The 71576-nt window shown below is 39.8% G+C and overlaps 3 protein-coding genes and 1 long non-coding RNA gene across 5 annotated transcripts; 1 reads left to right on the top strand and 3 right to left on the bottom strand.

Annotated features, from left to right (window-relative positions):
* Positions 1 to 16418: 16418 nt before the first annotated feature.
* On the bottom strand, positions 16419 to 28585 carry LOC123621693 (serpin B8). Of its 2 annotated transcripts, XM_045527605.1 has the most exons (7): positions 28468 to 28585; positions 24826 to 25003; positions 23877 to 24014; positions 21705 to 21822; positions 19800 to 19942; positions 18545 to 18697; positions 16419 to 16938 (listed from the first exon to the last, which is right to left on the bottom strand). In XM_045527605.1, the coding sequence occupies exons 2-7, from the start codon at positions 24991 to 24993 to the stop codon at positions 16534 to 16536; spliced, it is 1125 nt and encodes a 374-aa protein (XP_045383561.1). In that variant the 5' UTR covers positions 24994 to 25003; positions 28468 to 28585; the 3' UTR covers positions 16419 to 16533. The 2 variants fall into 2 exon arrangements, with proteins under 2 accessions (XP_045383561.1, XP_045383563.1); XM_045527607.1 differs by lacking the exons at positions 23877 to 24014; positions 24826 to 25003; positions 28468 to 28585 and adding an exon at positions 22058 to 22160.
* A 5882-nt stretch (positions 28586 to 34467) lies between these two features.
* Positions 34468 to 53124, bottom strand: SERPINB10 (serpin family B member 10). Its single transcript, XM_045527331.1, has 8 exons — positions 53044 to 53124; positions 49788 to 49964; positions 48021 to 48086; positions 47439 to 47576; positions 45461 to 45578; positions 40019 to 40161; positions 37148 to 37303; positions 34468 to 35585 (listed from the first exon to the last, which is right to left on the bottom strand). Exons 2-8 carry the CDS (start codon positions 49953 to 49955, stop codon positions 35181 to 35183), a joined length of 1194 nt encoding a protein of 397 aa, XP_045383287.1. The 5' UTR covers positions 49956 to 49964; positions 53044 to 53124; the 3' UTR covers positions 34468 to 35180.
* Positions 39267 to 54375, top strand: LOC123621524. Its single transcript, XR_006729173.1, has 3 exons — positions 39267 to 39363; positions 48047 to 48109; positions 53931 to 54375. It is a non-coding gene; the product is annotated as an uncharacterized LOC123621524 (long non-coding RNA).
* Positions 54376 to 56978: 2603 nt separating this feature from the next.
* On the bottom strand, positions 56979 to 69320 carry SERPINB2 (serpin family B member 2). The gene is made up of 8 exons (XM_045527330.1): positions 69253 to 69320; positions 65395 to 65571; positions 62398 to 62517; positions 60705 to 60833; positions 60087 to 60204; positions 58684 to 58826; positions 57871 to 58035; positions 56979 to 57540 (listed from the first exon to the last, which is right to left on the bottom strand). Exons 2-8 carry the CDS (start codon positions 65560 to 65562, stop codon positions 57130 to 57132), a joined length of 1254 nt encoding a protein of 417 aa, XP_045383286.1. The 5' UTR covers positions 65563 to 65571; positions 69253 to 69320; the 3' UTR covers positions 56979 to 57129.
* Positions 69321 to 71576: the final 2256 nt, after the last annotated feature.

Here is a 71576-nt window from a genome sequence, read left to right as displayed (position 1 = left end):
AGTGGCAATCTGATGAATTATTCACTAGGACGCTGCCCAGGGCCTGCTGGGAGCTGTCCTCTCCTCTCTCTGCAGTTCCGGGCAAAGGCAATGGCTATGCCAGACTTGTCTCCATGCACACTGGGCCAGGCCTTGAGGGGAGGCAGACCGTGGCACATTTGGGACAACTACCTTCACGTTGTCGAAAACAGACAGTAACCTAGGTCAACATTCTTGGGCAGAAAAATTAGACACAGATGGCATGGATAGATAAAGACAGGGCTACCTTGTCTTTATATAAGGTAATATCATACCTTATATGATATTAAATCACATTCTTGTAAGGTTATTTTTAGGTTTAAGACTAATAGCAGCTTTCTCCTCTCAATTCAAAAAAGAAGAATGTTTCTTTACCCCCCCCCAAAAAAATCTAAATGTACTGATGTTAACTTATCCCCTAATCTTAGATGAAACTTTTATTTTCATTGCATTTCTGCTTTTGGTCTTTCAGCTGTAAAATAGAGATGATTTTCTGAAACATCTACTTACCAAGGTAAGTGTAAAAATTAAATTACTTGAGCTATCCCATAGTACAGTTGTTCACAGATTTTGAAGTGTTAATATGCATTATCATCCTTATCATTCTAGTTAGATTATAGTTATACAACCCTCCCAAATGGATGATTTAAGAAACATTTATTGTATTTCCCCAAACTCTATTACTGCAATGGGTCCAGGAATACAATGATAAATAAAAACAGTTCTCTACCCTCAGAATCTATATTCTAGGAGAGAGGGTGATATTATAATACAACATAACAATGATTCTGACTAAAAAATATGCATGCACATGGCGATACACTTATTCCAGTCTTGGGTTAAGGAAGGCTTCCTGGAGGAAGTGACATCTAAGATGAGAACTAAAGTAAGTATAAAATTAGAAGAGTAAGAGGTGGTTTTGATGGGGGAGGACAGCCTCGTAAACATATATTCAAAGACCTGGAGGAGACAGACATTCATAGCAGATTTTTGGAACTAAGCATAGTTCAGTTTAGGTAAAATGAAGAGTGTAATCCTATGTATCTGGTTTAGAGAAACCAAATTTTGAGTGGCCTTTTACAACATACAACAGAGCGTGGACTTTTCCTCTGGTAGACAACAGTAGCTATGAAGGGTGTTAAGCAGGCCGTGGCATGATCAGATTAGCATTATTAAGGACTGGATTGAGATTTAGAATAGGATTATTGCTGTAATCCAGATGAGATATAGTAGAAAAATGATCAAAGGGAGGAGGAGTGTGCAAACTTTCACTGCCCGGGCAGTTTTACTGGAACACAGACACATTCATTTACATATTACCTATGTCTGCTTTGGTGAGACAGTGGCAAGGCTGAGAAGTCACAACAGAGACTGGCCCCCAAAGCCTAAAATATTTACTGTCTAGCACTGACCAAAAACCCCTGATCTAAAAAAAAATAGATGAATTGGAGAGAAAGAGAAAGCATTTCAGAAATATGGAGTAGCCAAAATTGGCAGAGTTTGTGACTGATGGAATGTGGAGTAGGAAGAAAGATAAGTCTAAGATGTCTACTATAGGTTGAATGAGTAAGAGATAAATTAATAAGCTAGATCTGATACTGTCTTTAAAAATGCTCAACTACTATGAAGTAATCATGCTATTTCTGATCATCATAGCTTAGTGTAAAACACAAGTGACAACATACAGTATTATTAAACCTACAAAATTGTCAGTCCATTTGCTTCAACACATAAATGAAACAGACCAGTATTTTATTTGGAATCAAAATTGGAATGAAGATTATTTTCCAAATGAAATGAAACTTGCCCCTTCAAATCTTATTTTTTTTTTTCTTTGAACGACTCTCATAGTTTGTCTGGGGCATGAACTATACATCTTGGGCAAACTCTTTCAAACTTCTGTTTTCTCATTTTCAAAAATCACTACTTTTATTATCACTAATATCTAAAAATTCAAACACTAGTAATTCTAGATCAATATGATTTTCAATTAATTTGCAATAAAGGAGAAATGCAAAAAGATGGTTGAGGTGGCTATAAATCTGACTAAGACATAAAATATCAAAAGAGAGAACCATTTTGTTAGGAAGATATTACTGGACTTAAAAGGAAAATTTCAGGCTAGATTTTTGGGCAGCATATATCCAACCTAGTCCAAAACCGTACTGGATACACGATATGTTTAGTTAGTTAGGTCAAGAATGTGAACACCTCCTGAATGGCATTCTCTCTCTACTTTCTTGTATTTCTGATGCCATGATGATCCATCTCTCTTGAGAAGCTCAGTAAAATGACTGATTTGTTTCTGTTTCTTTAATGTACAGAACCAGTCAGAATAGTGGGCCTCTCAACTGCCTGGTGAGTTTATCGGAAAGACTGAGATGGATCAACTGAAACATATGCCTTGGTCAGCTGCTTTGATGTTTGACGTCTAGAGGTACGGCTTCCTGAAAGTTTCCTTTGTCCTACCTTTTTCTTCTCATGTTCTGGTAGAAGGAGGGAGAAAGGGGGATCTTTTGTGGTATAATACATTTGGTTAATTCTAAAGGCAATAATATTGGCTTTTCAGAAGAGGAAACTAGGATAGCAAAAGTTACGTATGCAGTGTGTAGTATGAGTGTTGCACTGTCTATTACTTCAGCACGTAGGCATTTGTATTTAAAACCCAGAGCACAATATTGTGAGTCAGGATCGATTTTGCCTTCAATCGCTTGGGTAGGGCCAGAGCCAAGGCACACTGGCAGCCAAGGTACCTGTTAAGGAAGATGATAAATTGAGTCTTTAAGTCCTTGGCAGAGGAGCTGACTTAGAGATAAGAGATAGGAAAATGAGTTTGCAATAGAATCTCTAATGATTAGTTGGGATGGAAATCAGAAGGTCTTCTGCAGTTCTGATTACATTTTTTTATTATCTTGGCAACTGATTTGGTACATCAGCATATTTTGCAACTCCCACCCCCCTTGGTCCCTTCTGTAACATATTTTGCTTGAGTGAGCAGTAAATAACAAGGAGAACTAGGGACAATTAACTATTATTGTAGCCCTATGACTAATGAAAATTCGTACATTGCACTTTGGGGAAAAATGTACTTATTAACATGCCTATGGGGGGTAGGTTAATGTTGCTATTTTAACTTTGCTTGGAAGAAACTGAAGTAGAATAACCTACCAAGGTTATCCAGCAGCCTCTGGAAGTAAGAATTATACAAGCAGAGTTCTTCCCAGCCATGGCCCCAAGCCACCTTGTGAAGAAAGTCAAGGGTACCTGCAGTATCCTCCGGCCACACCCCAGACTCTAAACACAGAATCCATCTCAGCATAATGAAGCTCCTTTGCTGGCTAACTATAAATGTATGTGTTTACTAGGAAAGCTTAATACTCCCAGAGCTTCTCGCATGTATTCACTCATCCATTTTTCATTCATTTTTGAGGAATCTTGAACCCAGTAAAATCTTTAGGACTCAAAGAAAATAGTTGTGGTGGTGAGATGACAATTGGTGATATTGATGTGGGAATTCATTACCATCAAGTGACACTGTCACCTATCTTTATTAATTCAACCAAAATTTATTAAACACTTACTGAGTATTTTAGTATTGCTGTAGCACAAATCTGAACAGATTAGTGAGATGTTAGACATGGGGTAGATACTGAAGGCTTTCCTTACATAACATGAAAAAGAATATTTTATCCTACAGCTAATAGTGAGCTACTGGAAAATTCTGAGCAGGCTTGCGGCTGGTTCTGGCAATAATCTGAAGGACAGAGTAGAGGAGAAGTTGGAGTAAGAGTTAAGAAATGATAGACCTTGTCCGAGAGAGATGATGGGGACTTGAACCAGATCATTGGCCATGGGTATAGAGAGATGAAGACAGACTGTGAGAGGTATCAGTACCACAGGACAGAGAGCCAGGAAGACAGGAGTGATGGGATGTAGGAGGCAAGAGAAAGAGGAAGTCTAAAATGACTGCTGGGTTTCTGTCGTGCAGAACTGGCTGGATGACAGTGGCATTCGGTGAGGCCAGACTCAAGTGGGGGCTGGGTGGGGAGCAGCACGTGCAAGGAAGGAAAATGCCTTTATTTTGAAATATGTTAAGTTTGAGACATCTGAAAGACAATTTCTAATAGGCAGTTTTCTGTACAGGTCTACACCTGAGGGAGAAATCTGTACTAACGTCAAGATTTTGAAAGTCTGGTATAGCTGGCACTCAAGTATCTGGGCTGCCCTTGAGTCTTCACCCAGCTGGTGTTTGGTTCTGAATAGAGGTTAGAATCCTCAGAACTAAAAACTAGAGACAGTCATTCATTTTCTCCTTGATTTTATTTGTTTTTAATGTTTTTTTTTAAAACTGTGAAGTATTCTGATGATCTTAGCAAGTGCTAGGAAAATATGCAGTTATATAACACGGTGTGCTTAACAAACTTCAGAATGCCTTTATAAAACCATAAAAATAGAAAGTGTAACTCAGAGATGTTTTCCCTGTCTTTCCTTTGTTTCTAATGGTTTCCCTGAGTACTTTGAACATTTGCTCTCTGCCTCATAGGAGTCATTCAGATTAAGTAAGCTGCAAAACATTAAATAAAAGAAAAGAATTAAAATGGCAAGAATGATGATGATTGTACTTTATACATGTAAATCACTTAACACAATGTCTTCACACCATAAATATTCGGTAAATATTTTTTCTTACCCATTTTAATCGATCTAAGTGCTTACAACATCTTCTATAGAATAAAACTAGATCCATAATAATAATCAAATTACTAGTTGCAGGAAATCAATTCTAAACACTCCAATCCAGTTTGCATTGATTTGCCCTTGACAACATTTTTAAGGGTTTCCTTCTGGTTCTTTTGTTTCCATTCAATGCACCAAGAGACTTGGATGCAATAGCTAAGGCTTTTTATTTTTAATTAGTGAAGACTTACTTGTTCAGCAATGTGTCTTCTGAAATAAACCCAAAGCAGATCACTGTTAAGTTTTGAAAAAAAAAATAAAATTAAAAAGTAAGAATGTTTGTTGAATTCTGATAGATCCATTCCAGGTTAGCCCAAAAGTATTTCTTTAAAGTGAAAAAGTTGTCATTTGTCTAGAACATATGAAAAGGAAATCGTTGCGCAATTACATGCAGATTCATAGCGACACCAAGTGGCATCATATTGGAAATGTTTTTAGTCTGTTTTTGAACTTTTCTGGAAGAAATTACAACCTGGGGAAATTGTAATTGTCACCAGAATGGTCTGTAATGTGGCTCTTAATAGGGTGGAGTTTTTAATTATAACTAGTGTATTTTAATTATAACTAGTGTAATTATAACTAGTGCTTCTGTAATAAGAGTTTTGTCTTCAGTCCAGACCAGAGTCAAATAAGAAATTCCATGTGGACAACCATAATTGCTATATAAATGAACATAAATAATTTGCCTATCTTTTTGGAAAGACAGTAGGAGGCTGGTGTTGTGCAGTGTGACTTCAGCTTACTACAGAGACAACAGGGGCCCTAATGATCAGAAGTATTGATGGCAAAATTCACCCACATGAGGTCAATCTTTCTTTGTTCCTTAGTAAGATTGGGGCCCATTATTTAAAATCTCTCAATAATAAACTTTTTCCCATTTATAAATTGAGGAGAGGATCTAAATTCACTGGGCCTTTGTGAAGATTCAATTAGTTCATGTACAGGATGTATTAATACAGCATCTAGTATAATAAACAGAAATAGTACGTTTTGTTACATCATCATCATCAAATCAATCAGGTTGATCTATGGATCTATACGCAAAGTCCATCTCTCTTCACTGACAGAATAAAACAAAAGTTATAGATGATTCTTTCCCTCATAAGAAAAATATTGTATTGGAATCAGGCTTTATCTCCTCAAAAATGTACCTGAGTATTTTTAAAGCATTTTTCAATTCACGCAAGGATTCATAGAGAAAGAAATGGTCCTTGACCAAATCCTGATGCTATTTAAAGGATTCCTGGAGTTCTACTTGTAACCAAGTCAAGAGCAAAGCATGGAAATTAAATGCCCCAGCCTTTGCTTTCATGAGAACAAGGCAGCGGGGGGTGGGGGGGGTGGGGAGATATTGAATTAAAGTAAAAGTTATACACTATCAAGATCAATATCAATTATAAGACCAGAGGCTTCTCTGATCTGATAATGATACTAATGATCAGGTAGTGCACAGAGTAATACCTCCAACGATAGCAGAATCCCAGTTTGTATCATCCTGGGCTGTAGTGGAGAAGACTGTTTGCTTTTTACTCATTAGTTGGGTTGGGCCAGGAGATGTCGCAGATTGAGGGAAGAGAGAAGGAGGGCAGGCTGGTTACAGAAGGATCCAGACCTGAACAGTGGATCCATTATCACTTTCAGATGGCTGGACTCCTCTTCTTTTGTCTTTTCCTGAGGACTGCCCAGGAGGTTCTCCGTGGAGCAGGGGCTCCAGTGAGCAGGTGTGAGAAGGCAAGAAGTAGAAAGGGTGCACACACAATTTGACCAGTATCCATGGGCACAAAGATATGAAGGAACATGGAATATGAATCAATCTCCCAAGTTTGCTACAGCTGGAATATTATATACAAGCGGGAAGAAATGGGGAGGGATGAGAATAAAAAATGAGCGATGGAACAGATCATAAAAGGCCATGTCTCTCCAACAAGTTTTCATTTTATCATGAAGGCATTGAAAAGTGGAGTGTAGTATGACTATATTTACTTTTTAAAAATGAAGACCCTGATAACAATTTAAAGAATAGATTCAAGAGACGGAATTCCAGTTTTCAGACTGGAGCAGAAGAACTAGCTGGGGTTGAGAGGCGAGTAGCCGCACATGGAGTTGTGGAACAGGCAAGATTTTAATTGACTATATGTGGGGACACCAGAGAGGTGGCAATCAAGGATCCTTCCTAGATTTCTCTTTTTGTACTTTGGCAGATGAAAATCTACAAATATAAAAGGAAGTGTAAAACCAGCTCTCTGTTACTACTTCTAATGGTGGAAATCTTATCGCTTATTGCAAGGTTCAAAATAGACCATGGAATAGGAGGAATTTTAAACTTCAACAAAAGTCTAATGCCTCCCATTCTTCTTCCACACCCATAATTCAGGACTTACAACAAGATCTGTGCTACTGGACGCAATACAAAATATGTAATTGACAGCTATGTGTAAGGATATGTGCTGAGGGCCAGGCAAGCCATACAAACTCTTTGAGTCTTAGATTTCATAAAATAGGTGCAGTGGTTAGAATATTCCTAAAATACTTCCTTATTCAAATACTGAATCTCTGTGACTTTCCAATAACCTCCCATTTAATCACCTGTCACCCTTAACAATACCAAAATGTGACTATCCCTTTCTCTCATCACCATTGATATTTCTTTCTACCCAAAGGTAGAAAAAAACAGGCCTTACTTCAACTGTTCCTGAATAGCAGAAGTATCAGAGTTCCTGTGTTTTATAGAACAAACCTGATTTCAAATCTGTTGTCTACAAAAACATACTTGCATTGTGCCCTAATTCAGGATATGAGAAAAATGGTCTCCATGGGGACAGTGAGAAAGCTTTCTTTATGCACCTGCTGAAAGCTTTGTGACCTATTGGCTAAGCGAGGCCTCTCCCAGATGAAGGACTTCTCGGCATGCTTCAGTCACCCTCTGTGCTCCTCAGAATGGGATGACCAGGTCAGCTCTCCTCTCAGCCCCCAGGCCCTGGCCTTCCAGCCCTCTCCCAGGGAGGGGCTTGTCGGGTTGCTGACCCTTTCCCAGAACAAAGGCACAAAGGGTCTGTCTAATATAAATAAGCTTTCTACCATACAGTAGCACTGAAGCAAACTGAGTCCCCAAGCCCTGTGGCAGTTTTTTCCTCCAAGTCTTGGCTCTGTAATTGAATGTCACTCTTTTTATTAGGAGGAGAAGGAGATTGCCTAGAGACCTGGCTTAACACTTAAGTAGGCTTGCCTCAACCCTTTCCCTGGCACGAGAAGCAGCCCTGGAGAACTATTAGCAAAGGCCCTCATTCTAATGAGAGAAACTTCAAAGGCCCCAGATGAGGAAAGAGATGTTGCTGAAAAATGTTGAAATGACAAATAGCAATATTTCCGCTGACAAAAGATGAAGATGAAACAAATGTTAGAGCAGAAAACATGATTTTATTTTGCCATGCTCTCACTGGAAACTGTCATCAAAGTCCTTAACGGAAATGAAAAAGGTATCGACATAACAAGCACACCAGAGCCAACTTAGATTTCTAACAGCGAAAGTCATCTTTGAAATAAGAAAACTTACAAAGTAATGAAAAATCTCAATGCAGAAAGCAAAGCATATGGCCCAAAATAGTCTTGTGCTGCGCACTTGTTAGAGAACGTCAGAGCTGGAAGCCACTCAGGGATCATCCAGGCAAACTCTTTCATGTTTCAAAGGAGGAGAATCTGAGCCCAAAGGACTCTAAGTAACCTGCTCAAGGTCATACAACTAGTTAGCGACTTCGGAATTGTTAGCAGCTTCCCTCTCTGCCTCCGTGGAGCCAATCTCTGAAATCTTCTCTCTACACATCCACCATTGCCCGGTTACTAAGGCAGCCCTGATCAGCCCTGGGGCTCAAGCTCACCAGATGCTGGGACGTGGTGTTTGTCTTGCTGTCTTTGATCCATTCTGCACTGTGTGCATTGGGCCATAGACTTGTGGCATCCACCTCACAGCCACTCCCACAGCTGTGCAGACCGATGCCCTCTGCAGTTAGGTCTGTCTGACATATGGCAATGGGGACAGGGACCAAAAACTCTAAATTCCAGAAAAATAAAGGGCAGAAGGAATGGAGGGCTGGAGAATGCATGGTGCATCCTAGAAATCAGAATCCACAGAACTAAACATTATAGATAGGGGGAAAGACAGAAAGGCCTGAAAGGGAATATAAATGATTTTTTAAAATTCTGCTTAGTATGAGAGGTTCTGAGGATGAGTCAATAGGTGAGATAGTCAGACCACGAGCCTTTTAAAAACTGGCCAAGTGACTCGGAACTGTGTAACTCAGTCTACTTTCTAGATATACAGATCTGACATTTTTCAAGAATAAGTAAAAAATTTTTTTTAAATGGCACTGAGCCTATAGAGATAAACAACTTCAGACCAAAGGGAAAAAAAGAAGTGTCAAAAATACTCAGAAAAAGATAATCTGAGTGCGATCTCCTGCAGAATGTAAAGATAACATATGGAAACTGTTTGGCATATACAACAGAAAACAAGATGTATTATTATGAAATAGTGCCATCAAGGTGAGAAGAGTCTGGTAGGAAAAGACTGAGAGAATCAGCACAAGGGAGGATTGCTGACAGGCTCTCAACCCACTCTCTCCTCTTCCAAGGTCCTCAGCTTTCCCAGGCATTCCCAGGGCCGGTTATCCATCTGGAACTCTCCCTAGAGCTCCAGACCCAGCTATGGAGCTGTCTTCTTGAAATTTAAACATGTATATATTGCAGGCATCTCAATTTTAAGAACTTCAAAGTGGAACCCTAGGCCTCTATTTCGCTGAAAACCTCCTACCTCTGCCTCTGCCTCTCCCTCCTCCCCCAAGCAGGAAAAGCATGTTTTTCCATTCCTTTTTGTCGCCTCCAATCCTCCTATGATTTTATGCACCCTCACCACCCCCACACATATCCTGGTACATTCTATGCAACACCAGGGCCTATGTTTTCTCTTTAAAATATGTCTCTAACACCTCCCCTTTTCTACATCCACTCCTCCGATGCTCTAGTGTGAACAGCCCTCATCTCTTGCCAAGACTATTAAAATCATTTTCTTATTGGGCTTCTTGTTTCTGTTTTTGCCTCTTCTTATTTTATTCTCCATACAGTAGTCTAAATTATCTTTAAAAACTGTAAATTTTCCTTCTGAATTTAAAACCTCTTATAAGGTGATAATAGCATTAATAATTCAATGTGAATATTTTTCATGGCTTACCACAACTTTCATGACAAATCTTCCTGCCTCATCAACCTCATTTGCCACCCCCTCCCTTCTGGTTTACCACTCTGATCCTAAATCAGCGCTGTTTCTGTCCTTCTTCAATAAGCACCTTTCACCGTCAGGAACTTGCACACAGTGTTCCTTCTTTTTGGAACACCCTTCTCCATTCACATCACCCTGCTCAAAATTTAGATCATAAATGGTACTTCCTCAAAGAGATCTTTCCTCGTTGCCAATCTAAATAAGTCGTCCAGGTTACCCTTTCATAGCATTCTTTAGTTCCTTTCCTAACACTTAGGACAGCTTACAATAGATGTTTTGCATCCTTTTTGTTCATTATTATAATCTTCACTCCCACAATAAGGAATGGCACACGTAGACAATTCAAATATAGTAATCTTTTGACACATAATAGTAGATAAAGAACATGTGTTTGCCTCTCTTACCTCTAAATGTCCTATTGTAATGACTGTAAAAGAAGAGAAAAAAGGAAATCTACCAGTGAAAATAAGAAGGATGGGAGGAAGTTTAATGGCAGGTAGCAGGTTTGGGTTGATTTCTGGAAGTCATAATGTATATGGCAGAATATTGACGACTAAATCAAAGTGGAGGAATGTGCAGCTGAGCATATGCTGAAACATGCCGGAGCACAGGTGGGAATCAGAATTCCTAGACAGGAGCAGGAGTCAGCAGGTACTGATGGAGGGAGGGCAGAAAGGAGTGGTTCCAGTTGGCTCCATGGCTGCCATTTTCCCGTTGGCAGAGAGATTGGCAATCCAGAACTGCTACCAAGGGGGAAAAAATAAAATTGTGAAGTTTATTTGTAAATAAATTTTAAAATCTGCCCTGAGAGAAAAGGATGCTACAGCCCAATCGTAGAAATCATCTTGTTCTGAAATTTGAGAGTCAAGTCAGGAGGAGGGGATGCCAGGCTTCTCTGCCTGCACAGAATGCAGGTTGACACATTTGCTGATAGAGGCCTGGTGAGGAAATAGCCCTACTTAGACAACAGTAGAGGTGACATAAACCAGCTCCCCACAGCAATAATCAAAATTATCATTACTAGACATGAATGGACAGTCGAAATTTACAAGGAGCTTTGAAGAACATCATCAGTTTCTAACACAAGGACCAACACTGGCATGCAGAAAGGTTCACTCTGGAGGAAGAATTTCAGACAAGAACATTATAAATTCCAATTCATATTCTTAGCTAATTCACAAAATTATTACACATGCACACAGGGGTATACACACAGATAGGAGAAAGGAATAACCAAAAGGCGAAACAGTATGTTTGTGAAATTTAAAACACTGTTACCAAAAAAACAAAAAATCAATAGGAGGGCTAGAAGAAAAAGTTCAAGAACTCTCTCAGGATTTAGGAATGAAAAACAGCAAAGTTGAGCTATGGGTGATCAATTCAGGGGGCCCAACACTCAATGTGCATACTTTCTATACAGTAAAATAGGAAGGGAAAAAATAATCAAATAAATGGTGCCACATTTCATCAATTCTAAAATGACGTCAGCTCTAAAATGCATTATTATTTCACACATTACTAAAGAAATAAAAGCTCTGCCAATTGAATTATGATACCATATTTTCTTTCACTTGAATTTTTATTTTATAAATATGTAAAGAGCTCTTTAAAGGTCTTTTAGACACATATTTTACTATACATTATTTTTGTTCATATGTAAAATTAAATATGTGCAAGATAACTTTAAGACAAATTCTGAGTACCACTCTTTTAAATAGTTATGGGTCTTGAAATCATAGATGTCTGTGTTTTTAATCCCAATATTGCTTATTTAACCATCAAGAATTTTGGGTCATGTAAATTATCAAACACTTCCAAATATTACCAAATATAACACTGTTGCCTCTGGGATCTTCCTGCAAGCTACTGACATTCTGCAAGTGTTGATGTTGGCATTATTTCACACGGTATATGATAGGTCATACTATGGCACAGTTTCTTTGACTGTAGGGATGGTGTCTGCCTTTCTTGGGCTCTGTAAAGCATGGTAATTACTTTGCAAGAAAATAAGAAATTTAAATCATTCCTCCAAACATTAAGTATTTGCTTCTCTAATGTCTAATTCCACACCACTGTTCCACTTCAATAATTTCCAACATTCACAATAATCTTTTCAACCTCAAATAATAATCTAATCTTTAAAAATTAATGGCAACTCTACTCAACAAATACAGCATCAACGATAACTTGAAGTGACAACAACATAAGCACCTATGATGAAATACATGCATGTATGGACAATGACAATTACATCAAGACATATCTTAACTTCAGAGTTGCAAAGATGTGCAAAAATGAGTCTTCGTGTGAAGTACAATGTAACATATAGCTTTTGAATTAATTTTTATTAATGTTCATCTGTCCAGTATTGAAAGAGGCACTCTGAAGCTTAAATTTTACCTTCACTGTGAATGGAATCCTTTTGTATATAAAATGATAGCATTTCTCTATTTTAATTTATGTCTTTAAAGTCTACTTTTTTATATTAATAGCTTGACACCTGCTGCCCTTTTGTTTAAATTTGCCTGATATATCTTTGCCCATCATTTTACATTCATATTTTGTGTCACTTTATCTGAGGTGTGCTAATTGAAAACTGCATTTGACAAAATACTGTTGTTCATTTCCAATCTAAAAGATTTTTGCCTTTTAATAGGAAAGTTACATTTAATTTTATCATTAAATTTACATAATTTAGTCTTATCTCTCTCAGCTGATTTTTTCCACCTCCCCACTGACCTTGGCAACGGCCTCCAGTCCCCCTTGGGGACAGAGGAACCTCAGCCTAACCCCAGGTGTTGTTTATTTTTAAAAGCCTAGAGGTGTGAGGCAATGTTGATAAGGCTCTTTGACTCATCTCCAGAGTCACTGGGAGGGACAGAAGGGATAACACTTGAATTAGTCACAGTGGCTTTCATCACGGAGACCCCGCAGCCCGCGGGGGGCCCCAGGGCCTGGAACCTGGCGGTGAAACCTGTCTGTTGAATAGCCCGGCCCAGAGCGCTCTCCGGGAGTGCGCTGCCTGCGTCGTCCAGGAGAGGGCGCTCCAGGAGCAGCTTTGCCTCGCTTTTTCTGCGCTCGTTGCTTTCCTGAAGTGGCAACTTTTCCCATGCGTTTGTAATTTGTTAACATCTGCGGATTGTGTCCCAGGCTGATTGACCTCGCCTGGTGAGGTTAAATGGGGCTTGATAACCAGCAAGCGTGGCGTGAAAAGCCCAGAAAGCTGAGTCTGGTTAACAGTCTCGTCTGCTCCCCTCGAGCCCTCTTTGCAGACCCAGGGGACCACAGGGTGGCTGCTGTGGCCTCTGCGAGCGTGGTCCGGACGTGGTTTTCGGTGGCCGGGGACTCGTCGCAGTCTGCCACGCCTTCCAAATCTGCGGGATCCCGCGTCGTACCCAGCTGAGGAGGAAGAGGGCGCCCGCGCTCCCTCGCCAAGCTCAGGGAGATCACCGCCTTCCTCCTGGAGGCGAGCTGGCCCAGTCTCCAGGGTCGCTCGAGGTCGCTGAGTAAAGTGACCTGGGAGGGCTCGACACTCCCTTCCACCGGCAGCACGAGTCCCAGGGTTGTCAGAAACTCGCTGTGCCTCGAGTCGTCCGTCCCCGCCAGGGACCGCTGAGCGCGGACAGTAGCCCCGGTGCAGCTCAGCCCCCCGCGTGCGCTAGGACTGCAGAGCTCGGCGGGACAGGCCCGGGCTAAGGAGGAAGACCAGTGGTCCCCATTCAGGACTGAAAAGTTCATGTAAACAATCCATTAGCACGTCCCAGAGACCGGCTAGCGCCTGCAGCACTATCAGACTCTTGCAAAAAAAATGAAATAGTAGCGCCTCCATGAGTGCTTTTCCAAAAAGGCATTGTGCTTAATTGATCACCCTGTTCCCTTATGGATTTGACAGAGAGATAAAGAGGAAGAAAGAGAAAGAGACAGAGTGCCTGGAGCGCATTCGGGTGTCAAACTGGCCACACTGAAAGCAACAGTCAAGCCTTTACTCCCTTACTGTGACGGTAAGAAGCAAGAGGCTACCCAGCGCATGGTGCCATTATTTACCCCCAGGGAACAGCACCAGGCAAAGGAAGGATAGGTACGGGGTTGTCTCACTGCCTAGGGAGCCCCAGACAAAAGTCTCCTGCCATTTTATGGACCCAGGAGCCAAGGGGAGGGACAGGGAAAGGCCTAGAAGTGAAAAGTACCACGTAGAAGTACCAAGTATTGATGAGGAGGCAGAACAACTGAAACTCTCATAAATTCTATTGGTAATGTTAAATGATATAACCGCTTTGGAAAGCAATTTGGCAGATTCCAAAAAGTTAAACATACAATTTCCCTATGACCCAGTTATTCCACTGAGTAATGAAGAAATATGTTCATACAAAGATAAACACATTAATGTTCATAACAACTTTATTTGCAATAGCCAAAATCTTGGTAACAACCTAAATGTTCATCAAAAGGGGAATGGATAAACAATTTATGGTACATCTATACAATGAAATATTATTTGCTAATAAAAATGGACAAACTATTGATACATATACAATATGGATGAATCTCAAAATAATTATATTGAGTGATAGGCATCATACCAAGAAGAGTAGATGATATATGTCTAATTCTAGAAAATGCAAATTAATCTATAGTGACAGATCAGTAGTTCCCTGAGCAGACCAGTGATTGAGATGGGGCAGGGAGGAATAAGAAGGAGGAATTACAGAGATAACAAGAAGAAATTAGGGGTATGATAAATATGTTCATTATCTTGAATGTGGTGATGGTTTGTTTCATGGGCATACATGTGTCAGAACTTATCAAATTGTACATGTTACACATTCATTGTACATATGAAGGTTATTCTTCATCAATTATGCATCAATAAAAGTGTGAATTTTTAAAAATTAGAGGTGAAATGAGACCAGCATTCACAGATGTACACTTTTCAGTTCTGTGGATTAATTTTTGGCCAAACCTGCTTTAGCAAACATGGTCCCTGAAATGAATGTGGCCTACCAGAGAATAAACTCTAGTTTTTCATTTTAAGTTTTAAATTCTTAAAATTTTAAGAATAAATTCAAATAAAAGCTGTAATATGCACAGTTCATATAACTGTGAACTGTAAGTCAAAAATAGAGTCAAGAGTAATCACTGTTCAGTTCAACTCATAACAGAAATAAGGCAGGCAGCAGTGAGGGTGGTGTACACAGTGATGTAAGTGGGCATGTGAATCGATGCAACCTCCTGGAGACCAAGTCTCAAAATGTGCTGAATTGTTATCTAGTACTATTTTTAGGAATATTTATTTAAAAATATTAGCAATGTGAGCAAGTATTTAGGATATTCAAAACAGTATATGATATAAGTAATTGTAATTACCCAAACTGTCTCAAAGTAGATTCAATTATAGAAATACAGCCATATAGGAATACTATACACAATCAAATTGATAACCTGGAAAGATCTTGAGGAAGGTTTATAGTAAGGAAGTAAGGGTAGAAACAAGCTACAGAAGTATATAATTAACTTGTGCTAAATGCTCATAAATTTATATTTCCATGCATAGGGAAGGATGCATGTCACTCTTAACAGCAATAATTCCTAAGTGCTAGGATTGTGGGTGACAAATTTTTTTTTGTATACTTTTCTATAGTTGTCAAATTGCTGCCACAATGCAAATTTTCTCTTGTGTTGTCAGAAAACTATAACATAGGGAGGTCCTTTCTTAAGCAAGGCATATGCGTGAGCCATGTCTAAGTATATATGATTAACTGGAAGGGTCTTTGTTTCCCAGAGTTGTTTTGTATGAAGATTCCTTTGGCCTTCTGTGTGTGTTTCAGAGGGAAGGGGGATGGGGAGGACAACATGGCATGTTTCAGAAATTTGCCTCTTAGCTCAGTCCTGAAGCTCACTTCGGAGCCGCTGAACTTGTATCTGTGGGTTATGGAAAGAAGATCTGAAACAGCTGTTTTCATGACTGTATTAGATAAGGGACGTGTCAGGCTGTCTGTGTGATGCTAATGGAAAAAGAGACACATCTCAGCTGTGTGTGAGACATGGCGTGGCTGAAGCGTCCACTCTGCAGGGTTTGCCTCTGGCTTCGTGTGCAGTCAGGCCTGGACACTCAACGTCCCCTGGCGAGCCTGTCAGAGGTGCCGGGCAGAGCTGGGAGATCACTGCAGGATGGAAGGGCACATCAAGGGCTGGCTGGTGAAGCCTTGGGATGCTCCTAACGACGCCCAAGGACAATGGGCACAGACTGTAGGTGAGCGCAGAGGCAATGAGCAGCACCCCAAACACTCCAAAACCAGCACCGCCTTCTCAGTCCTGACCTTCACGCATCTGGAGCCTCAGTTATTCTCAGTGGCTCTAGAATCTTCGGCAAAAGCATTCACAAACTACCCAGGTGCACACACTTTATTTTGGCATTCAAGCCACCGCACCAATTCAGTCCCATAAGATTTTAATTAAGACAAGGTAGGCAGAATAGAAAGAAGGGCGTGTACAGCAATCACACCTCTCTACGGAGAACAGAATCTGCCGCAGAACAAGATGCTGTTGGTTTTATGATGCCTGATGAAGAAAAGGAAAGGGTGGTCTGCACAAAATCTTGGTTCTGGTCTGATGCACCGGGAATTTCTGACCACTGCGGTGGCCGCGGCCGCCTCTGTGCCTTCCTCATTAACCTCCACAAAGCACTTGTGGGCGACCTTGGACACGGGCACGTTCTTCTTAGTTGACATTCCAGAAAAGTCAGCCTTGGCCTCTTCAAAAGCGTCAGTCATTCCTAAACTTCGAAGGAAAGACTCCAAGTCATAACTCTCCTCCAGCTTTAGTCTGGGGAGGAAAACTTGAACTTTACTCCTCGTCATCTTTTCTGGATTTGTCCAGGCTCTGAACTTCTCATATGTAAGTGTTTGTTCCACCTGGAATAAGAGCCAAATCTTAAAATCTAGGTGATAATAGCCTGGCACCCACCCACCCACTTATTTACACACCCACCCCCATGATAAGCAACTAGATGGTGAGTTCTGGTCCAAGAAAACCCACAGGTATTTTGTTATGAACACACCAAGATGTTCCCCCAAATTCTAGTCTTTTCCCCGTCTTATGCATATGAGTAGAAGAGCTAGAAAATACCTGAGATGGGTAGAAATTTTTAACAAAAACAATCTGCACCAAACTCATTTCAAATGTTGAAAAACATTTGTTAACAGTTTAGAAAATTCCAACCAACTGATTATATTAATATTCATGCAGTATGCATTACTGTGAGTGGCCGAGATTGTTTCACAAAAGACAGACAAAGAGCATGGCTGGGAAGTCTGATTCTGAGTTGAACCAGGGGCTACTCAGGGTTGAATAGGGGAGGACCAGGTGTCACCTGAACATGATAAGAGGTGTGAGAGGGGAAAGGAGAGCAGAAATGGGGAACTCAATGAGACTGTTGCTTCTGGAATCCTTGTTTGACTTCTGCCTGTCCTGGAGTTGGCCTCAACTCTTCCAAGACCCATCACTCATTCTCTTTATCCACAAGGAAGAAGGAGACAAAGGAGAGAGGACTTCCACTTGCATCTTCCCTTCCCTTTGCCGACCGGAGCCCAGGTGAGCGCTCCTCCCCAGTGACGGTTGTTTTGAGTCTGGCTGTTTCTAGACTTTCCTATTTTTTTTTTCATAAGTGGAAATGATACATGTCATCCTCAATTTATACCAAAAGCTTTCTGATTCCATAGAGAAACCAGGGAAATCAGGCAGCCCCACCCTCAACATCCTGTGCATTGGTGTGCTGGGGCTGGCTCCTATCAACTGTCAAACCCTTGGTAGCTTAAAGTCAGCCATGGTGGGAGTATTTACACCAGGGGAATCAGAAAACTTTATAAATGAAGGCTTCCCCCACCTCCCAGAGAGGTGATTACTAGCACACTATTGGGTCTGCATCTCCTACCTTGCAATTTTATTTTGTCCCTTCCTGGACTCTGTTCCTGTTCTGTCATGGTAAGACTTCTCTCTCCTCATGTCTAAGATAAATTTCCCATCTGCACTTTGGACCCTTGCTATTCAGAGTGTGGTCCATGGACCAACAGCAACTGCATCGCCTGTAATCTTGATAGAAATGCAAAGTCTCAGGCCACACTCCACTCATTCAAGAGCTGCATTTTAACAAGACCCCCAGGATCTTATGACCACATTAATGTTTGAGAAGCACTTCCCTGATCAATTACTGCTTTTCTTTTAGGACTTTTGTTCAATAATTATTGGGCCCTCAACTAGCCTCTCCATTCAGAATAAAGAACATTGTTCGCATATTTTTGGAAATCTCTCTTAGCTTCATCAAATCTTGTCCACTCCTAGATATACACTCAACAGAAATGCATACATATGTTCACTAAAAGATTTGCAGCAGTGTTCACCCAGAACTACTTGCAATAACTCCAAATTGGAAACTCCTCAAATGCCATCTGGTAGATGAGCTCAAAAGAAATGAGCTCAGCTGGACTTTATACACACTCAGACTCATCGCCCAGGGCTCACCATGGCAAGATCGGTGTCTTCGTCTGGGAGCAGAATGACCATGCTCAGCTCCTCCTCTGTGTACGGCAGCTCCAGGACCTGGGTGTGCACCTCCTCTATGTACCCCATTTTAAATTTCGCTTGCTTAAACATCATCTGCACTGTCTTTTTCTCCTAATACAAACATGAAATTAAAATTAGATTACCAAAAAATGAGCACAGTTTACTAAAACTAAGATACATCTAACTCACAGAACCCCTAGGCACATATATTAATTATTATTTCTGCACATTTAAGCTGATAGATATAAAATCTTCATTAGTACATTGTAGTATTGAATAGAACACGCAATTGTTCCAGCAGATCAAATATCACCAGGTGAGAGAGAATAGCTTGGCCAATGTAAAAGGACATAAATCTCTACATTGTTTTTGGAAGAAGCTATATTTGGTTTTTCAGAAGATTCATAGAGAAGCATTCTCATGGCCTTATAATTAAAAAGTAGTTATCCAGAGTAAGAGGAGCATTAATTAACTAACATCCAGGCCCTTGGGCTAAAGGATCTGTTTAGATAGAAAAGATGTTCAGCCAAAGGGAGTTATGTTTTTACTCTGAAAAGTTTCCCAGTTTTATAATTGGTTTTATGGCCTTGGTTTTCCTGGAGAGGGGACCTTGACAACATGTGCAAGTTCAGCTGTTTTTAAAGCTTGAGTCAAATATATTTTTAACTCTCATGTCTTCATGCAATATGTTGTTATCAAGTTGATGAAGGTGAAATCCCAGGCTAACAACTATTGGCCTTCAACCATTATCATTTTCAAAACAAAATGCAGAGAAGTGTTTTTAAAGTTAGTCTTCACATCTGCTAACAATATTTTCTTGTGTTCAGCATTGTATAGCCTTGAATTTTAAGGCAATAAATAGGCATAGTTTCCACTAACACTGCAAAAAGGTATCTAAGTAAATAAAAACCATGATAGCATAACACAAATATAATCCCAAGGCTTAGAGGAAATTTTCCTCCAATCCAAATCATAGGACCAGAGATGAAAGATATATCTGACCAAAGATGAAAAAACAAAACTATCAATACAAAAATTATTTTCATTTCTCTGCTTTTCACTCCAATTACAGATATTCAGACAGCATTAAATTCATTCAGGAGTAGATTAAGAATCACGATAGTGTGAAATAAATTATTTATTTTTTCCACTCATAATCTTTCCCATCATATTACTTTAAGAAAGTAGCAGTATATGAAAAATATTTCCCTACCTTTTTGGTTTTAAAGAGCATTCCCCTTGTATACTTTCTGTCAAACTGCTCATTCCACTTTCCCTTGAAATAGATGGCGTTCACAAGGACCAACTTAGTCAGTGAATGAACTGTCCCAGGAGCCAGCACCTCTGAAATCTTACCTGTAAAGAACATGAGAGAAGTTTATTGCCATTTTAGGGGGGGCAATAAGCATTATTGTGCAAAAATCCCCTTGATATATAAAGCCAAGGCTTGGTTAAGAGTCAGGTTGGGGTCCCGTCTTTCTGTCCACCTGGTAAATTGGGGTGATGGTGTTTAGCAATGTGGTCACACACAGGGTACCTTTTGCCCTTAAACAACAGTCTTGAAGTAGGTACGGCAAGTATCATTTTGCCTTCAATTTGTGGATGTAGAAATTCAGGATCAGAGCATTCGCCTGACTTTTTGCCAAGTTCACACAGGTGGCAAGTGGCTGAGCTAAGAAAATAACCCGCGAGTCTTGATTCTCACTACAGGACTCTCAACCTTAGCCCTGTAGCATCTTAACCACACAACTACTGGCATGTTAAGCCAGATAATTCTTTGTTATGGGGGCTGTCACCTGTGCATTATAGGATGCTTTACCAGAAGCACTTCCTTCAATTGTGACGGACAAAAATATCTTCAGCCATTGTCAACATCAACTGGAGGGTACCCTCCTCACCCCCCAGTTGAGGATCACTGCTCTGTGCCAATCTTCAGATCTCGTTTGGTTAAGGAGCAGCTCCCAAAGGATGGGGGAGCACAGATCTCTCGCTGGGAGGGGGCAGGCAACCTGAAAGGAGTGACTGGGGCAGAGGAGTTAGGGGAATGGAGTAGAAGCTGAGTCGTCCAATGATAGGAGGAACAAGGTGATCTCCAAGGTCTCGCCAGCTCTAATGTTCTGGGTAAAAGTGCAGGTGTTCAGCCTAAAGGAAGGAAGGAAGCAGCTCCGCAGGAGAAGTAACAGGTATAGAAGGGCAAAGTGTGCAGAAACTTGTAGATTCCTCAGGTGACTTAGTATTGTTGGATCAACTGCAGAGTAAGAGGCCACTGGACAGATGACGTATGAAAACATGTAAGGCTCTTCCCTCCCCCTGGTAATTATTTTATAATCATCTTTCAGTATAATCAGTTGGGCATTGCTGCTGCCCAACACACAGCAGATGTACCATAAAGATCGAGTAGCTGAAACAATGACTGCTTGGTTGGCACTTGAAACAAGTGACTTAATTTCTCCAATTTTTAGAAGTATATAAATCATTTGTTATGTACTTAGGGGGCTTAAAAGCATGCCCCTTTCCCGCCATACTCAAGTCAAAAATTGGCAGAACTATTTCTGGTGGGATAGAGTAGGGTCTGGACAGGGGATGTTTCAGGCTCCATGTTAGCTGCGCCTCCGGAAACTGGAGCAAATTCAAAAAAGGCCACACTGTGAAAGCAAATGTAGCTACGGTCAAGTTAGAAAGGCGGGAGAGGGCTGCAGATCAAACTAGTGAGCTGTTCGCATCACCACTGGCAGATATCACGGTGACATGAAATGCTGCCGTATCTAAGCTGCAGCCTAACTGAATGTCATTCTTCCTCAGAGCATGGGAGGACCCCAAGATAGAAGATAAACAAGGCTCCCAAGAGGAAACAGTTTTCAAAGATTTTCCAGAACAGTCCAGAGGGGAGGATTTTAACATTAGGCTTAAGAATTTTTTAAAAATCACTCCTTCATAATCTGATAAGCCCAAGATAAATGACAGATTGCATCTGTATCGCTGGCTTGAAAACCCAGGAAACACATACAAGCAGGCCATGGTAACAGGTCACAGTGGCAACACTGTGGAGGTCCAGTCCCAGCCAATCCCAGCCTGATTCCATTGTAATTCCAAGTCCACTGAAATGAAAACCTCTTACCTTCAGTCCTTTCTGTCACCCAGTCATTTATGTGTTTCCTACATCCTTCAGTATCTTTAGCAAAGGACAGTTCCTCCAGCTCTGCCTGATAGAACTTCTGACAGGATTCCTTAAAGGTCTGCAAACACAAAACATTGAATCAAAGGTTCCCGCAACTATGAAAACAATTTTTTCCCCTCTTAACACATGTCTACCATAAATGCTTGCACAGGTCACACCGCTCTTTAAGATGCATTCATGCAATTAACAAAAATGTCTGGGCCACCTGCTCACACCTGACACTTTGCAAGGTGCTTGGCTTGAGATGGCTCAGAGCCTGGTGAGAAAGGCAGCGGAGACATACAGACACTTACAAGATGTCACGGCTGTCACCATCCACGCACAAAACAGTCCAGGAACGCCCCTTTCAAACAGTCTTCATTGACTTTGGTTTTCTGTTTCCCCCACTATGCAGTCTAACTCTCTTTTACTGATTTTTGTATCAACACCAACCACAGTATCTGAAACATATTTTTTGAATGATTGAGAGCCTCCATAGGGGAACTAGATTGTCAAGAAACTGTGTAGATCTGTAAGTGGACAAAGAAGGACACAGCATTTTAGATCTAGGTCATCATGGTTGATTGGGAGGATATGGAGCAAGGAAAGTCCTCCAAGGGTGAAGTGTGATGGGCGTGGATCATAGTGTGTCTGCCAGTGAGTACATGTATGAGTGTGTGAGCATGCATACATGAGTGTATGCATATGTGTACACATATGTAAGTGCTGTCCATATGTGTGTGTAGATTGTGTTCATGTTTTTGCATATGTGCATGTATGTGTGTGTGTGTATTTGTGTGTCAGGGAGAAGATGTGGGAAAACATAGTGCCAGCAGATGAGCCTTGAAATGTAAGTTGGGGTCTAATCAGAAAAGGACCGTACCCAATACATTAAAACCCAGATAACTCACCCCACAAAAACCTGGCTTCAGACATAATGTGCCTGGCAATTGGCTCCCATCCTCTGACGATTCCCTGTTCTCAAGGTCACCTAAATTTACTTCCTCCTCTGAATCACCACTGGCATTGTTTGGCTCAAACTCTGGCTGTATCTTCCACATTATTATTAATTGCTTCTAATTAGTCTTCCCAAGTCCAGCCTGGTTCTTTCTTCTGTCTCCTAAATCCACACTACTGACAGAATAATAGTGTTTCTAAAATGAAAATCTGATGGCTGGGCGAGGTGGCTCACGCCTGTAATCCTGGCACTCTGGGAGGCTGAGGCGGGCGGATTGTTTGAGCTCAGGAGTTCGAGACCAGCCTGAGCAAGAGCGAGACCCCGTCTCTACTAAAAATAGAAAGAAATTATCTGGCCAACTAAAATATATATAGAAAAAATTAGCCAGGCTTGGTGGCGCATGCCTGTAGTCCCAGCTACCCGGGAGGCTGAGGCAGTAGGATCGCTTAAGCCCAGGAGTTTGAGATTGCTGTGAGCTAGGCAGATGCCATGGCACTCACTCTAGCCTGGGCAACAAAGCGAGACTCTGTCTCAAAAAAAAAAAAATGAAAATCTGTTCATAAAGCTGAGGTTTTTAAATCTGGGTAGATTCTATTTACTGCAGCATACAATTTCAAAGTTCCCTAGTCCAGTCACAGCTTGCCATAAAGCAATGAGGTCCAAAAAATTATGCCATATAATATGCTGTCTTGAAATTAATTTTTTAATTTCTACCAAAGAAAGAGGATGTAGAGGGAAGGAGAAGCTAATCTACAGAAAACAGTGGTGGTTGGTTCCCTGTATCCCCATTATTATAACAGTCAAAGATCAGGCTGATGTTCAAAAATGAACATTGATCTACCCAGGAGACTTCTGAGATCCAGGATCATCTTCACAGGTAGGTAAGCCCAGAACAGGCAACTTTCATGGGGCAGCTCCCAACAGTGGCTAGGACAGGAATGTCTTACATGAGAACCCTCCGAACTCCCAGCCACTACGATGGCTAAGCTTGCTGATATCATTTCATTAATTTCAAGACAGCATATTATGTGGCATAATTTTTTGGACCTCATTGCTTTATGGCAAGCTGTGACTGAACTAGGGAACTTTGAAATTGTTATGCTGTATGCTCTGCTCTTCTATAGTTTTTATCTTATTTTCAATTTCTTTTGCATCAGCGTGTGAGTACTACTTACTGGAAGAAAATCACATGTTTTTTCTCCAAAGAGTCTGTTGGCGATTCTAAGCGAGTACTGAGAGCCAGTTTTGTTAACTTCAGCGAGAAGCGACTGGAAACCTTGGTGAACATCTTCGTCTTCATTCAAACAAAGTGCCTGGGAATAGAAAACAACTCCGGCTTTTAACATTGGCATTAACACTCCCCCAGAGGGCTATCTCCAACCAAATCTCTGTACTAAAAATCACACAGGATACTATCTTAAAAGGAGTTTGGTTTAATTGTCTAGAGCGGGGGTTCTCAATGAGTGCTGTCGACATTTGGGGATGGATACTTTGTCGCGCATTGGAGGATGTTTTGCAGCATTTCTGGTCTCTGTCCACTAGATGTCAGTAGCACCTCAGGTATGAGAACTAAAACTCTTCAGCTCTCCCCAGGTGTTCCCAGGGAAGCAAAATCCACCTCCTCGCCCCCTGGTGAGAACCATTGGTCTAGCAGATTTATCCAGGCCAGCAAGGCCGTCTGCAGTAACTCAGGAGGGAGCAGACCAGAAAAAAAGAGGTATCTGGGATGAATCTAACATGACCCAGGGAATGCAAAAGAGAGCAGAAATAAAAATGTCTCATCTGCAATTTTACAGAAGTTCTCCACAAGTTCTCCACACCAGATTATGATCTATAGTTTGCCTTACTTATCAAAGTTGTGACTTTGCCAGAATGTACTGATGATTTTACCTAGAGAAAATGACTTTATGACTTGATTTCTCCCATCAACGTTAGAGGAGATGAAATGTCAACACAGTTCACCTTTCTACCCATGTCTGCCCATTCTCCATCGCCGAGGTGCCCCTCCTCCCGCCTGCCAGCCACACAGGCTTTCACCAGCTGGAGGGAAAGGATGGAAAAACCTGCTCCATGGAAGCACAGAAGGAACATGCCGTGTTCTTTCTTTGCATCAGGCACACGTACCTGGGACATCTGGGCTGCGGTGTTTCCTTCTGCCCCCAGCAAGACCATGGCCAGGGCAGAGGTTATGCTCAGAGGAGAGAAGAATATGTTTCGACAGTTGTCCTCTTCCCCCAACATTTTAAATAAGTTGATGGCAAAAGTGCCATTTGCTTCACAGATATCATCCATCAGGGAAAGTCTGGATCAAAGGCACAACACAGAAGCACATCAGCCAAGCCCTCCCATAGTCATGCAGTCAGCAGACACCACGTGTGGAAGGAAGAATAACTGCACCCCACAAAACTTCCACTCCTAATCCCCGAAATCTCTGGCCATTATTTTACTTGGCAATGGGGACTTCGCAAAAAATCTTGAGATATGGAGATTATCTGGCATATCCTTGTGGGCTTAATGGAATCACAAGGGTCCTTTTAAGAGGGAGGCAGGAGGGTCCGAGTCAGAGAAGGAGACGTGACAATGGAAGCAAAGATCAGAATGATGTGAGGACACTGACCAAGGAATGAGGCCACCTCTAGAATCTGGAAAAGGGAAGGAAATAGATTTTTCTCCTAGAGCCTCCAAAAAAAAAAACAGCTCTGTTGTACCGTTTTGGACTTACCACCTCCAGAACTGTATGATGATAAATTCCTGTTGTTTTCAGACTCTAAATTTGAGTAAAGTATTACAGCACCAATAGGAAACTAAAGCACTGGTTTATTTGCAAAATAGCCAATCCCAGGGCCCATGGCAGTACCACTCTTAGCAACAGCGGTGCAGACACCCTTTGACAGCTGTGTACACCCTACCTTAGCGTAACTGTGGCCAACATACCTCGGTGCCAGGCACCATTCTCAGCACTTTCCATGTATCATCTCATTTAACCCCAACAACACGTTGAGGTCAGTGCAGTTACTGCCCCACTTTAGGAATGAGAAGAGTGGCTGAGGTTTACTAGCTAAGTTCATTCCAGATCCCTCAGATAGTCACCAACGACTGGAACCACAGTTCAATTCCAGAGCCCAGATTGTTGATCATTATACAAACCCCGTTGCTGTTGCTGCTAGTTCTCTTTCAGTTTGGTGTCGCTAACGTAATTTATAAAGAATGTTCTAAGAATTATAAATAATTCTTTATAAATAAAAACCATTTCTGTCATCATGTCCCAAGAAACAATTAGATGGATTTCACCAAATTTGGGGGGTTTGTTTCGGATAGTCTGACCTAAAATATGGGCTACTGGGAAGACCAAAAAAAATATTACTTTTCAGGGTGACTTCAAAAAGATACCCCATGTTCCATAAGTGTTGCTGAAAGTGGGTTGGGGACCTGGAAAGAAAGCACATGAGCATGGATAGAAAATATGAAGCCCAAATCTTGTCATCTGGTAAATACTTTGAATTGGATGCATTGAATTTTGGATCCATCGTGGCCAAGAGGGCCTTAGAATGACTAAATTGTAATCAAGCTAAACTTGACTAAATAAACAAACTTCAACAGGCTTCTTCCTGCCCTGTTTTCCTTTTTCTTAAAGCATTTAGTTTAGAAAACTTGTAATTGTAAATTCTTTATCTGTCCCTTTGAGATGCAAATCTTTTTAAAGACTTCTTGCCAGTTCTACATTCCAGGACAAGTGTTTCCCAAGGGCCTGGGAGCCATCTCTTTGAAATGTAAACATTGGTTATAGCATCCTACTAACCAGTCTCCGTGGGAGGGAGGTATGAGCCTAACATAGGCAGACACCTTGCTTCAAGTGGTAAAAAGTTATGCCAGCTTAATATTAACTATTATCATTAATTACTTGTTTCTTTCTATTAAACTTTATAGAAACCTGGGCTATCATTTCAAGACGTAAATTTTTGGCTGAGGAATTGGCAGGTGCAAAGAATGTGGCAGGAAAGGCATGGTTTGCTTGGGGCCCAGGGGAGTGGATAGGCATGGTTTCCTATGAGGAGACGCAGTAATGAGACAAGATGGGCCCCTTATGCCAGGTTTAGGAGTTTGAACTTGAGCCCATAGTCTGGAAGGCCATGCATAGTTTTTAAACAAATGTCTTACATGAGTATGTTGTGGTTTTAGAAAGATGGCATGCTCACCATTTGGTGTGGAAAAAGACTGGAGAACTGGCTGGAGGACCACTAACCATGGGCCAGTGACTGGTGAATGCAGAGGAAACACCTGCAGTAGAGTAGTGGGAGATGGAACTGCCAGGCAGAGTGACTGCTCACAGAGGGACACAGCACAGGAGGGGTCAAGGAGCATCCTGAGGCTCCTAGCTAAATTCATACTTAGGGTGGGCCATGAACCATAGGCATCTTCCATGAGGAGCCAGCTTGGAATGGGGAAGGTGATACATTCCACCTGAGATGTGTGGAACACCCCATACCAGCTGAACCTGTAGCAAAGCCCAGGGATGTTTGTAAATATAGGCAGGGACTTGAGATGAGTAGATGTTCTAGAGCCAGAGACTGGGAGTCATCAGCATCCCGATTCCGGGAGCTTCTATGTGAATGGATGAAATTACTCAGAACGTATAGTGTGGCACAAGAGAAAAATTCATCTAATTCTGGGGAGTTTCCAGTATTTGGAGACAGTAAAAGGAAGAACCAAAGAGACTGCGACCCAGCGATCAGGGACGTGCTGGGAGAACCGGGAGGGCGGGTGTGCCCCGCCAGGGGGCCGAGGGAAGGGAGTCTCCTCCGTGCCCAGCCCAAGCAGCGAGGCTGCGGCCGGAGGAGCGGACAGCTGCCCTCGGTGAGGCGGGCTGGGCCTGGGGCAACCTCCGCCCAGCAGAGGGCAGCAGCTAGAGGCCTGCGCAGCCCCTGAAGTCAGGGATTGATTCGAGTTACTAAGAAGACTAGAGTGGCTGCGCCGTGAGGGAGGAAGTAGGTGGAGAAGCAGTTTTATTTTTTTTCCCCAAGTTGAGAGGAAGCAGCCAATGAAGAAGAAAGTATGGAAGACACACAAAGATGAAAAGAAAGGAGGGAAAGAGGGAGAGAGAGATTGCAGAGGAACGCCCTGTGTGCGGGAGGCGGAAGCCACCCGGCACCTCCCCGGAAGCCGGCCGCGGCTCGCAGCAATCCCAGAAGGCCGCGCGCGGAAGCCGGCCGCGGCCCGCAGCAATCCCAGAAGGCCGCGCGCGGAAGCCGGCCGCGGCCCGCAGCAATCCCAGAAGGCCGCGCGCGAGTCGCGCCCCCGCCTTCCTTCCGCACCCGCGGCTCCTCCCACTCGCCCTCCCCAAGGTCCGCCCGCGCGTCTCGGGCTTCAAAACCCCAGGCTGGTGTCCCTGCCACGCCCACCCCGTTGGCAAATCGCAGGGCGGTGGCGTCGCGCCTCGCGGGCAGAGCACGGACACGGCCTCCCCGGACCCGCTCCTGGTCCCCGGCGGGTCTGCGTGCCGCGCTGCTCCCCCCGGCCTGCGGCCCTCCGCAGGCTCACGCAGGGCCCGGGCAGCGCCGGGCTCGGGCCCCTGACGCGGCTGGTGCCGCGGAGACCCCTACAGCCCGCTCGGCTCGCCTTCCCGGTTACCCGCCGTCTTTCTCCTAGTTCTCTCTTTCCTGCCTCTGGCTCCTGCCCCTGCCTTCCTCCCTCCCGCGCTCCCCTGAAGCTCCAGGGAAGTGGTATCCGGGTGGGAACCGAGGACCCCCGTGCCTCCCCCGCCCGTACCTGAGAGATTCCTGCCGCTGCTGTCGCCGCTGCTACTATTCCTGTTTTGTGGATGCTTGACGTCCGCATTGATCAAGGGCAAGGCTTCCGGGCAAGTGACTCAGAACAGTCTGATTGCACTGGCCGGTGCAATGTTGACTCCGAATACCCAGTGCCGGACCCTGGGAGGAGCCTGAGCCTCGCATGGCATCGTTTTGCGCTGGCCAGAGGCGGGTGGCTTCTGCAGATGGCTTGGAGGTGACGCGGGAGAGGGCCGGTGCCTGCTCCTGGGAGCGTGGTAGTGGAAGGCTTTACCTAATAGATTGGTTTGTTTTTCTGGGTTAGTATGTGCAGTATTCGTGTTGGTGCGTGTATGCAAGAGCAGTTTCAAAGTTGGAACTTAACTCTGAAATTCAACTAAAAGCAAAACCAGAGGTTAAAGTTGCTAAAGTAAGCGGTTTTCAAACTGTTCTGGCGGGACATCCATCAACACGATTTTTGACGGGCATCCCCAGTTGATCTCTATGGATTTAGATGGGATAATGTGCTAAATACTAACTTGTGAATGCTATAAGACACATTAAACAGAAATTTTAAAAAATGAGAAAGAAAAACGTTTTTATTAAAAATACACATTTTTGTGCTCACAGAAATTTAAAAATTTAAAAAGAGCAATGTGATTGAATACATGTGTGTTTGTTTTTATCTTAGTATATTGCTGTGAAATACAGTCATTCGAAGACCAGGTTTTAAGTTTGGCTTATTTCTAAATTCGGATTTGTATCTATCGTAGGAGAAAGGCTCTCATGAGTTGATTTAGACGGAAAATGGAGTAAAGGTAGCATTGGTTGTACTTACTAAATCTTGACACTTGGTTTTCAATCCATACACTAATTAAAGATTTTTTTTCATTAAAATTTAACTAGTAAAAATATGTCTTTTTGAAAACCAGTTGTTTTTACAAACCAATTTTTTTAATGTTGTACTTTTTACATTTTTAAGTTTGAAGCCCACCAAACCTTCTTTTTGAAAGATTTTTATGAAGGTTAGAAATTACATTTCAAAGTTTTTTAAGCATCCATATGTGATAGTTTTAACATCTTTTTAAGCAACAAAATTATGCAATTATGGAAAAATATCCAACAGGTGTTCTCAAAATGATCACTCCAGACTCTTTTGAAAAGTAATTAATTTGTCATTCATGGATAAGATGCACCTTTACCTGAAAGGCAATCAATTGTATTTTTTCAAAAATATTTTCTAGGCATTCCACTACTGTTAGCCCCTTATCATCACAGAAGAGGTCAGCATACTTGGGACAGTGGCCTTTTAAAAAATAAAAAATATGCAGGTATATAATTAACTCCCCTTTTAAAGCACTTTTTATGAAATAATAAGCAAGCCTCAGTGTTTCTCAAAAGATACTGATGGCTGCTGTGCTGCTTATTACAAAGTTTTATAAAAGTTCTGCTATGTAAATTTCCAGTTTATTTTTTAGAATCACAGTGATACCATCTGGTGGCATGCATCTCTTGCAATACCTTGGTGGAAGCAAAGGCGTGATGCTACTGTCAACCCTGTTCATTGTGAAACAGTGCTGCTCAGTGCCTGTGCAGAGGTTCAAAGAGCCAAGTTTCCATTTAAACCCAAGTGTCCCCGATTCCGAAGTTTGTACTGTTCTGCTTCCAGAGAGGAAATGGAAAGGCTAAATAGGGATCAGAGATAGACACAGACAGTCGGGTTTAGAGTATCACAGACAATTTTGAACAGCAATCTTTGCCACCTGAAGTTTATATTAGACCCCCCTACTTTTCAGAGGTTTTTTTTTCAGAAGGTTCTTACTCTGGAAAAAAAAAAAAAATCTTAAAGGAACCTCAGCTGTGACACATCTTTGACCATGATTGGGATAAGGAGCACACAGGGATTACTTCTCAAGCAGGTGGTGGTAAAGGGAAGGTGTTAATCTGAAACACATGTACCTCTAGGGATTCCTTTTTACTCCCACTATGGAGGAGTGACCAACTGTCCCCTTTAGCTGATCTCGTATATCTCTACCCCTCTGTTTTAAGTAGACCTCCTCCTTCCAGGACGTGGTTGCTCCAGTTACCTTTGCTCCCATATCTTGAATCTCTTCAGTCCTTTGGAAAGTCTTCTTAGCTCATTGATTTGATCAATATCTCCCACATTAAACACAACAACTATGCTTTCTTTACTTTTTATACCTGTAACTACTGCCCTGCTTTTTCATCCTTCTGTTCACAGTCAAGTTTCTTAATAAAAAGTTTATACATAAACTGTTGTCTTTTTTCACTTTTGAGTCACTCTTCACTGCAGTTTGACTTCCCCCCCAACATTCTCTGACATTACTCCAAGGTCACCAATCACCTTCTAATTGCCATAGCCAAAAGGTATGTGCCAGGTTTTATTTTATATTTGTTGGTAACCTCTAGCCCTTTCGTGTTTGGCCTTCCCTGGGTGTCCAGAGCACCCTTATTTCCTGGTTCCTTCACTTTGTCTGCAGATTCCTTTCCTCCCATTCTAAGCCTGCACTTTTCATACCATAATATGTTCTTCTTATGTGACCTCAGCTATATCCATATGTTCAAGTTTCAACTTTGCTGATTTCATCCGATGTGGCGGTGGTGGGCCTGGGGGAGGTGTTTGGGTCATGGGAGCAGATCCTTCATGGAAGGCTTGGTGCTGTTCTCACGGTAGTCAGGGAGTTCTCATTCTGGTGAGACAGAATTACTAATAGCTCCTGTGGAATGGATTCATCCCCCAAGTGTAGGTTGTTAGAAAGTAAGCTTCCTTCTGTTTGGCTCCTCTTCACTCGTGCCCACTTCCCCTCTGCCTTTCTATGCCACGTTTTGACGCAGCACAAAAGCCCTCACCAAAAGCCAAGCAGATGCTGTTGCCATGCTTCTTGTACATGAACTATGAGCCAGATTCATTTGCAGCAACATGAAATGGACTAATACAATGTTTATATTAAAATGTCTAGATTATTATCAAAACCAAAGCAAGCAATGAAAGAGAAATGTTGTGGAGCACTTGTTGGCCAAGGAATATGTAGAACCCGGTGGACCTAAATTTGAAAAACATTACATTAATTAGTATGCCTGGTTTTGTATTCAAGGAATTTGTGAGGGAAAAAAACATCTCCTGATAGGATATTACCTGGTAACTGCCATTAGTGCCTCAATAGTGCATTGCCGTTCTCTCCATTAATTCCAAGGATGTTATCTGGAAGTATTAAGTAATGAAGAGTTGGGTAGCAATTAAGGAGGTCTTTTTGGCTTCTGAGTATATTTTTTCCTTTGATTGGAGGTACTACAGATAGGAAAGATGGGTGGGAAATAGAATTCCTTGATATCCTCTCAGAATATGACATATCAATAGGGTGAATATACAAGCTGGTTTTCCACAGACAGTGTCCATTTATACTAGTTCTGGTGCCCTGTCTGGTTCAGCATTTATCTCAGAGTTTTCATTTTTAATGGAGCATTTTTTTCTACAAGTTGCATTAACTCAAGACAGGGTGGGTTTGATAAACCTGTGCTTTGTACTTCAGGCTTCTGCCATAGTCTTTCAGATAGTGTGTGAGATGCCTATGCGGTTACTTCAGTTAGGGTCCACTGGAGACAGAAATCACATCAGTTATTTGAACAGGGGAGAACTGATATAAAGACTAAATAACTAATAAAAGGTGTTTTTTCAAAAAAGACTCTAATGGGAACCGAAGTAGCAGATGCAAAAGAGAAACTGCCATCTTGTGCCTGGGAGTGAGTAGACAATGAAAGAACTAAGGACTTAGGAGAGAACATATGCTATGGACTGAATTAGGTCCCCACTAAATTCTTATGTTAAAGCTGTAACCCCCAATATGATGGTATTTGAAGATGGGGCATTAGGGAGGTAAATTAGGATTAAATGAGGTTATGAGGGTGAGGCCCTCATAATGGGATTAAGGGCATTATAAGAAGAGGAAGAGAGAGAGAAATTATTCTCTGCCATATGGGGACACAGCTAGAAGGTAGCTGGCCTTTTGCAAGCCAGGAAGAGAGCCTTCACCAGAAACCGAATCTGCTGGCACCCTGATCTTGGACTTCTCAGCCTGCAAAACTGTGATGGGTGTCTTATTTTGTAAGCCCCCTGAGCCCACCCAACTCCCAGGGGGGGTTAGGAGGTGTTACTGTCCGCACCTGCTTCCCGGCTCCTGCCGGGAAGATATCTTCTCACCCCAGTTAAAATGACTTTTATAAAAAGATATAAGGAATAACAAATGCTGGCAAGGATGTGGAGAAAGGGGAGCCCTCACACACTGTTGGTGGGAATGTGAATTAGTACAGCCACTATGGAGAAGAGTATGGAGGTTTCTGAACATATCTCATTGTGGGTTTGGCTTGCATTTCTCTGATGATTAGTGATCTTGAGTACTTTTTCATATATTTTTTGACCATTTATATGTCTTCTTTTGAGAAATGTCTATTCAGATCTGGTGCCCATTTTTTAAAATCAGTTTTTTTCTTTTTGGCTATTGAGTTATTTGAACTCTATATATTCTGGTCATTAATCCCTTGTCAAATGGATAGTTTGCAAATAATGTTTTCTCTCATTCTATGGGTTGTCTCTTCTCTCTGTTGATTGTTTGCTTTAATGTGCGAAGCTTTTTAGCTTGATGTAATCCATTTATCTATTTTTGCTTTGGTTGCCTGTCCTTTTGAGGTCTTGCACAAAAATCTTTGCCCAGACCAATGTTGCGGAGCATTTCCCCAATGTCTTCTTCTAGTAGTTTCATAGTTTCAGGTCTTAGATTTAAATCTTTAATCCATTTTTATTTGATTTTTGTATAGAGTGAGAGATTCTTCTGCATATAATAATCCAGTTTTCACAGCACCAGTTATTGGAGGGACTGTCCTTTTCCTATTGCATGTTCTTGGTGCCTTTGTTGAAAATGAGTTGGCTGTGTATGCGCTGATTTATATCTGGGTTCTCTATTCTGTTCCATTGGTCTGTATATCTGTTTTTATGCCAGTGCCATGCTGATTTGTTTACTATAACTTTGTAGTATATTTTGAAGCTGGGTGGTGTAATGCCTCCCGCTTTTTCAGCTTTTTTTTTTTTTTGACACAGGATTGCTTTGGCTATTTGGGGAGGTCTTTTGTTGTTCCGTACATATCTCAGGATTGTTTTTTCTATTTCTGTGAAGAATGTTATTGGTATCTTGTTAGGAGTTCCATTGAATCTGTAGATTGGGTAGTATTATAATTTTAACAATATTAATTCTTCCAATCCAGGAACATAGAGTATCTTTCCCTTTTTTGTGTGTCCTCTTCAAATTCTTTCATCAGTGTCTTACATGTACTTTCCTGTCTGGCTTGTTTTGTTTTTTATTAGATATGTTTGCTTAGAGATTGTTTGTAATTTACCTGTTGAAAAGTCTGTCTTTTTTTTTTTTCTTTTTGGTTGTTTTTTTTTTTTTAGACACGAAGTTGCTGTGTTCTCTGTACCACTAGATGGTGCCTCAAGCCCACGTTTGCCTGAGTTGTAGTAAACAATCCATCCTGATACCGCTCTGGTGGAGGTCCCAAAAAGGGATGCCTAGGCAGTGTTGGAAGACTGACTAGGGGTTTGTGCCTAGGGGACCTGTGGAACCAACCTCCTATGGTGTGGTGCTGCTGAACAACCACTCTGATTTGGTGTCTCTTTTAGACAAGTTACAGAGCAGAGTTTCGAGGGCTGGAGATGGTAGTCCCACCTACCCTCTTTGTGTCTGGCTGTCCTCAGGGATATGTTTCCCTTCAGACACTCCCAGTGCTCCCTATGGGTTGAGGCAGAGACAGATTTCCTGCCACAGAACCCAAGATGGTTGGGGAGCTGGTTGTCCACCTTGATCTCACTTCTTCTGGTGAAAAAACCATAAATCAGGGGGAAATTTTCTGCCTGCTTGGTGCTGGCAGATTGTGAGGACTAAGGGTACTGTGGAATGTTGACTTTGAATATTTCGGCAATGCATAATAATTACTTTTAATAAAATTTTTATTTTGGAATAATTTTAGATTCATAACTAAGAATTCATAATTTGAAATGGTGCCAAGATAATACAGGGAATTCTCATATACCCCTAACACAGTTTCCCCTAATGGTAACATCACATTACCATGGTACATTTGTCAAAACTAAGACAACAACATTAGTAGATTACTATTTACTAAACTACAGATTTCATTCGGATTTCACTAGTTTTTCCATTAATGTCAATGTAGGTACTTTTAAATAGTCAGTAGAAGGATTTAATTTTACATTGGTAATTTATAAGCCACCAAAATGATATTCTTGAGAAACTTATTGTGTATCAATATCATTTCTCCTTTCTATTTTTTCACTAAATGATGTATGTGAAATATAATAAGTGACAATGATAACCCAGTGATCAAGTATCTCAAGAATTGTCAGGCATTCAATTGAATGACCTAGTACTTCTGAAATGTAAATGAAAGTCATATTAAGACAAAATATTATTTAAGTGGTAATAAAAATTGTCATTCTCTCTAGCTAGACAGATATGACAGGATCACTAGAATGCATTATTTCAAGATTTATTTACTTATATTCAAACATGAAAAAGTTCTAGTCTACAAACTTATTTTGTGAAAATTGTACTTTTCCATTTTATGAATGTATTTTTCACACTGTAAATTGGTCCTGTTTGATGAGCAAGAAAGATGCAGAGTTTAGGGGGAACAGAATCTTCCATAAAAGAGAATGCTATTGGTCTTATTGTGTCTGATGAAGAAGAGGAACGGGTGATCTACATTTAATTCAATGGAGGGGACTCTAATTCGAAAACCTATCTCACTCCCTGTGCCAACTGCAGCCTCAGTACCTTGTTCATTTATTTCCACAAAAGCCTTATGGAAAACATTGGACAGATACAGATTTTTCTCTAAAGACATTCCTGAGAAATCAGCTTTGCTCTGGTCAAAGGCATCACTCATCCCCATACTGCTCAGGGTTGACTTGAGATCATAACTCTCTTCCAGCTTGAACTTAGGAAGATGCAATTGCACTTCATACAACTCCATCATGTCTTCCCTGGTCCATTCATTGAGCTTCTCATAGGTGATGGCCTTTTCCAGCTGCAAGTTTGGAACCAAGAAAGAAAGTAATTCCAAAGTGCAGGGAGAAATAGTGGTTGAGTGAGATCTCCTAGAAATTACGTATATGAACTATGATCACTCCCATTACCCAGGGTAATGAAACACACATTTGGAAATCTTTTGGTTGTATAATGAGATCCTTCACACTGTTGACCTTCAGGATTTTTGTTTTGCAGATTAACAGCTCTCAGGATATAGGAGAATTAGACTTTGATTCAAAATGGAAGTACTTCTACAACAGTATACAAGACATCAACTCTGTACTCAAATACATCAATATAAGTATACATTTAGATACTGTCTACACAAAAGCATATACTCTAGTTCAAGTTGTATGCCAGGGCACAAAAATATGAGTTTTATCAACATGAGAGATAGTTCTTTGAAACCAAACTCTGGCATAAAATAAAGTGTCTATAATCACAACAATATAAAATTAATAACTGTATACTATGCCAAAACAAAGAAAGAAAAAGAAAGAAAAGAAAGCCCCCAACCCTTAAGAGTAACAATTTTTATAGTGAGTTTGAGGGTTTTATAGAGAGTTTTATAGTGAGTTTGAGCTTTTTCTCCTCTTTATATGTTAAAATTATTAAATAATATATATGTATATATATATATAAATTTGATTTTTTTTAATAACACATTTGTTTCAAAGCACATGCTTTTGCTACTTTGAGAGTTTTCTAGACTAAAGCTTTGGCTATCAATGACATACCTGTAAAATATTTATGTTAATAATGTGAAAATATCTTCAGCTCAGGAACCTGCACTCCTAGGAAAAGGGCCTTATCTTAGAAGGGTGTTGACTCTAATGGTTATTTTCCCACACTAGTCTTCTTTTTACCATCCTCTCCAGTTCCGCAAATTTTATGATACAATTTGGAAGCCTTTTCTACATACTAGTAGGGCCTTGGAAACCTCTACGTATTAAGTCTGGCACATATGAAAAATTAGGCACTGTGCAAAGAAAGACCTGTGTGAGAGACTAATGTTCAGTTTAGGCATGCAAATTGCTCAGAAACATGGTCTGACCAAAGTTATGTCAGGTTTAATAGAAATCTGGATGATAAACATCTTAAATAATACTCGAAGATGGTGTTGACACAGACTTTGTCTCATAAAGGTTGTTCACTTGATAAAAATATTTCAAAAATAAGTTTTGTAAGATGGCTTAATGTGTGTCTGTGTCCTGGACTGACTGAATTATTGTTATGATCAATCCACACAGTTTTGAACAGTTTGGTGACTGACAAAGAATATCTGTATCTGTTGTGCATGTGGCTGTTTGTGTGACCACCACATGCTAGAGATGTGTATATATCACTTAATCTTTCTGAGGAATAGTAATGTCAACTTAATAGAGTTTTGTAAAGTTTAAATGGTATTGTGAAGGTAAATTACCTAGGGCTTAAAGTATGTTGAATGGATTCCTATATAGGAATTTTAAAAAAGGGAGACCATGTCCTTATGTTTTTCCCAGAAAAACACAGGGGTAAACACTGGCACCTCCCTCACATCGGTCAGACTGATGTATTTACCTGTTCCAGGCCACTGATGTCTTCTGGCAGTAGGATAAGCAGGCTGACGTCACGGCTCTCATAGTAGAGTTGAAGGCCTGTAGCTTGTGGCTTTTCTATGTGAAAAATTTGAAGTTTTTCTTTCATGTACATCATTTGCACTGGTTTGCTTGTACTCTATAAAAAATAAATACCAAAGTCATTGAAGAGATGCTCCACTAAACCTTAATTCTTTACCATCATGTATTCCCAGTTGTCTGGGACCCTGGTGAAATTGATGATCCTCTGCTAAATGCTGAATAAAGTTATCCAGACCTTCTTTTCTAGAAATATGTATTCCACTGAATAATATTACCCATGTGGGATATGTGAGTTTCTTTCTCTAACTCTATTGTGGCAACCCCTATGAATTATAGCATGGTAGAGTCTACCAAACACTTAAAAGAATATATATTCTTATGTAAACTATGTAAATGGCAATGATCTAGAAACTGAGTAAAGTGTATCTCACATGCAAACATTTGAGAAAGTATAATATTTTAGTATCATAAAAACTGGAATTCACTAAGAGAATGAAAAGACAAGCAACAGACTAGGAGAAAATATTTGCAAAACATTTATCTGATAAAAGACTGGTATTCAAAATATACAAAGAATTCTCATAACTCAACAATGATAAAACAAACAAAAATGGAAGGAACCAAGATGTGCTTCAACAGGTGAATGGATAAACAAACTATGGTACATCCGTACAATGGAATGTTATTCAGCAGTAAAACAAAAAGATCTATCAAGCCATGAAAAGACACAAAGGAACCTTAAACATATATTGGTAAGTGAAATCAGTCCGTCTAAACGGCTACATACTGTATGATTCCAACTATATGACATTCCAGAAGAGCCAAAACTGCAGAAACAAGCAACAACAAAAAAAGATCAGGGATTATCAGCAGTTTAGGTGGAGAGATGAATAGGTTGAGCACAGGGCATTTTTAGGGCAGTGAAACTATTCTAAATGATTCTGTAACGGTGGCTCGATGACATTATGCATTTGTCAAAACTCATAGAACTGTGAAATACCAAAAGTGAACCTGAATGTAAAGTATGGATTTTAGTTAATAATAATAATATATCAATATTAGCTCATTAATTATAACAAATGTACCACACCACTGCAAGATAATAATATTAATATTATAACAAGGGAAACTGTATAAGTGTTGAGAGGGAAACATATGAGAACTCTGTATTTTCTGTGCAATTTTTCTGTAAACTAAAAATGCTCTTAAAGTCTATTTTTAAATAAAACCAATTGCCAAAAAAAAAAAACCAAAAGAAAACCCTCTGCAATTAAGATGTTGTAGATATAGATTATTTTTCCATTCTATGTGGAGCTGAGTGTCAGTCTCAGAGCCCTACTCATATGCTAAGGTGGCAGCCACATGACCAGGGCTGTTTACCAGAAAGACTCCAGGACACAGTGATTGTTTCTGGGGAAAGCCCATGAATGGCACCAACCAGAATCCTCCTTGGAGTCATTATGTTAGAGCTAACAGCAAAGACTTTGTGTACTAGGGTAGTGAAGCTGGAAGGCCAAATATAGGGCAACCATATTTCCTGGTCATGTGGATAAATTCCATCTTCATTATTAGAGAATGAGAATAATAGCCAGAAGGGGAGAGGGAAGAGAGAGAGAGAATGAGAGAGAACTGAAGTTATGTTTCGAGATGCTAGAGACCTCATTCACTCACTGCTAGAATTCCCAGTTCCTCTAAGTTACGTAAGTTCCCAGTTCCTCTAAGTTACGTAAGCTAACTTATTTGCTGCAGCTGGTTTGGAATGGTTTTTATTACTTGCAATTGAAAACTCCTGGTGAATATGCCAACCCAGGGAACTATCCAGCTCATTTCTAATTAGCCTATTCGATTATGTGTTCGGTTCCTTCCTCATCCTCACCCCACTGATTGAGAAATGCCTATTGCACACAGCCACGCAATTACAGCAACAGGTCTTCAGCAGCACTGTTTGTACGCTATGGCCCATCCCTGGACTAAACAACTCTAAATACCTTGGCCAACCAGTCCCTTTCCTAGGAATTGGGAATAGTGTTTATGAAATTCATCTCTAGAATGGAGAAGGTATTGTGAATATCCATTCTCCACCATTATGAACTGGGAAGCAGAGAAAGTTAGACTTCAGCCTGAGAGAAGAAGGATTGAAGAAACAGAGTTGAAAAGGTAGGGAAAAAAATCCTGACAGCATTTGAGTCCCTGTTTCCACGCAGGTCCCAAGGGCCAGCCACACTTGTAGCCCATGGAAGCCATGAGAGATAAACCTTTAACCTTACGTTAGTCTCCATTTTCACTGAAGGGAGCTCCTGTTACTTGTTATAGAACAAGTGTGTGTGTCCTAACGTAAAGAGAAACCTTAATGAACAAGGTAAGGTTTAAATTGTTTATTTCTTTTACTTATGTAAGGGTAACAATTTGATAGAACAGAGTATTGGTTTAGTAAGTAGAACAAGAACAGAAATTCTATAGTGAACAAAACTTAGGTTCCGGTTCTGAAATGCTTCTGACTCAGGGATGCCTCCAGTCAATTGGCTACACTGTATTTCTCACCTGGGAAACAAATATAAAAACCACCCTACCCAGCTCACATGGCTGTAGCAAGTTCTGAGTGATAACATTATATGAGTAATCTATATTCAGGGAACAATGAAACGGGAATTTCCAGGTGGGATAGAGCTGGAGGCTTTTAACCCAGGCATCTCTTTCCTAGTAAGAGCCTCCGTTTACAGGAACATACAACCAAGAAGAAGAGCGAATTTGAAATAGAATTTCTTTTACAATGCCATGTGAAAATCCAAACTGATCTTTAAAAGTCTCCTACCTTGTTTATTCTAAAAGGCTTTTCTGTGGTGTTTTGCGCTGAGAATTGATGTTCCCAGGTTCCTTTAAAGTAAAGGGCATTCACCAGAACCATCCGGGTCGTGGCATCCACAGAGTCACTAGGCAGGAGATTCAGGATTTTACCTACAAGAGCAAAAGGACGGGTTTCAAATGACCAGTAGAAATATGCACATTTTAATTAAAGGCAACCAGACTTCCATTTTTCTGGAACCATATATATTTTCTTTTTAAAGTTCTGATGTTAGATTTTCCAGGAACAGAGCAACTTATGGATAAGTACTATTTCTGTCCAGAATAGTTAAGAGTAAAGAGAGAAACACTGGGGAGATAATATGCTGAATAATATTCCACATTGATTAAAGTTTGTTTTTTAATTATAAAAATTTCCCTCCAATATGAGTTGATTTTTACCCCTATTTTGAAGGGACTGAAATGCTTCCTTCTCTTTCACTTCTGTTTGTAGCCATAAACTGTAAGCTGCTCTGACTAACATCTGAAAGGTTGTGCCAATGGTTTTCTGTTGCCCAAAATACTGTTTGTTGCAATCACTTATATCAGATTGTTCTCGTTACTGTTTAAACTGACATTTGGCTGGCAGCCCCTAATACATTCTCTCCAAACTCCCTATTAAAGCACCTTAAAAGAGTTATAAAAATATTATCTATCTATCTATCTATATGTGTGTGCGTAAAATCAAGTCTAAGAGGTTTGTAGTAGAGGCAATATATTTGACACCTGAGGTAAATAGAACTGAATCGAGAACAACCTCCCAGCCAACCCGGCTTCCACCTGCAACAGAGACTACTCAAAATAAAAGGCTGATCTTTTAAACCACCAAAATACAGACATGGGAGAGATTTAAAAGTTATAAAGGATAGCTTGAGGACTTAATTTTAAAATGATATGGATGTTTAGGTAAGTCCTGTTATGCCTATTTTGGGAAGTGTTCTTATAAAATGGTGTTGAATTTTGTCAAATACTTTTTCTGCGTCTATTGAGAGAATCATGTGGTCTTTGCTTTTGCTTCTATTTATGTGGTGAATTACATTTATAGATTTGCATATGTTGAACCATCCCTGCACCTCTGGAATGAAACCCACTTGGTCGTGATGGATTATTTTTTTTTGATAAGCACCTGAATTTGGTTTGCTAGGATTTTGCTGAGAATTTTTGCAAGAAGTTGACATTGATAGAATACCATTAACAGGTCATATTTAAATTTCATCAATTGTTCCAATAAAGTCTTAATTTTTAGGGACAGAAATCAATCCAAGACCTCACATTGCATTTAGTTGTAATTTCTTCTTAATCCCCTTTAATCTGGAACAATTTCTCATTCATTCATTGCCTCTCATGACCTTGACACTTTTTTAGAAAAAGACTTGTCATTTGTTTTGTAGAATGCCCCTGAATTCTCAGCTTGGGTTACTCTGATGTTTCCTTACAATAATATTCAGGTTATACATTTTTGTGAGAATATCACTGTTATGGGTTGAATTTTGTCCTCCAAAAAGACATGTTCAAGTTCTAAACCGCAGTACCAGTGAATGTGACCTTATTTGGAAATAGAGTCTTTGCAGATGTAGTCAAATTAAGATGATGTCATATTTGATTTTGATTAGGGTAAGCTTAAATTCAATGATTAGTGTCTATATAAAAAAAGGGGAATTTGGACACTGACACACAGAAAGGAGAATGCCACATGAAGATACAGAGACACAGATACAAGGAAAAAGGCATGTGCTGACAGAGGCAAAGATTGGAATGATGCCTGTACAAGCCAAAGAATGCCAAGGACTACTAGCAACCACCAGAAGCTAGGAGAGGCAGGGGAAAGTTTCCTCCATAGAGCCTTCAGAGGAAGCATGGCCCTGCTGACAGTTTGATTTTGACACCCAGCCTCCAGAACCATGAGAGAATAACGTCTGCTGTTTTGTGGTTGCGGCAGCCCCAGGAAACTAACATAACCACAGAAGTCATGCTGTGTCCTTCTCAATGAATATATCAGGAAGGTCATGATGCCTGTATGTCCTGTTACTGGTGATATTAATTTGAACACTTTCTTTCTCCACTGTAAAATAACTGGTTTTTTTGGTATAATAATGAATAAGCCAAAAAAAAAAAAAAGAATTATAAATCGAGAAAAAGTAAAGGCTAGAATGAACCCAATGGTCTTGGATTGGAATTTAGAGGTATCAATATGACCTTCTACTCTTTAACATATATATGGAAACATAATTGAATAGATATGGAAATAGATACAAATGTGTCCATAACACAGATATTTCCTATCTCTGTTTGCTGAGAGGGCCTGGAAGCAACAAAACCCCCATGGTAATCAGTATATCTAACACCCAGATCTTGATTTCTCAACTCCATCCTTCAAAAAAGGAAAGCAGGACTTCTAGACAAAATGCCAATACCAGGGCGGGCAGAGAGGAAGTACAAGATAAGGATATCTTTGGCTTCTTCATGTAAGAAGATACTTTGAGACCATATAAATATCCTGTTTTTCATCAGACTTTTGCCCACCTATTTTAGCATCCATTTATGATTCTTGCCTAAAACAATTACTACTGTGGTTACTATCAAAAATGGTGCTTTTCTATTTCCATCATTCCTTCTATATTTATTAACTACAATTACACTATAAAGAAGAGCTTTCCCTTCTTCATTTATTTAAATATTTAATTATTTATTTATATCAGTGTAGACTCAGAGATATTTGTTTTATTCTATGGTTTATAATTCATTACTATCATTTATTTTCTTGATCAAATTATCCCAGATTTCACCATTGGAAACCTCCTCTGTTGGCTCCTCTGTCCTTTTCACATATTCCCAAATATTTTGAGCATTTCCTTATCTCCTGGCACCACAAGATATCCTTATCTTGTACTTCCTCTCTGCCCGCCCTGGTATTGGCATTTTGTCTAGAAGTCCTGCTTTCCTTTTTTGAAGGATGGAGTTGAGAAATCAAGATCTGGGTGTTAGATATACTGATTACCATGGGGGTTTTGTTGCTTCCAGGCCCTCTCAGCAAACAGAGATAGGAAATATCTGTGTTATGGACACATTTGTATCTATTTCCATATCCAATTATGTTTCCATATATATGTTAAAGAGTAGAAGGTCATATTGATACCTCTAAATTCCAATCCAAGACCATTGGGTTCATTCTAGCCTTTACTTTTTCTCGATTTATAATTCTTTTTTTTTTTTTTTTGGCTCATATGATTTCCAATATATTTACTTATTTGCTCCTTCCTAGATTACACATAAAGTAGTTTCAGAATTGCTACCCTATTCTATGAAAAGCAAATTTAATGACTAGTGTACAACATTCATGTGTTTTTTTTTTTTTTCAGTCTTAGAATACATAGCCAAAGTACTGTCTTTTTTAGACTTCATATTTATGGTCAAATGCTACTTTTCAAAGTTAATTCTAGAACAAATATTTGTTAAAGAGAATACTTCTGAAACAGTGCTATAAACTAAGATGCTAGTAAAGGACTGGAAAATTTGAAGAATCCCTAAAAAGAAAATGTAGATGGATGAGATTGATAGTGGAAATTAGAGTGTACACACACAGGCATCACATATGACCTCTGGGGAGGCCAGCGTGAACTCAAAGGCCATGCATTCATGGAGCTTGTTGGAGGCGGAGGGCATCAGTGAGATTAATGGAATAATTCCATTTATAGCAATGGCTCTTAACTTTGCCAATTAGAATCTTCCAAGGACTTAAAAATACTGATGCCTAAGTCTCACTTCCAAGTGTTTGAATTAATTCATCAGGAGTTAGGCATAGAAATCAGTAAATTCAATTGAATGTGTAGCCAGGATTGAGAGCCACTGGTTAACAGCAACTGTGGCTATTGACTTTATATACCTTCCTGGGTGCTGGCAATGGGCTGCAAATATGTCAGCTGACAGGTTGGAGTAATGAGTGAAGGCACACTATGTCGCTGCATCCCCAAGGAGCTAGGTATTTCCAAGAAAGACTGGGAACCTCCCACACCCAGAAGACAAGTTACGGACACAGCACATCAGTGTCAGCCCAATAGACACTACAGACAAGTGACTGTGATCAGAATTACCAACTACAGACAGATGACATGGGATTCTCAAATGAAAAGACAAGCATAAAGCCAAAAGGATTAAACAATTAAGAAAATCAACCCTATGAAAGAAAAGCGCCAAACTTGACACACGTAAATAAGAAACAGAATTAATACAGCAAAAAGATGATCTAAAAATAGGCAAAGACTGGCCAGCCGCGGTGGCTCACGCCTGTAATCCTAGCACTCTGGGAGGCCGAGGTGGGTGGATTGCTTGAGGTCAGGAGTTTGAGACCAGCCTCAGCAAGAGCAAGACCCCCGTCTCTACTAAAAAAAATAGAAAGAAATTATCTGGCCAACTAAAATACATATATAGAAAAAATTAGCCGGGCATGGTGGCGCATACCTGTAGTCCCAGCTACTTGGGAGGCTGAGGCAGTAGGATCGCTTAAGCCCAGGAGTTTGAGGTTGCTGTGAGCTAGGCTGACGCCACAGCACTCACTCTAGCCGGGCAACAGAGCGAGACTCTGTCTCAAAAAAAAAAAAAAAAAGGCAAAGACTTCAGAGAGTTGAGAGATCGCACCCATGAAAAAGCAATAACCAAAAACCATAGGTCTTTAAGGGAAAAAAATAATTGTTGAAGTAGAACATACATACTTGTGGAAGTAAAACTCTTAATTAGATGGACTGAGTAGCTGAATGAACACAGCTGTGGCAAATTCATGAGATGAAAAAGTGTAGCAGGACAAAAAGATGAAAAATAAGAATAAATGAAAAATTGAAGCATGTGGGATAGATCCTGAAATTTCAAGTTTGTTTATTAGGAGTACTGAGGGCAAGAACGGAGAGAATGAAGAGAAGAAAATCACGAAATAAATAACATCCACAATTTCCTTTACCTGAAGGAATCTTTAAATTTAGATTTAAAATCAGTGCAAGGCAGAATTAAATAATAAATAATTAAAAAAATAAAAACAAAAATGATCCCTGCCTAGAACACACTGTGGAAACCTCAGAACACTAAGAAGAAAGACACAATTCTAAAGTCAGATTATCTATAGGTGATAAAATTTCTGAGAAATCCAATGTTTGAAAATGTCCTTATTTTTCTTTCCACTATATTAATGGAGTGGCTAAATATAGAAAGTTCAAATTCCATTTTTCCTCTAGACAATAACATCCAGCACTTCCCTAGCAGACTTTAGAATTGTGTCTTTCTTCTTAGTGTTCTGATTTTATGTTTCTAATGGTGTGCTGGTAAGTTGGTCAGGGCAAGATAGGGGCACATAGTTACACATGATACAATTCAGTAAATACAACGACGCTTGGAGAAAGGACTCTACCGAGCCCCTTAAGCTTACCCTCAGTCTGGCTTTCAACCCAAGAGTTGATCTCCTTTCTGATTTGGTCAGAAGCTCCCACAAAGTTAACAGACCGTGGCTCTGCACCAAAATATGTTTTCATGTCTTCTAAATATTTCTGAAAGACATAGGTAAAAATTCCCTTTTGAAGTGTTTGCCCAAAACTGAGAAATCAAACCTGTTTAGATTATCAAAAGAACTAGGTAGATGGACAATTGCAAACTCCCAAGCATCACTCCCTTCTTTTTTTCCCCACTCTCAGTTTTGGTCAAAAACTAAACACCACCATCTTCAAACTTAGCAGGTCACTGACTGGCCACGTAGAACTCCAGGCATGGAAGGAAGGTCTGATGCCCACAGTTCTGAGGCTTCCGCATATTCTTATTTTCTACTTTTATTCATGCTTGGGAATGAAACTAGAATAGAAATGGAGGACGCTACGAATGACAGGCATGATCCCAGTTGCCGGTAGGTATTGGGAGTCTACTTGGCTTTCTGTGGCAGGATGGAACCAAAGTGAGACCTGTGCATCTGGCAGCTTCGTTCTGTGAACTCCAAACATTCAAGAGTTTTGTGGAGGGCCCCTGAAGAAAACTATATTCTGCCATGAAAACTGATTTTAAGCAAGGTCAAAGGTTTTGAAAATGGATTTCTAAGCATGGTCTAAGGTTTTATTAGGCATTCGGAGGCAAAAAGCAAGGCCTCCTCCTTCCCCTTTGATATTCACCCTGTGGCAATCATCCTATGCGGGCTGTGACTGAGGGTGCTGTTACCGGGCACCAGCCTGGGGACATAATTCATTCTTAAGGAAAGGACAGCTGTGATATCCCTTCAGTTTTCTTACTTTATGGAGGGCTTGTAGGCAGTAAACAGTGGTAAGTTAATTCTTCTTCCAGGAAGTGGTTTGAAGATTATGAAGTCCAAGCAAGTTACTTGGATTTTATAATCTAGTAAAAAGAAAACTTAAATATTCTCAAGACACTATTTCCTGTCTTAACCCAGGGCTTGTGAACGTGTAAAAAGAGGTTTGTTTCTCTGTACCCCTCTGGTTTCCCAGTGCCCACTGAGCTGAATCATCCCTGCTACTTTTGGCTCAAACAGGAGTCCATAAACCTATCAGTAATGGAACTGTCTTTAAGAATCCATTTGACTGGTGCTCTGTCTTCAGTAATAGCAAAGCCCAAGTCCTGAACTCCCCAGAATTCACTGGATATGGACATGGATAGCACTGCTTGAAATCACAAGACGGCTTTATTTTATCTTACTATCCCTCTACCCTACCTAATTTTCTCACTCTTTGCCCATGGGACACCTGGGTCCTCCTGCTCTCTGATATGTGCCAAAGGATGTGACGGACAAACCTGAAAGAAGTAAACGATTTAACTCGTTTGGGGCGTACCACTCTGAGGAGCGCTTCAGTCTCTACAGAGTATATATAAGTCGCCATGGTCTGTATTGGTGGAGTTTAAGCCATTAGCAAAGGAGAGTTGATATTATTTCATATTTCATGTTCCCAAGGTCTCTAAAGACCTGATGTGAAAACTGCCCACTCCTTTCATCCCAAGGTAGCTTTGCCCTCAAGTACACAGTCTGAAGTCACAGTCCTGTGATCAACATCCGCCTCTGTCCCTTCGTACTGTCCTTACTTAATTATTCCACAATGTTTCATCTCTGCTTCTTGTGAAACAAACATTGGCCCAGGCATTATATCGACCACATTTCTATATATGTTCACAGGCTGTTCCTGGGGTTTACTTCTTTATTCTAGAAATACAGATCTGATCACTAGATCTGGCTTGAGACCCATTATTGGTTTCCTTTACTACTTAGACACCTATTGTCTAAATGGTTGTTTACAGGAAGTACTGACCTCATTAAGATTGTCCCTGGGATCCCCAGAGAAATGCACAGAGTTAATTGATTGCTCTCACATGGCTCTGTCCCCCCCATTAGCTTGAAATAAGACATTTTCACTTACATTGTGAAATGGATACGTTTTCTCGCCATATATGGCATTGGCTGTTTTAAGTGTGTAGGTATTGGTGGGCTTGAGGATTTCTGAAATGAGTGTTTTAAAATCAGAATGTATTTCTTCAGCCTTGCCCAAGTTGAATTCCTTTAAAAGAAGAGGAATTAGTCAAATAAAAATGTTGAACAAGGGCTACATAAATGTCAGCAACCTACAGCTAAATGAAATTATTCGGTGTATTGTAAACGAAAGCTGAAAACAATTCTAAAGCAGTTAAAAATGTTTCTTTAATGTTATCGGTGCACAAAATTAAATGTTCTTGGGGTATCTCTTTCTTCACATCTAGTTTGCAAAGGCAGGCAGGAACAAGTTTGAAAGTAGAGACATTTTGAGAGAGATAAAAAGGAGATGGAGACAAGGGGTTTTTCAAAATGTGCAGATATTTTTTATTCTGAAGATGTCTCTATAATTTTCATATATATATTTTTTAAAAGTCACCCTTTAAAGGTTGCTTAAATTAACCACTAAAGTATATGTGCTAAAAGTGCTTTCTCCTTAATTATCAAATGGATATTAAAAGATAATATATACCATTTTTCTTTTCTTTTCACTTTCAGGACCAGATTTGACAGCCTGGTCTCTGATAAAATGAAGAACCTGTAATTTCAATAAAAAGACAAGTGAGTACACTTTGCAGAGAAGTAATCATATGAAATACACATCCATAACTACAAACTAGTCATTCCTATAACTGCAGAACATATAGTTAATTAAACAAAGGAACTCTGATTTGATTTAAATGATGCGTTAAGCTAATAGAGTAAATCATGAGCTGCTTTTAAATAATTTAAGTTTCTAGTCTTTTGTTTTAACACTTTTTATAAGATATTTAGGTTGATATTGGGAATACCCTAAGGTAAAATTCTCTTATTTTCCATATTTCCCTTTTATCCATGGTTGTTTTGAGAAGAAGTCTAAATGTCCAACTGAGACCATCATCTGGACAATTTAAGCAAAAGCCATCATTGCCCCAATTATTTGGAAAATTAAGAGATTGCGGTTGTTTTTTTCTAGTTAAGTGCTTCAGTTCTCATTGTCTACTTCCACTGGACATATATAGACATACTATTTTGCTCACCCCAGCATTTCATTTGAAAGTTAACAGGAAGGCCATGGCTGTCCCTGTTTCCTCTGAGTTGTACAACAGTGGAACAGAAGGCCATGATTCCCACTCCCACACCCAAGACCCAGCTCACAGTAAGGAATATGGTATATTGTATCAAGGGTTGCACTGACCCACGGTAATGGAACAAGGACCCCTTGCCATGCAAAAAGAGGTACCTAACTAATTCATTAGGATCATTTGCAGCTCAAACTGTTAATATTTAAAACACGAACAAGCAACACTCAGCGATATATTTATATGAAATAGATTCACACTGAAATGCACTTAAGATTAAGTCTACTACATTAATGGTTAAGCCTTTGAACTAATCAACCAGTCATTAACAAGTTGTGAACCAGGATTTTGTTGTTGTTGTTAAACCACTCAATATATTGTGAACTACAAGACGAAGGGTGATATTCCAGGCCCAAACTGACAGGACATGTATTCTGCCAACCTCACTCAGAATCACTGGCTGTGCTCATTTCCATACTTGGCACAGAGGACGCCCTCTTGGGTGAAAATTATGTCACACAGCCTTTTGATTATTGCATGATTTAAGGATGCATTTACTTTTTTCTGTCATTTTTATTTAAAAAAACACATTTATTTATACATATAGGTATATATATGTATACATAATCAGGTATATTATATTTTTACACACATACATATATACATACATAAATGGCTATTTTGTTATCTATGGCTCTACATATATATAGAGAGAGGATTAGATTCATTCAGACAACCAGGGATTGAACAAAGAAACAGCCAAACAAAGCATGAGGAACAGAATTCTTTTAATTTTCTTTTTTGTGTCATCAAGAAAATCCTTCTGATTAGAAATATGGTAAATAATTCTGTTATTTAAAGTTTGTCCCATTGCTTCATAAAATATTTTAATTAACAAAATAAAATTGGTTTCAGTGTTCAACCAAAATTGTTAGCCTCATCATTTCTTCATTTTATTTTGCTAAAGGACACAGGACCTTAAAGGGTTTTCCAGCAACAGTTTTCAAATTGATTCCCTTTACCAGGCTGTGTTTTATGGTCTAGAATTTTTTTAAAGTGTATCTTTTGCTCTTGACAACATTGTTGTAAAATGTGGGCTATTGGGTCTTCAAGAGAAAATTAAAGTTAAAAGGTGAGGAAAGCATTTAGTTTTAAGGCAACAGAGGATTTCCACTCACCTGGGCCATTTGGACTGCAGTGGTACCTTCAGTGCCCAAATACACCATGGCCAAGGAAGTTGAGATGCCCCAGGGTGAAAAGAAAATATTTTTACCCTCAGCAGATTCAGCTAGCTTTTTGCTAAATTCCAGGGCAAACTGGTTGATTGATGATGCTAGAGAGTCCATTGGGAAAACCTAAGAAAAATAAAGCAAAAGATAGAGAACATGTTAATAATTCTTTGCATTTATTTTACTTGGGTAAAAGTATCCTTCCATATTTATATACATATCCATATGTCTGTTCATAAAAGCTAAATAGACTTTAGCAAAATTCTAGTCCAACAATATTATTTTATATATTAGAACACTGCAGGCAAGGGAATTTAAGAGAATTGCCTCAAATTTTAATGCTAATATGCACCAGAGGACAGTTGGATTCTGGTCAGTTAGCAGCTGAGTTTCATAATATAGTTTTTGCTACTGTCCTGGCATTTATCACACCACTGGTTTTGTTTCTATATGTTTACATCTAGTCTTTCCAACTCTGGGGCGAGCTTCCTGAGAACAAAACTGTCTGCTTATATTGCTTTTTACATATAACGGCACCTAGCTCAGGACTTTGCACAAAATGGGCACTTACAAATACTTGTTTATTACTTGTTTACATGTTCACTGATTGGGCTCTAGCCACCATTATTCATTTATTTGAACTTGAAATCATGCACAATTAAGTGAGAAATGCTTTCCAAGAAGTTGAGAGGTTAAGACTCATTTGCCTTTATTCTCACTCATTCGAGACTCTCTGAAACTGTCTTCTTAAACAAGAGCACTCAGGTTTCCTCATCTTTTTAGATATTACATTCGACTCCTAAATTTCATCTCTAATTTTTCTAATAATTTAAAAGTCTTTTAAAATCAGTTCCCTATCAAAAACATAGCTAGTTCAATGTATTGTCATTTTATGGCAAAAGACTTTCTCAAGTTGGCTTAATGATTGAAACTAAATCAAATTCTTAGACCTAGGAACTCCCATTAAAGCCAATGTTGTGTAGTTTTGTCTTGCACTGACGTCACCTGGCCCTCTGAGAAAGCTAGAATGAGAGCTTTGGAAAATGTCAGTTTTCTATAGTCAAATAGTAATAACTGAATTAAGGGAGAGGCGTGTGTAGACAAAACCTGGATTCATCATAACTTGGAGTTAATGATACTGTGGAAATCCCTCCTACCCATAGGCTTGTCCTTAACCAAACAGCTTTCCAACCTCTAAAACATGCTGTAGGTGTGGCTCCCGCCCACTCCCAAAGCTGATAATCCCAGGCTGACTTTATTTGATTTAAAAAAAAAAAACAAAACTAGTTTTGTAGTAATTCTATACCCTCATAAAATGTTGAAAGCTTGCCTGTGAGTATTTTTTCTTAACAGATCAAATGCCATCTTGGAAATAACCTTTCCACTTTCTTTAAGGCTATACTCGTTTAAATGACATTTTGCTAACTGTATACAGTATATATCAAGGTTTATCTTTTCAAAACTCATGAGTTAAATTAATATGAAAAATGTTTGACTTCCTGGCCATGAAGGCGGGGAGAAAGTAATATTTTAGGGCCTGGGATTTTTATCTTTCTACCTCAGTCTGTGGTTATTCGAGAGTTTATTTACTTATGACAAAGTCCTAAAAACAATAATTCTTTCTAATGAAAGCCAATTTCTCATGAAAAGTTAATATCCAATTGTATTAAGCTTTATTAATTCCCTCATTAATATTATCATTAACATATCAGGTGTAGCCCAGAACATACAAGAGGAACAATTTCTGATTTTCCTTTTTTTAAAGAAATTTAATGAAGTACTGATCCAGCTGTTAGGAATATTTAACCCAATGGTGAAAAGTACTTTCTGAAGGGTATTAGAATTTTAGGATGAGATTTTATAGGAAATAATTTTCTCGTACAAATGTTGGACAATTATCTTTTCAGAGAAGATTGTTAAGTGTCTAAATCCGAAGCCTACTATGTTATTTTCAAAATAAATTGCTCTTTTGCAGTTTTCCAGGGCTATAAACTGATTTTATATATATGAAATATATATATATATGAAAAAAACACGTATATGAACTCAATCTGTCAATAGACTTAGGGGAGAAACTGAAGAGAATTAAGAAGGATAATGTCATTCATGAAAATGTCTCATCATAGACACACATGCTCCCAGCACATCAGAGTTGGAAAGAACCTCGGAGTTCCCCTAACCCAACTCCCCCATGTTATCTGCTAAGAAACTAGAGCCCAGAGAGGTTAAATGAGCTGATGAAGGACGCACAGCTAACAGCTGAGTGAAAATTGCAACCCCATTCTCTTGACTCTGAATACAATTGCTTTTGTCATTATTTCCCATTGTCTTTAAGATTTTGATGGTAAAAGAAAGAGATTGGGTGATGAAGGACTCACAGCAGAAGACTAGAACAGGAGAAGAAAGAAAATCAGAAGAGGGATGAAGAGGAAGAGGAGGAGGAGGGAGCAGGAAGGATTCTTGTCCCCTTTTCCATCAGAGACTATTCACGGCCTCTTGCTGGTGATACCGATATTACCTCCTTCATGGAGTTGTACATATCAGAAAATGACATCTTCCCCCACTCCTCAGAACCTCTCTATTACCTAAAGGCTTTTTCTGAGGGACGTGATGGTTCAGAACGGTTTATGAACAGCACCTAGTGTAAGGTGGGTGATTAGGGACTTAGCTTATCCCATAGAAGAGGAGAAAGCTAATGGAGCATGAAACAGTGGCTAGGACGGAAAAGTGGGGTGTTGGATGGGGGCGCAGTTAGAGAGTCAGACCATTAGTTCCGTATATTGATGACTAGCATTGAAATTCATGTTGCCACGCCCACTCTTCTGAAGAGCTGGAAACGTTTCGGTTCAATTATTCTGAGACTGTTCTGTTACTCCTCACCTGTGTTGACAGATACAGAGGTAGTAAATCCAAAAATGTGACTGGGGAAAAGTTCACTTGTGGTTTCTCAATCCCTAGTGAAACAGTTTCTCTAACTTGTTTGGAAATGAATGCTCTCTCCCCCTTAGCCCTCTTTGTACTACAAACTTGAATCAGCTCAGGGTTAATTCTCTCTGACTTGTACAGAAAAATTCTTAGGGGATGAAGCCTTAACTATTTTTATTTTTTGAGGGGGAGGCCTTCATTATTTGTTATTTACCTAGGCACTTCAACAAAGAAGAAAATCAGAAATAAACATTATTAACCAAAGAAACATTTACAATACCTTATTTTCTTCCACTGGAGCTGAATGGGCAATTTGTTCCTTTAGTAAGAGATTGTGGCTAAAGAGTTAGGTAACTTTTAACTGAAGAAAGGGAAAAAAAAAAAATTTTAGCACCTCCCTCTTCTTAGCCCCACCCTTTGATTAACTTTCACAAGTGTGTACACACTCTTTCTTTCAGGCTTATTTTAGCCAGACGTTCAAATAAAAAGACAGAGATAGACAGTTGAGGTTTTGTCTCAATTATTCCATTACTCACATTTTCCATGTCTGTCCACATGTAGAGACCTGAATTCTGTCAAATTGTAACTCATTCTTTTTTTGCTTAATCCCTTCTCGAGTCTGCCAACTGACAACAATTACTATATGGTTTTCCCTGGTGGATTTAAAAAAAAAATAGCTTCAAATTACTGAAATAATGATGAGCAATGAAATGGAAAATATTGCTGGGGAGTTATGTACTGTGAACCTGTGGAAGTTGTCCTTAGAGTCCCACGTGAGAGGAAGCCAGGAAGATTCCCTGTGCTCACTGGAGGGCTGGTGTAGAATGCAGGGCATAACTCCAGGAGTGGGACGTCAGTTCTCCCCACCAGCAGGGACGGGAAATTTGGGTCAATGTTTTAGACACAGTTATTGAGTGGGGTGTTCGTTCATCATTTTCTGGTTCTCTTATTTTTTCCTGTGAATGTTTCCTCCCTCCTCATGTACTGTAAAGGGAAAATGATAGGTCAATTGTTTCATTTGCATGTGCCTGGAGGAATAGTGGAGGGAGAGAAGGGAAAAATGGGCACAGGAGGAAAAATCCAAGGGTTTAAGGGAAAGGAGGAGCTTCTATTCATATCATATTTGCTATATTTTTCTTTATGTAGTTTCCCTTTTTCTCTTCACAGAGGCGCACATATCTTCTGGCAAGCTGGCTCAGAGTTTAGTATTTGAATGCTGGTGTGGAGAGCAGAGCAGAGTGTTGCTCTGGACTTTTCTGGGAAATGAGACCTGTGCTAGGAAAGGCCAGGATGCCTTCCAGGCTTGTGCTGAGCAGATGCGATTATCTGTGGATGCCCCCAGGTCTGCTATTAGATGAGAGTGTCATATGGAGGCTTCAGGTATGAGGACTGCTCACCTTGACTGACAGCAGTTCACCGGAGAGTAACTTGGCCTGCATCCGTGCACAGTGTGTGGATTCTGCTGAGCCAGGCAAGAAATTGTTTCATCTTCTTGAAAGTCACAGACTAAGTTTCACTCATTTTTTCCCAAAACCTTCTCTAGAGCCCTTTCCCATTTCTTCTGGATTAAAACCCCTATAGGTAGCTATACTGCCTACATTAATAAAATCAAGGTTGTGCATATTTTACTTCCTGTTGGGGAGCTAGAAAAGAGGAAAGGATAATCCTATCCTAAGTTAAATAACATAGTATCTATAACAATTTAGTTTGTCATTTTTTATGTATGGCCTGCTTTATGTGTGTGTGTGTGTGTGTGTGTGTGTGTGTGTATCTCAATATGTACGTATATTACTAGTAAAGCTAGAGGAATAAGAACTAAATGAATAGGGAACAGAGGTAAGAGAAAGATTTTTTGCTCTGGTCTTTTTTATGATATTTAATGTTTGTTTGGGCCATGTGAATTTACTAGGTATTCAAAAAAATTCAGAAACAGAGAAGAGTCCCAGGTGCATCACTATTATTCTAATGGGAATCCAGAAGAAGGGAAAAGATAAGAACAGGGCAGAGGCAACTGAGTAGGTAACGGGAGTCTTAGTCAGTTCAGGCTGCTACAACAGGATACCATAGACTGGGTGGCTTAAACAATAGACATTTATTCCTCACAGTTCTGGAGACTAGAAATCTGAGACCAGGGTGCCAACATGGTCAGGTTCTAGTGGGAGCCCTCTTCCTGGTTCACAGATAGCTGCCTGTTGTATCCTCACATGGCAGAGAGAAAAAGATCTGGTGCCTTCCTCTCCTTTAATCAGGGCACGAATTCCATCGTGGGGGTTCTACCCTCATGACCTCATTTAACTCTCGTTACTTCCCGAAGTCCCCACCTCTAAATACCATGACATTGGGGATTAGCATTTCAGTATACAAATTTTGAGGAGTACAAACTGTAAGCCCATAGCAATGGCTGAAAGTTTCCTAGAACTGAAGCATGGTACAAGTCTCCAGATGGAAAAATCTGCTGATGAACACGATATATTTTTTAAAACACAATTTTAAAAATACACTCAAGGCAATAGAATATCAAAAAGTATCATCACAAACAAAAGAAAATTATTAAAACTACAAGGAGAAAGAATTGTCTTGGTCTCAAATTTCCCATGAGCAACTTTGGGTGCCAAAAGATAATAGAATAATACCTTTAAAGTGCTGAAGAGTGTTTAGAACCTGGAGTTCTACACCCATACTCTAACTCAAGAATTAGAGTGAAATATGGATATTTTAAGACTTGCAATGATTCAAAAAGTTATCATCTACCACCTTGCAGAATGAATTATTAAAGTACTAAGAAAGATACATCTAAAAGTAAGTAGGAGAATGCAAGAAGCAACATCCCTTAATTTTTAAGAATTTCTGATCAGAGGAAATCCACCATGATTCAAGCATTAAAAAATTAACTGAATAATTTTCTGGGATTCTATGGATGTGCTTGACCAGCTGACAGTGAAACAGTTTTATTGCTGACAAACATAATAAAGGCCATAATCACTAGTATTTATTAAATACTATATATGCCAAGTATTCTTTTAATTTTTGCTTGGTACATACAAACCCATTTAATCATCATAACAACCTTATGACAAAAGCAGTCTTTTCTCTAGTTTACACTGAAAGTAAACTGAAGCAAAAAGAGCACCATGCCTGGCCCATGGTTGGACCACTTGTAAGTGTTAGAACCGGGATCTGGAGGCAGATAATCCTGAGACTACTTCTTAGCCACCATGCTCTGGTCAGTCAAGCATCCATGCCTGCTGTGGTCAGGGGTGTGTCCATTTCTAGGATCCAGCCACACTTTTGCAGCCAGACTCTGCTCTTAGTCCAGACACTCAGACATATGATTTCCCTTAGTTCTCAGCTCTTAAATTATGTTCTACTCTGCCTCTGATCCATTCAAAAGCACTCAGTGCTATTTGAAACGAAACACACTTAAAATGAGCTGTCTTGTGTTTCCCCTCCTGCTCTTGAAGCCAGCCCATCTCCACCGCTCTCTCAGTTCAATGACTGTGACCTTATTCTCTGTCTGGACCACTGGACTTGGTGGTTTTATCTGGTGTCCTTGAGGTTTAGACACTGGTTTCCTCACTCTGACCTAGACTATTCTGAATTGCCACGCTTTTTGCTGCTGTAAGAAGAGAGCTCTCATCTATTTTTTATACAGCCCCATCCCACTCACTCTCAACACTGTATCTTCTTGTAAGAGGGTGGTTACACCCTTGGATCCTTTATCCTGTCTATTGTTTCTGGGTTCCCACAAGCGAGCCATGATGCTGAACTCCTGGGAATCAAGGTATAACAGGTCTTATGATCTTCAGACCTAACAGAATGACAACAAACATGTGGTTGTGTGGAAATATGTTTATTTATTATATATTTGTAATTTTATATAAGTCACAGACACATATATGTGATACATAATGCTAGAAAGTCACATAACTATTGTCAGCCAGTTGTTCAATGCTTTCTTCCAGGTATTTATCATAGAAGGGTACAGAGGGTCACCTATTCATCCTTTATTATAAAAATAAGTAAATGGATTTCTTTAGATAGAAAAGTAACTGATTGATCACCTGCTTCTGTAACTTTATCAGTTACATTAAATATACTTAGCAATAATAAAAAATCTGTCATTATATAAAATAATAAATAAAAAGTTAATGCTGTAAATAAAGTAAGGAAAAACTAAGGATTAATAGGGTTGTCATGTTATTATTGACAGTCATATAGTCATTTCTGTGTTTTTATTTTTTGTGTAGCAGAAGTTGTTCAGAAGAACAGAAATATGTAGAAAAAGTCTATAAATTTTTGTCACTTGAGATAGCAGTTCTGAGGCATATAGCTCATGCTACAAAATCCTGTGCAGAAATAAAACTTTTCAATTTTTGGGTAAGGAAAATCTGCCAAAAAATAAAATGCTCTTGGTTGTTTTGTGCAAGATAAAGAAAAGAAAAGGATGATCTGCCACAAACTGTGGGCCTCCATGACCAGTTCTCCCTGTCATAACACCTCCAGTGCCAGCAGCTGCCTCGGTGCCCTCCTCATTAACATCGACAGTGGCTTGGTGGAACACTTCAGAAAGGAACAGGTCGTTCCTCTCTGACATGCCTAAGAAATTGGCCTGGCCCTTGCTGAAAGCGTCATCCATGCCCATGCTTCTCAGAATGGGTTTGAGTTCATAATACTCTTCTAATTTGAACCGGGGGATGTACACCTCAACATCGTCTTCCACCATTGTGTCTTTGCTGATCCACTTGTAGAGTTTGTCATAGGTTATTTCATTTTCCAGCTGCAAATAAAAATAAAAAGCAAAACAAAATAAGCAAACAGAAAACACAGTGAATATTAGAGAAGAAGGAAAACCACTCTAAGTCTAATGTTAAAAACCAGTTACTTTAACTTTACTATATTGTGAGTGATAAAAAGTTAATAGATGGGTCAATTTTTGCAAGAAGGTAACATGTATGACACAGTTAAGGCTTTGAATGAATTTTTGAGACATGCCACACTTACTGTCTATCAACTGGTTCTGATATTTCTGTGATAGGTGTAGATGCTCATGTCATGAAAGGTAGGGTTAGCCCCAGAAATTTAAAACAAGTGATGTTGAAAGCCTTACCAACTCCAAGCCTGTGGACACATCAGCAATCCCATCTGGAAGCAACAGGAACATGCTGACATCTCCAGCATATGGGAGTTCTAGAATCTGAGTCTTCAGGTCTTCTATGTACCCAATGTTCAGCTTTTCATGCAAGACCATCATCTGTACAGGTATACGCTGAGTCTGCAGTTATTAAAAAGTAAAATATAAAAGTCAGTTCTAAGATGCCAAGAGATTTACAATTAGACATGAAAGAGAATGGATTCCACTTTAGTGTTGAATAAATGTGTGTTTTAAAGTCAACAAAATAAATTATTTGTATATCCTTAAAGTGGGTACTCTGCTCTTATTTAATATTAGCTCATTCAAGTTTACATCCACTATTTACTAAGATAGACAATAATAATATAGATAATAATAATAATACTAAAATATTTGTTCAGTAGCTAATATGGGTCAGAAACCCTGCTAATTCTCACTGTATACTTAAAATGCTTTGAATTGAATATTATATTACCCTAGTTTTGCAGATCAAAAACAGAAGGCATGGAAGATTAGTAAGGTCATAGCCGGTAAGCGGAGGAGCCAACATTTGAGTCCAGGTGTGTACACCTAAAAAGCCCATGGTCTTCACCTCTACCCATACTGCCTCTTAGCAAATTATCAAATGATATTCAGTAGCCTGAAAGAGTCAATCAGCTGCTCAACATCCAGGACTTATAACTAGCAACTCATGTAGGAGAATAAAGGAGTCATCTCTAATTTTTCTATCTCTGTCTTGTCAAAGGTCTTAAAATATATGTTAAGAAAATGCATCTAGTTGTCTCATACCGAGTTCACACGGAAGGGATACAGCCCATCCAGTTTCTTCTCAAATGGAGTTTTCCACTTTCCTTTGAAGTAGACAGTATTCACCAGGACCATTCTGGTCTCTGCATCTACAGAACCCTCAGGTAACAGGTTTGGGATTTTACCTACAGAAAACATAACATATGTCTAGGTTTCATGATCAAGAACTGTGAAACTATGAATATGATATCTTGTGTTCTTCGAGTAGCCATCAAACTTAGTGTCCACATTTGTCAAGCTGCAGAGATGTTGATCCTCAAGCTCAAGGTTTTCTCTAGATTTATTTAAAGCATAAGTGAAATTGGAAAAAAATTTCTCAGAAGGTTTGCAAAATCCAAGAGAAAAATGAAGAAATAATGCTTTCAAAGTTTAGAATGTCTATCAGATTTGGCAAGGAGATTTTTCACTTCCTTTTATATTGTTTTCTCAGAGTTTTACAGTTGAGAGTTATTCAGTTCAAGAAGGAAGTGAAAGTGAGGCTGTTAAGGAACATGATAGTGCCTTTCCAAAGCATGTCACTTAGTACTTCTAGGTCTGGTCTAGTCAGTCTATGGATCTGACCGAGTCTTTCATTCATTAACATTTTTTTTTATGTTGTGCTATACCTAAAGTAGGAGTAGCACAGATATAAGGGATGAGAAAGGAAGAATTATGCTGGATAAGGTTAGAATACTGGAAGTGACGTTCAAAATCAGTTGGGAAACAATATATGATAAGTTCTATGATTGAGCTAAAATATTATGACAGTACAGTGAAGGAAGTAAAAGAATGAGCCAGAGAAGTTTCTCAGAGATGATGACATCTGAGTGTGGTCATTAAAAAAACAGAAATGGATTTAAGAAACAGTCCACTTAAAATGAGTACCTGTTCTGCAGTCTTTCAACCACTAAAATACTTTATTTTATTTAATCTTCACAACTACTCTATTAGTTGGGTGTTATTAGTGTCATTTTTCACAAAAGGACACCATGGTGAGAGAGGTGAGCAATGTTCCCAGGCTTACAATGTTGGTAAACTTATAAAACTTCTGCCTCCATAGCCCACCACTCTCTGATATGGCTGACAGATATCAGATTCTAATAAAAAGATCACCGTGGTCCCAGCTTCAAAACATCCAATTAATGGGTCCATTCAACATATTAACTAAGCATTAAAATTTTGGGTTAGTGTTTACCTCTATTAGGTCTTCTATTAGTGGGTCTCAGCTATCTTTTTTTTCTCATTTAAAACACCACTCAGCTAAACAGACAAATTTAGTTTAACCAAAGTAACTAAAGTCTGACAAATTGTAAGGGGAGGAGACCTAAGTTCAAGGATGGTTTAATAAAAGAGTTCAGAGTTTTCTAAATGGAAAGAAGAAAAGAAAGTATTTCCTCGGATTTTACCTTTGGTTTCAGTCTCCACCCAGGAATTAATCTTTTTTCTGGCTGCTTCTGCGCATTCTAGGAAGTCAACTGCCTGGGGTTCTGCAGAGTAATATTTCTTACAGAGTTGCATGAATTCCTTTAAAGCAACAAAATGTCAATAGTTACACACAATATACACTGAACAGGCCATGGCGTAATTGAAGATTATGGGAGGCCTGGGCTCAGGGTAGGAGCGGAGGTTGGCTGTGGTGGGGGTGGCTGAGGGAAGAAAATAGATTACAAATTCTTCATTGACCCTGCCCCACATTCCAGCCCCAACACTGTCCACCCATTTGCACTCTTTGCATTATAGACACTGAACAAGAGGAAAGACATTTGGCTTGGGGGATAGTGTCTCGGGAAAACAGTTGCGTTCCTTGTCGTGATTTATTACTCTGCAATTCGGACATTTGCAACAGGAAGAGGAAGAACCCACAGAGGGGCAGAAGGGACAGCTGTGACCTGAACCCAGCCTTTGGGAGCCAGAGCGGAATTCTGACTCTGCTTGTATGAATTGTAGAATTGTAGAGAATGGCTTTGAAAGTGACCTCATCGCTGGTTTGGAGCCCAGCCATTTCAATTACAGATTTGACTTACTTCCTTGAATCTTGCAGACTTCTCTCCAAACAGCTTATTAGCACTTTCCAATAAATAACCCCCTGTGGACGCATTGATGGCAGAGCTGAGAGAGCGGAAGGATGAATGAATTTTATCTCCAGCTTGTGCCTTAAACAGAAAGAAGAGATTCTCGGTATATAACACAAGACGACCAAGACATTTCTTCAGTGATGATAATGTTATCTCAATACAACAGTAAAGTACTGTTTTAATGCATTCTTTCTCTCTCTCTCTCTCTTTTTTTTTTTTTTTTTTTTTTGGTTCTTTAGAGGAATCTTTGAGGAAGTGATTTTGATAAGGATATAGTGCATTAAAACTAAGATAAATTTTAATTTGTTTCAAATTTTGCTGTGTCTATGGATTGGATTTAAGCAGGAGGTAACCAACAGCCTAGAAGAAAGGCTCCTTTTCAGTTTCTTAAACTTTAAGGTCTCTAAGGAATTTTTATTATAAGTTCTGGGAATCTAATGTACAGCAAGTTGATTTTAGTTAATAATACTGTATTCTTTACTGGAAATTTGCAAAGAGAGTATATTTTGTGTCCTCACTACACACACACAAATGGTAACTAATTGTAGCGATGGATGTGTTAGTTTGACTGTGGTAATCATTTCACAACGCATCCGGATAGCAAATCATCACATTGTACACCTTGAATACATAAAATTTTTGTCAGTTATACCTCAATGAATCTGGGGGAGACAATGTTACCTAAGCAATGGTCTAGCAAACGTCAAAAAGCTCCTATAGGTACCCATCTTATGGAGTAGCCTATGCAGTGCAGGGAAAACATGGGTTTTGGAAAACCTCAAAAGTGAGTGGGGATCCTATCCTCAACCTGCAGTTTGTAAGCACTAGGACAGAGACAGGGCTTAGTCACAGCAGCCTGGGCTGCAGGGGAGGACAGAGCCCTCCAGAGGGGCTGCCGGCTGCTGCAGGAGGGGGCCTCTGTCTTACAGGGGTCCTCTTCACTCCTCTGGCCCGTACTTCCCTGCGTGATGGTAGATGGAGCATCAGGGTGCACAGGAAGGAAGCTTTGGGAGACTCCACTGTCTACCTCATGAGCATGACTGTAGAAGTTGGTTTCCAATAGGAGCACATCTAGACCCAGTTTCTATAATTTAGCTGACATTTAAGGAAATGGAGCAGTGAGGAAAAGTATTACTACCTGAGATAGATGATACATAGATAGATACAGCTATAGACAGAGGATAGGTAGATAAGATATAGAAATGATGGATGGGTGGATGGATGGATAGATGGATGGGGAGAGACACATCTGAGTGTCAGTGGCCTCTCATGCAGTCTTTGCACCTGGCCTTCCCCATTTCTCAGTTATTTGTCACTGGAAATCATCATCCATACATGTGTTTTCTGGGAGTCTTCACCATGGATTTAGAACAAATTACACATACCCAACTAACAGCAGACAGGTGTGATAGAATTTAGAAATCATCTGGTTCTAAAAGTCACAAAGTCTGGATTCTGGCCTGGCTCTGCCCTTCATTATAGGTATGACCCAAGCGTATGTTCTTAATGACCCTGAGTCTTAGTTTTCTTTCTGTGAATGGGGGAAATGTACACAGTTCCTATCCATTCTAACACTGTGACTTTAAGATAGAAGATTCTAGAAACAAAATACAAAAGAAATATGAGCAAATGAGTCAGATACCTGCAAAATAGCATCAGGATAAGTCTCCTTCTGGATCTGCTGCATGAATTCACAACCGGTGAAGTTCTCTGGGGTCACTGGGGTGACTTCACGGAGTCCGACTTTGTTAAACTGAAACACCTATGATCCCGATTACAGAGAGTGGTTACACTTTCCTGCTGAATTACTGAGCTTTAAAAAGCAATGGCTACCAGGTACCTCTAAGGGGCTGGTTTCTGGTTTCCTGCCTTCGTGTACGGGGAACAAGCATAAATTGTCTTGGGGAAAAATGCCAGTATTTTGAAGAAAGTAATAAGGTTAACTCAAAACCTTGTGCCTCTTTCTCTCTTTTCAGTGGCCTGATGCACGAAATATACTTCTAATCTGCCAAAAACTACCTGCCAGGTCGCTCAATATTAACAGGACTCACCTAAAATATTTACACATACCACATTCACACACAGAGAAATTAATGTCCATAGAGGGGACAAGTTACAGGGGTCTGAGGACAGCATGGATCTCTTTACAAGTGGGCACTTTCAGCTGACACAGTGACGCTGGCAGGTGAAGATTGGCCCCTGGAAGCTGCCTCAGGCCCTTTCCCCACAGCACTATCACCTGCCCAGCCGATCCGCCAGTTGCAGCACCTGCAGGCTGTCCCTTGTCCCTGCCACCTAGCTGCCCCACCTCTAACATCCTTGGGACCCACTGGTCCTGTGGCACAGAGGCCCGTGGTGAGGGGGAGCTGATCTGGTGAGTGGGTTGGTGGTTGGGGCTCTGCTAATGAAGGAAAAGCGGCCTGTCCAGCCAGCTGGTGAATTGCTGAGCCAGAGGGAGAGGTGTTAGGTTTTGTGGGGACTTTCTCTGCTCTTCAAGTCATACATCGTAAGCCCTGCCTAACAGAGACAGTTTGGCCTGCACAGGTCTTTTGCCTCACCCTAAACATAAGAACTGGCACATTAATCTCGCATGGGCTTGTGCTCTTTAGGAGTTTATATGATCTATTTATTCTTTTCTCTCACTGCAACTATAATACCGGTAACAGCTACACCAATTCTCAACTGTGTGGCCTCTTCTTGTCCTAATTTCCTCATCTGCAAAATGAATATGCTAATCATAGCACCTACCTCATAGAATTTTGTATTATGTAGGTAAATTCACATAAAGTTCTTAGAAAGGTGCCTGGCTAAAGCACTAGTAAGTATTAGCTATTATTACAACTATGGCTACTAAGTGTTTTACATATTATCTCTAATCTTCACAACTGTCTTGCAGGTTATACATTTTCATTCCCACTTTATCGACAAGAAAACTGAGGTGCAGAGGGTTTCGATGCCTTTACTCACACACCTGGTAAGTGGCAAAGCCATGACTCCAACACACATAGGCCTGTCCCTAAAGCCTGCATTTCTTCCTCCAAGCCAAGGAACTTCTCTTTCTTATTATTCAGGAAGCAATAAAATTAGTATGTGAATTTTAAAATCTGTACATGCAGCAGAGTTTTAAGAAGCCCATATAAAATCCTTGCATAGTCTTTAGTGCTTAAAGCACTAAGTATAGAAAATCTATCTTGTGTCCAGAGTGACCAATAAGTTAATTTTCCTTTAGCATAACAATCAAGTTTTTTACTTTAACAACCCAGAGAACTTCATTTAGCATTTGCCCTCAAAATATATTGCTTCTAAATCCTTTACATTAAAATAATTTAAGACCTCGATGTTTTCTAAAGTTTTCATGGCAGTTTACTATCTTTATTTTTTAAAGCAAATAATAATAATAATGATGAAGAAGAAGGAATGTTGCAAAATACTCCTGGTATCAGAGAGTTGAGCAATTGAAGTTTGTCGTAAGTCTCCATGTTTAAACTGTCACAAACATAGAGAGTGATTCATCCATCCCCTGTCCTCCTGCAGTGAGATTAATGTTCTCTCTGTGAAACTTCAAACTTCGAGTGAGGCTCACCTTTCATGGGTCACTGTGTGCCTGGAAAGGATGTGTATGTGCTCAGGTACGGTTCTCATGGGAAACCAGAAACCAGCTGGCGGCATTTTGGTGTGACCAAAAGCACAATGCGTGCTTGTCCTTAAAGCATTCAATTTAAATATTTGTGTGTGTGAACGCAAATGAATTTTAATTATATTTTAACCATGTCCAGGTCACTGACCTAGGAAATAACATGGATCACAAGAATTTTCCATATGCTGAACAAAAGCCCTAACACTATGACAGTGTGCAGTGTGTAAGTTCAGCATATTTTCAAGGCCCCAGACTCAGTAGAAATGTTCCCTGGCTGGGTGTGTGTCCATTCACCAAGGAAGGAGGGCAGAGGCCTGGATACAGAGATGCATCACAAAGCTGTTCCACACCCCGTCTGCCTTGATTCTGAGCACTGGCCACACACGGTGCAAGCTCCATTTTGCTGCTAGGACCTCATTGGCTTGACAATAAGGTGAGGTCCTCTGAAGCTACATCGCTATTCATGCATCTCTGTGAATGTAGTGACCACAGCCCTGGTACATTGTTTTCTTTTTGCAACACCCTGTTCACATCATTAGGAGTAATTCTTTAATAGAAATAGGGAGCAAACACACTACGCTGGCAGAGCAACGAGAAGCCTGAGCTTGGAGTGAGGAAACAGTGGAGGCTTCATGCACGCTGCCAGTGTTCTCATCTGCAAAATGATTTCTGTCTTAAAACTGAATGAGCTAATGGGTGCAAAACACGCACTGTGAAAAGTAAGAACATTATATTATTAAAATTTATGATGCTGCCACCATTAACTATTTACAGGCTATTCAACTCCTGTATACCTTTTGCATCTGCAGTTGGCGGTTTTGTGGTTTGGCTGTTTTACAGATTTGAGTCTAAGGAATTCATGTTATAAGGGCTGGTGCTTTATTAGCAGGCGATGATTGCTGACCTCATTAGTCAAAATGTCCTGAGAGTAAAACAAGACCAATTCTACAATGCAGTTTAGGAACCACTCGGTCCTAATGTGGAGCTTTAACTCAAACTCACCTTGGCCATCTGGTCTTCGGTGTTGCCCCTGGAGCCCATGTAGACCATGGCCATGGTGGATGAAATGCCCCATGGAGAGAAGAAGAGGTTCTCGGTGGGGCTTACTTGCACCAGATGCTTGAATAAATTGAGGGCAAAGATTGTGTTTGCCACATAAAGGTCTTCCATTGTTTCAACCTAGAAGGAAAGAGAAGAAGAAAAAACCAGCTTTATAAAAGATGATGTAACATTTTGGGTGAGGTCAGCAGAGTGGGACAGGCTGTACCCTGTATAGGGTTGAGGTTCCCTCTTCCTTCCTCCTCATGGGACAATGTGAGGTAGGGCAGGGACAATTTTATGGTCATGGGATCTGTGTAGCCATAAAAGGCCCTATGCTTAGCTCTCCTAGCACTGCCTTGACATTCTTAATAGTTTTAAACAAGAGGTCCACATTTCCATTTTGCATGAGACACTATATCCTGACATAGTTATATGATGAGTAGTGACATTCTATGGCACTCCATATAACAATGATAATAACAGCAGTAATGAAAAATAGTAGCAGGAGTAGGAATTAAAGTCAAGTAGGGTCATGCTCTCAACCTCTGTGCTGAACCAACAAACACTGCACACCCCACACCACACACACACACACACACACACACACATACAGGTACACACAAACCCAAGTATATGCCACATTCATACACAGTCTTGTTGGCTCCAGTTGTGATGATCAGTCTCCTTTCAAGTTCCCTGCCATTCTAGAAGTGGCTCAGACTCATTGTTTGAGGGTTTATACTTCACCCAGGCCCTACTCCCAAACCCCTGCCCTACCCATACCACACATACCACAGCCTTGCTATAAAAGGACTTCCTATGTTGGGGAGCTCATTACTGGAAGTACTAGAAGGGCCCCCTTCTTCTGCCACCCCATCCCCCAAGGGGGGAAGTCAATGCCAGGCAGGACTGCAGGGATAATCCCAGTTATATGAATCACATACATACACAAACTTATCAACTATCTGAAAATAAATGGCAGACACACCTTCCATGACTTAAGGCTCTGCATGCAACTGAATGCCTGGACACACCCAAGGGGTGTGTGTGTGTGTGTGGTGTGTGTGTGTGTGTGTGTGTGTGTGTTTGTATTGTTGGTACGGGCTATTGCTCATCTTTCTAGCTGTATATTTTGCTTTCATCATAGCTTGAAACATACCTTACAATTAACAAAATATATAAATATACCAATCAATGCTGACACTCATCATCCCTCAGGAAACCTCCTTGTGACAGTGGCTTCCCAGAACCGAGGAGTGGCTGAGGAAAGTCCCCCAAGATGAAGCATGTTCTGTAGCTTTTGTCTTGACTGTTTACAGCTGTGGTCTCACTTAGCAGGGTTTCCCAGCAAGGATCAGCTGTCATTTATTTCTCTACTCTACGGGTGTCTTGTGTAAACCCTTGGCTCAAGAACTCTTCTTTTTTAAGAAAGTAATTGGAATGTGTATCAAAATGTCTCATTTAAACTATGACCTGATTGGACTTTACCAAGACAAAAATAGTAATTTAAATAAAATTTATTCCTGAAACTCTCCTACCTCCTTTTGTCTCCTGATTTAATCTTTATAAGATCTGTATGAGGCAGATATGTTTGTCTCTATTTTATAGATTATATCCTTATGCTCAGAAAGGTTAAGGTCACACAGCTCATATGTAACAGAGCAGGGTTTCAAGCTCAGGTCTGCCTAAGGAAGTCCACTCTTGAATGTCCCATACTGCCTCACTTCCTGATGTATACATTCACTGTGATGTGTAAGAGTTTAAGTCAGTTATAGTGTGAGAAATGCTAGAAAGAGAGAAACAAAAAGAGAAAAGTAGCAAGTCTGTAATCCTACTAGAAGGCTTAGTAAGTTTTAAAAAATCACTATTTCTTTTCTTTTGCTTCATCATAGGCACTAAATTAACTTGAGTGGCTCAGAAATGTGTTTCCTCTTCCTTCCACCATTTAAAATTGTCTTTACAGCTAATTAGACTTATTATATGGGTTTTCAAAATTATCTCAATACCGTTTGGAAAAGAACTGAATATTAATAATATAAATAAAATATTTCTCTATCTCTATGTAAAAAATATAAATAAGAGATCAGAGCCAAGAAAGTAAATTTAGACTTCTCCTATACCTAGTTCTTTGTAACCATCTACATAGTCACTTTGACACTAAGGAAAATTGAAAAAGTGTCAAGACAAACTATCAGAAAGAGCTGTTAATACTAAGTTAGGATTTAAGGTAACTTGATAAAATAAAAATTAGTAAGAACAGAATAAAATTGTCCTAGATGCATTTACTTTAAAAAAAAACTGAACTCTATTTTTAAATGAGGTGCAATTATATTGCATTGAACGTAAAAATAATATTTGATGTCTATATGGCAGTTACCAAACTCCTTCAGCTCCCTTTTTGTTTAATTTGCATAATTACTTATCCAGTAAAGCTTAGCAATTTCTGTTTATACCAGTGAAAATTTGAAGATGTAGATTGCACAGCTAGTTCATTTCAGAAGCCTAGACCGGATCCCAGCCTTCTGATTCCAAGTCTGGTGATTTTCCTATAAATTTTTCAAATATTAATAAGTTTTGAGAGGTTCTTAATTTTAGAAATCTGTGAAGCATGCAGATACAGTGTTTCCTGATTCTGAGACAAGGCCATGCGTATGTTGGATGAATACCTACCAAGGCAATGCAAAATTAAAGTCACAGCCTTCCAGAACAGGTACACCTGTAATTTCTTAACACTATAATAAGTTATACAACCTCATCAACTTCCAAATATTATGCTCCTAATTAATGTTTAATATTGTCTTTGGGAAGAATGGCAATGGAATGGGAATGGAAATCATATGCAGGGCTGGGCTCCCTGATGCTTGTGTTGGTTCCTGCAACACAAGTTGACAAATGCACCACTGAAACTTGGCACAGGTAATGAAGAATTTGGGAGGAGCCACCAGGAACACTGCCACTGTACCTCTTCCCATTGGCCTTGGATGTTAGATTGGAGTTTTCTGTAGCATTTAAAGCAATGTTTTTTTTGCAACTAGACAGTACAAATATTTTGAAATCTACCACAAAAATCAATGAGAACTAAGATAAAACAATAGTTTCAAGGAAACATCTCATCAAAATTTGCTACATTTTCCACCCACAGAATTAAAAACAGTATCTTTCAGTTGATGACTTTCATAATGAATAAGTTGTCTCTTTATGGGGTATTAAATTATTTATTGAACCATACTTGAGTCAACCCAATAGCTAGTTTGGCTGATTTTTCTCTTCTATTAAATTGATCCATTATTGAACTAAATTCAATAAAAAATATTCTTTTTTTACATTGACCCAACCCAAATTGCTGCTTAATTTCTGCAGTTTCTGACAGCTTATTTAGCAAACTGAGTCCTTTTTTCCTCTTATTAATATACAATGTATAGATTACTTTCAATTGCTTAAATGAAAATATTTTAATTTATCTAGCTATTTCCATCAAATTCAGCGCCAAAACAGTAGCTGCTATAGAATATATACATTTTAACCTGTTCAATAAAGTTGACATCACAATTTGAATGTACATTTTGTTTTGATTAATGCTACACAAGGCATTGGCTGGCTTCTGAGATTTGAAATTAAGCCTTACTATAAATTTAATACAAATCTTGAACTAAAATATTTTCAATTAAACAAACAACTAAACAAGAAAACACTTAATTTTTACTCACCCGCTACAAACATCCCACAACTTAATTTTCAATGTACTAATACCAACATAAAAGAGGAGGAAAACTGAAATCATATTTCCCATAGAGAAGGCCACGGAAATCACTGAAATACCTTGTTATTCTCTGAGTTGCCGTCTGACAAGAAACGCTCCTCTGAGAGTTGTTACAGTTCAGACATGGTAATGACTGGGTTTATAAAGCCCTGCCCCTCCCACACAGCATTTCTCTCTCTTTTTTTTAGTCGATATCCTTTGAGTGATTCAACATTTTACTCAGGGAGACATCACTAGAAGAGAAATGCTTATCTGAAAAGGCATAGTTTGAGAAATTTGTTGGGAGGATGACATCACTCAGAAACTTAAGGATTTGTCAATATCTCCATATGCCTGTCAAAGTTAGCTAAAACTTCTCAAGCCCAGTTTCAAGACTTTCCCTGCTATACCTCAAGGATAGTATCAAATTCCACCATACTCCTGCTGCCTTTGAACAGCCACGGCCTGAGGGTTCTTTCCGATATATAAAGACAATAGGATCTTTTCTCTCTTTGGAGTCTAGGCAGACCTAAGCGAACTTTTGGGTAAGGGAAGAAAGAAAAAACCATTATTTTCCTTCTTGGAAATTCTCTATTTTAAACTGTCTTACATTTTCTCAAGATATAATTTCCTAAATAATCCTGGGTTCCACCCTAACAGCCTGTCACAAGCCACACCCAAAGAACTTTTCATTTGCCCTTGATTAGAACATAAAAACCTTTTATTAAGAGCTACTGAGTCTTACAAGTGTTAACATCCCTTGGTACCCAATACTCTCCAGTGAGAGTTCGGTAGCCTGGGGTGGTCTCCATCTCCTCTCCCTTTTCATCAGTCCCCTGGGGGAGCCCCGCTGGCAATGTCTGTGTGAGCAATCTGTTCAACTGTTTTTTAAGCACACGTTGGCAGCTCAACAATTTGGGACAGATATCGAATGTTCCCAGAACTCCAGCCACGCTTTGCTTCACTCCGTTTTCAGGCTCTGCTGTCTCCCACCATACTGCTTTCATTCAAGTTACTCTTCTCAACAGAAACGTCATCCTTCCTTCTTTCAACTGATTCAAATCTATGAGGTTTGATTCACACCCTGTAACTTCCAATGAGTCCAGTCTGACTCCTAAACCCTCAGTGAACTTCTACATAGAACTGCCCATTTTAGAGTTGAGTGTGCAATGTAATAATCTTGTATATTCTGGCTGTTGCATTTGAGTTAGGCTTCTATCCCTAAAGAAACTACACACTTGGTTTCCCTTCAGCACCAAGAACGGCGCTGGGCATCAAGTGGATTCTTACTAAATATGTTATGACAAATTGAATAAGATGCTAAAACTCTCTAGAGGGGCCCTATAGTATAGTAAGCAAGGATGTGAATTCGGAGAGAATTAGAAGATCTGATCTGAATCCTCTTTCTGCTACTTACTATAATAGTTATACAATCTTGCACACATTTCTCAGCTACTCTAGCTTTTGATTTCCTAATAACACTACACAGCTGATATTGTTGATTGCCTACTACAAATCAATCTCTTTCTGCTATGCTTCTTCCAAATTTCTACTTTCTTCAGGTATTATTCAGAGATTCCTTATCTCAGGGAAGGAGAGCCTCGCTCCTGGTCTAGGGGGTAGACATATAAACCCAGTACTGGGCAATGAGCGTGGGAGAAATTTGTTGGGGAATGTGTAAGAAAATTTTTCTTTCCAGTTAGGAAGGAAGCATGCAAGGAAAAACTCTACATTCTATACCATCTCCTCCTGCCCGACTTTGAGCATGGTTGTATTAGAATGTGATGCCGAAAGATGCTACAGCCATATTTCAACCATACAGGAAGGCTAAGAAATTTGCAGAGACGCCAGAAAAGAGCCCTGACATCTGAAAGTTCCTAAGCCGATGCCGTAAACCACCTACCTCCAATTTCTGTTCTTGCTGTTGTTGTTGTATAAGACAAAATCTAAGTCTGTGTTGTTTAAGGACTATTAGACACTTTGGGTCCTCTGTCATTTGCAGCCAAGAGCATTTCTAAATAACACAGGCTTTTGTGAAAAACCAATAAGATAATGTCTGTCAAGATCTTAGCATATTGTCCTTCATATAGTAAGGGCAGTATAGTGTTGGTTAATACATAACAGAGTGACTGTTGGTAGTCAGATTAGGGAGTTGCCTTCCTGCCTAGATTAGAGCAGTTTTACAAGCTCATTATAAGAAGATAAGGCTTTCACATATCAAACGACTAGAGAAAGTTGTGAAAGACAGTATATAATTAAAACTCAACTTGAGTGGTGCTAATTGTAGGTGTCATAGAAGGAGAAGAAAGGATTGATAACCAGTGTTAGGGTGTTGAGGAAAGGGTTGAGATAAATGAAAAAATGGAGGACAGAAAGCAGAAGGCACTAAAATTACAAAAGTGGG

Source organism: Lemur catta, chromosome 16 (assembly GCF_020740605.2).
Source record: "Lemur catta isolate mLemCat1 chromosome 16, mLemCat1.pri, whole genome shotgun sequence".
Lineage (NCBI taxonomy): Eukaryota > Metazoa > Chordata > Mammalia > Primates > Lemuridae > Lemur > Lemur catta.
Note: the sequence above shows the minus strand (reverse complement) of the source record. Positions and strands in the feature narration are given on the sequence as shown.

What these genes read in the sequence shown, in the direction of transcription:
- LOC123621693 (XM_045527605.1), bottom strand. Translation starts at nt 24,993, where the DNA reads ATGGATGATATCTGTGAAGCAAATGGCACTTTTGCCATCAACTTATTT. An exon ending in CCGCAGCCCAGATGTCCCAG is followed by an intron (nt 24,015 to 24,825) that starts GTACGTGTGCCT and finishes TTCTATTCCCAG; the next exon opens with GCACTTTGTTTGAATGAAGA. An exon ending in AAGACACCGATCTTGCCATG is followed by an intron (nt 16,939 to 18,544) that starts GTGAGCCCTGGG and finishes CTCTTATTCCAG; the next exon opens with GTGGAACAAACACTTACATA.
- SERPINB10 (XM_045527331.1), bottom strand. Translation starts at nt 49,955, where the DNA reads ATGGACTCTCTAGCATCATCAATCAACCAGTTTGCCCTGGAATTTAGC. An exon ending in CTGCAGTCCAAATGGCCCAG is followed by an intron (nt 48,087 to 49,787) that starts GTGAGTGGAAAT and finishes TTGAAATTACAG; the next exon opens with GTTCTTCATTTTATCAGAGA. An exon ending in GGTTGAAAGCCAGACTGAGG is followed by an intron (nt 40,162 to 45,460) that starts GTAAGCTTAAGG and finishes TTGCTCTTGTAG; the next exon opens with GTAAAATCCTGAATCTCCTG.
- SERPINB2 (XM_045527330.1), bottom strand. Translation starts at nt 65,562, where the DNA reads ATGGAAGACCTTTATGTGGCAAACACAATCTTTGCCCTCAATTTATTC. An exon ending in AGTCTGCAAGATTCAAGGAA is followed by an intron (nt 60,205 to 60,704) that starts GTAAGTCAAATC and finishes GTTGCTTTAAAG; the next exon opens with GAATTCATGCAACTCTGTAA. An exon ending in GGTGGAGACTGAAACCAAAG is followed by an intron (nt 58,827 to 60,086) that starts GTAAAATCCGAG and finishes TGTTTTCTGTAG; the next exon opens with GTAAAATCCCAAACCTGTTA.